This window comes from Phodopus roborovskii, unplaced genomic scaffold (assembly GCF_943737965.1).
Source record: "Phodopus roborovskii unplaced genomic scaffold, PHOROB, whole genome shotgun sequence".
NCBI lineage: Eukaryota > Metazoa > Chordata > Mammalia > Rodentia > Cricetidae > Phodopus > Phodopus roborovskii.
In genome coordinates, this window is record NW_026125341.1 from 1,337 (window position 1) to 73,425 (window position 72,089).

Sequence of the window (72,089 nt, forward strand, 5' to 3'; positions counted from 1 at the left end):
CAAAAGTGTCTCAAATATTACAGGCTATTTCAAAAACTATTGGACACATTATACAATCTTATATTAAAATTCAATTGTTGTTGATACAAAATTACTTATATTCTCTACAGTGAACAAACCAAGATAATACCAACCAAGAAGCTTCCCCCTCACTAGTTAGCACTAATAATGCTTGGAAGGTATTATTCATTCTTCTGAAATAGAAAAAGATCACCCAGTTTCAAATGTTGGAACCCTTTAACAGTAAGCTGCCTATACTGGTGTAATAGCAGACACAATGTTGTGGGAGTAACAAACCACTTTTTAAAAAATAGAAGCTTAAGACCCATTCAATGAAATGCAACCCAAACTAAAACTTTTAATGTGGCCAAGAACCTGAGACTAGATATGCCATGGGCCCTGCTGAATGAACATTGAAGTAAAATCATCCCTATATTGCTATGTTACTGACAGATAAGTTCATCATTCAAACTTCATCAAGAGAATCTTTTTTCTTACTGTTGTAAGAACATATGTATGCTGCTGATACCTTGAGTACAACTGGACACTGTGCAGATAGTGAAAAGGCCTTGGATCACTGGGCCCTGGTAGAATGGTGTCTTTATGAAATTTCTCCCCTCAGTGCTCAGGCACCTATTTGGAAGAGTAGAGGTGAAAGCAATGCTGTAAGAGCCAGAGATCGTGGATAACTCCAAGGAAATAGCATCTTCTGGGCACCACAGGGACATGAATATATGAACATGGATTTTGACAACATGCAAAAGGCCGGTGCAAAGTTCAAGCCAGATAACATCCAAGCACAGATAGGGAAGCAGACACAAAGTCCCACACTTAACCAAGAAGTTCTCTGTAACTGATACCTGCTGGGAGAGAAAACAGTTTTTCCCCAATGTATTAACAATTGTTATATCAATGACCTTCTAGGGTAGACGTTATGCTCAGGAGTAGTTGACCAGCACAAAAACAGACTCTTTGTTCTTTTATGTGCCTTTATTTGTTTTGGTTTAAAATTCATTGTCTTTTTTTCAGTAACACATACACAGAGAGAGAGAGAGAGATAGAGATAGAGAGAGATAGACAGACAGACAGAGACAGATATGTAGACAAAGAGATATAGAGATTGAGGAGCCTGAAGTTAGGTGGGGAGGATCTGGAAAGATTTGGGAGAAGGTAAATAATGACCCAAAATATTGTGTCAAACTTTAAAAATTAATTTTTAAAAAGATAAATGATGGGAAGGTATCGGCACATCCTTTAATCCCAGCACTTGGGAGGCAGAGGCAGGTGGTTTCTATAAGTTTGAGGCCTGACTGGTCTACAAATTGAGTTCTAGAATAACCAGCAGTTGTTTCAGAGAAACACAGTCTTGAAAAAAAAAGACCGAAGAGTGATTTAAGAGGCTGGGGAAATGACTCAGTGGTTACGAGCTACTGATCATTATTATTCCAGAAGACATAGGTTCTATTCTCAGCACCCACATGGCATCTTAGAACTGTCTGTAACTCCAATTCCAGGGGATCTGATACCTTCACACCAATGCACATAAAAATAAAGTTTACTAAATAAAAAATATTAAATGGCAAATATTCCAGGAAAGCTAAGATGACAGTAAACATATATCAAACATATATACTTTTGCATTTGCTTTTAAATAAATGGTTAAGAGCACTGTACTCATGCATGTGTGTGTGTTCACATGTGTGTGTACCTATGAATTTTATATGAGCTTGAGTGCACATGTGTGTACATGTATGTTATTTGTGTTTACATCTTCATATGCACTTGTGTGTGTGTGTGTGTGTGTATGTGCGCGCATTCACATGCACATGCACCACATGTGGATCAGAGGTTTATTTAAAGTGTCTTTTTCTTGTTTACTTCCTCATTTTTTTATTTTGTTACTATTACTTTTTTGAGATGGTCACTGAATCTAATTCTCATCAATTTGGCTATATGCAGGAACTTACTTATACTTCAAGGATTCTATCTTTGCCCCAAGACAAATATTGATTACCAAAGAATCAAGGTGAGAATCAGTTGAAACAATTTGATGCACTTCTCCATATTCTGATTTGCTATGGGAGTGAAATTTACAAGATATAAATGTAATTTGTTAAGTTTTATAATTTTTTTTTATGCATATTTATTTTATTTCATGACAAAAAGACACAAGTAAAAAGTATAGTGATAGTATGTAATATTACTTCTCAAATCATTAATGGAAAAAAGCTTCGTTCTTTTGATTGTTACTGTTTTACCTATGGCACTATATCTTCCTCATTGAAATGAAATAAATAGGGCTACTCTCAGTTCCCATTTGGAGATACACCACGTACTCTTAGTGATGATGAAGCAGAGTAAAAAATTTTATCCTACTTCCTTGGGTTTATTTAAAAGTTATGTTGCCACAAAATAGTCAAAAAGACATTTGCAAGCTGGTCTCCCGAGGTAGGTCAGGCTCCCTCAGACCCTAGCTGCCTTCATGGCATCTCTTTTTAATTAACAAAGCAGAAGCCTGGTACCGAGGACCTTCTCAGTATCACTACAGTTAATGGTCTGTTAGCATTTCATTTTAAAGGCCTGGGGATAGAGGCCATAACCTCAGAAAGGGTCCTTGGAAAACAGATTAGAAACTACCAAATGATTGGGCCCCTTAAAATTTGTTCTGTGTACAGCAGAAAAAAATGCAACAACAGCTAGAGATCTTAATTTACACCATGTATGCTTTTAGAAAGGCTGGCTGGTGCAAATGCTCATCCTTTCTCTCTGATATGAGATATGGTCAAAAAATTAAAAAAGTCATTAAAAGAAATTACCTTGAGTGACACACAGACATTTTCATACTTAACAATATATATACAATTTCCCCTGAAATTCATCAAATAACATTTTATTGCATGCTTATTTTCTTTTTACCTCTTGTGTAATTTTAAAAAGTGGTTATAGTGGTACAAAGAAATTTAAAGACCAAGGAAATGACATTACAGAATCCCAATAGCTAAGCAGCTCTCCTCAGAAGAAAACTTAAAAAAAAAAAAAATAAAAAGCTTTGATTGTTTCACTTCCTAGAGAAATGTTTTTCCTACAGCCACTTCTTCATATGTGTGTTAAAAGTGGAAGTCACACTCCACTAAAGTCACAGAGTATTTTTCTTTTATAATAAAAAAGTCAGATGAGAGCATTGTTCCCAAGTCTGATCCTAGATCTCTTATTAGAAGTAACAGTGTGCCAAAGGACAGCCCTAAGCTGCCATACAAACACCAACCATCTTCAGTGGCCACCACTTCCCTGTCTGGGAACTTCTCAAACTTTGAGTGTGTTTTACTGTATGTCACCTTAAAAGCCTAAAAAGAAGAATCTACAAATTATTTTGTTTCCCCCCTCCATTCATCCTTCCTTCCCTTCCCTTTTCCTCCCTTTCCCCCTTCCTCCACCTCATTCCTTCATTCATTTGTTTGTTCCCTCCTTCCTCCCTTTTTTTTTTAATTCTGTTCTATAACATTCTTATCTCTTCTTTCCTTCCTTTCTTGTGAGACATATTCCATAGAAGAAAACCTTTTATTCAAAAATATATAGGTTCATAAAAAAATCTATCATCATGTCAATAGTGATGTTGCCCATTCAAATGGAATTTGATCTATAAACTTTTAAAAAGAAAAAAAAATGATTTCTTAGATGCTAGAAGTCATTTGCTTTCTTTCTTCCTACTTAAGAAATCAGATTTTTTTACCCAAAGTAATATTTATGAACTTGATAATCATTGTAAGTTTTATTGAATTTTTTCATAGAATATGATTGGATAACATTCCCTTTTCATCATCCAACACCTTCCAGATCCCCCTCTACTTACTAAAATTTAAGTTCTTTCATTATCCTTCTCAAAAAAAAAATTAAAAAAAATAAACAGGAACTGAATATATAAAAAAAGAAAAAAGATAAACAAAAAATCAAAAAAGACAAAAAATATCTAAACAAAATAAAACAAAAAAGTGCATAAGATAGAATGGATTGTATTGTGTTTGTCAAATACTCCTGGGCATGTGGTCTTTCCTAGAGTGTAGTTGATATTCCCCGTGACATTAAATTAAAGAGCACTGATTTTCCCCATTTCTAGCATGTAACAATTGCAAATAGCTTCTTAATTAGAGGTGGAACTACTACTGGTCCATTTCCCCTTCTTAGTGCTAGGAGTTTATCTGATTTGGACTTGTGTAGGCCTTGTGCATGTTATCACAGCCTATATATGTTTATTTGTACCAGTTCTCTGGAAAGTGCTGTTTCCACAAAGTCACCTAACATATATGACTCTGACAGTTGGTCCCTATTCCTCATATCCCTGAGACTTGAGGGAAAGAGTTTTGATAATGGTATCTTTTGTATGGCTATGTGTTAAGTAGCATGTATTACAAAAAGAACCTTCTCTGATAAAGGTTGATCTATGGGTATAGCTTATGTATCTTTAGGAGTCACTTCATTGCTATGTTCTACTATCAGAATAATAGTGGTAGGTTCTCCATGAGGTATCTAGTCATTAGCTGTGTCACATACTTGCACTTTTCATGTTTATTTCCTTCTTGGTGCAGTTTAATGAGTGGTAGAATTTCAGGAACTCAATGATCCTGAATGATCCAAGAGGAAAAGTTGTATTTTCCTTCATTACATTTCTTCCATTTTTGCTTCAAGAAACACAATGAATATTAAGACAATAATGTTTAAACATAGAGTGAAAGGTGACTCACCTCATTAGAAGTTCCCTAAATGGACATTCCTCTGCTGACGTGTCCACAAGCCTGAGTCTACCGTATGCAGTCTGATAGCCATGAAAGTAATACTATTTCCATCAGTGACTCGATGAAGGTTTTATAAAGACAGTTAGAGTAGTCACCAATCTTATTAAAGAGGAGAATGCCAGTTTAGTCACCCATGCCACTATTGCTAGGAGTCTCATCTGGGGGTCATTCTTATGGGATTCCTGGGAATTTCCCTAGCACCAGGTTTCTCCTAAAGTCTTAATGGCTTCCTCTATCATGATATCTCTTTCACATTGCTCTCCTACTTAATCTCTGCTCCAACTCCACCTCTTATTCCCTCATATTCTCATCCTCCATTCCCTCCTGTCTACCAAAAGAAACCCCAACCCAGGTTTCAGTGGGATCCTATCTACTTCCCTTTCCCAGGGTGATCCTTGAATCCTTGTTAGGGTTATCCTTGTGACCTAGATTCTCTAAAGCTGTGGATTATAGTCTAGGTATCCATTGTGTTACATATAGTAGCACTTATGAGTGAGTATGTATCATGTTTGTCCTTCTGGATCTGGATTACCTCACTCAGAATGATTTTTTTTTCTAGTTCCATCCATTTGTCTGCAAATTACATGATGTCATTAATTTTTATACCTGAGTAATATTCCATTTTGAAAATGTATCACATTTTCTTTACTGACTCCCTTTTGTTGAGGGGCAGATGCAGAGATCCACAGCCAAAGTACTAGGCCAAGCTTCAGGAATCCAGTGCAAGAGAGTGAGAGGGGGGATTATGTGAGCAAAGGGAATTGTCAAGATCTTGATAGGGAAATCTACAGAGACAGCTGAACCAAGTTCTTGGGAATTCAGGGGTTCTAGGTCAACAGCTGTGGAGTCTTCTTGGAACTGAACTTGGAACTCTTCCTGGTGCATGAACTGGCTTTTTGAAGCCCATTCCTAATGATGGCATGCCTTGATCAACCTTGATGCATGGGCTTGGTGCATACCTAATGTACCAGGTTTTATTGATTTGCCATGGGAGGCTTTACCTTTTCTGAGGAGTTGGTAGGGGTTGTGGGTTGGGTGTGATGTGGAGAAGGAACAGGAGAAGGGAGAGGGGAATTATGGTTGGTATGTAAAATCAATAAAAATATTTGCATTTACATATGTCAAAAAAAAGAAAGTGAATACTTTACAAAATGCAGGAATCACTTGAAAAGTTGAGGCATTTTGAGAATGTTTTTGTAACTTGATTGTGGTTCTCAGGTATTTATTTTGTAGATAGGGCAATGCCTTGTATTGATGTCACAAGGAAAGAAATGCCAGCAAGTATTATCTATCTTACTTTTAATAATAATAATAATAACAATAATAATAATAATAATAATAATAATAATCCTCAAAGGGACTTATTCCACAGGGTCTCTCACACAAGCCAATTCATTTAAATCATATTTAGATCCTCTGAAATGTGAGCACTCTCTGCCCTCCCCCCTCACTAGACTGATTGTTTAAATATCCTTGAATTCAATATTTGCTTTGATCGTCATGCAGCATGATGAGTTGGGTCCTCAAACTTGAGCTGTGGGAAGCAGACAGGAAGAGACAGTGGTAATTAAACTTAGAAGGTGTTTGAAAAATTAATGTTGAGGTTCTCAGTTTTGTAAGAGTAAAGTTCTCTCCCTCTCTTAAGCTATGAGGTAGCGGGCAGGAGCTATGATTTAAAGCCTGTGAATGGAACTTTTATCATTGAACATCAGCACAACAGTGGGTGAGAAAATATTAAGAAAAAAACAAAATACACAGCAAGGGGATGCATATTTACATATTTTAATGAAAAACAAATTATCTCTCCTGAAATTAATTAATTGTGAAATTATTTAATTATGTGGCAGTAGGAAGGAGGAAAATAGTATTTGAGTTTTCTTTCTGTAAATTCCAGTTTTAAGTAAATAATTCTTTCAGTCCAGAGTCTTTATTAAGTAATTCTTTATTGAAATTTCAAGATGTCAACACATTTTTCCCCCACTAGTACTACCAAAATGCAGCAATTATGCAATTATAAAGAAATTACACTTGTGGATTTCACTTAATTTTGAGATCAACATTTGGAAAGTGGTAGAGAAGGTGACATAATGGCAATTCTTAGAAATACGGGCTTCCCTCTGAACTGCTTATTCAAGTAAGAATGTTCATTGACTGTCTTGTCAACTTCTCAGCATGCCTACAGAAAAATAAACATGGCAATATTGAATCTAATGGTTGGAAAGGAAACCTACAAATTACCTAATCCAGTTTCCCACACAATAAGGAGTCTTCCCATATAATGTCAACAGATAATTGACACCAATCTTTTACAAAACAAACAAACAAAACCAAAAAACCAAAATAACAAAAAACAAAACAAAACAAAAACAAAAAGCAACAAAGCAAAACACCTGACTCAGAATTTGCCACACTGTGGTATTTTTTTTTAGAATTCTATTTATGTGTTTCCCTTAAATTTTTGCCAATCAGTTGAATTCATTTATTTTTGAATCACAAGTTATATCTAATTACTCCTCCACTTTTAGTCTTCCAGATGTGTGTATACTGGTTATTTTATTTACCCATGTGCCTTTGTGTGTGGTATATGTGTCTATTCTACATGCATGTGAATATGAGTATGTACCAGCTCATTCTCACACATATAGAAACCAAAAAGACAGACCATCAAATGCCTTCTCTTTGTTCTTTTTATTATTTTGTTTTTTATTGCCTTGAAATTGGTTCTCTCACTGAACCAGAAATTCACTGTTTAAGCTAGATATGGTAGCCAGTAAATATTTAGGAAATACCTGTACATACTCCTCAATACTGTGGTTACAGGCACATGTATCAATTTTAAGCTTTTTACTTGCAGTCTGGAGAATGGAACTTAGATTTTCACGCTTGAAAAGAAAAAAAGCACCTCTCCAGTGACTGGCCCCTCCAGGTCTTTCTCATGTGTTTTCTGAATCATAATTAGCATTTTGAATATATATGTACCTAGGTCTTTTGTGCCCTAAGAAGAGAATATGGTAAGAAGGATAGGAAACAGCCATTTCTTGCTTCTAGGATGTAGATGCAGCCTGATTCCATGTTACATATTAACTTGGCCTCACTTCTTCACTGAAAGGAAGAAGAACACATCCACATAGCTCAGAGACACCAACATCACCTGTGTCCTGCTTTTACTACATTTTTTTTTTTCATGTGCGATAGACTGTTTGTTAACTAAGTCTGCTTCGTCATAGTATAGAATATCCCCTCCCCACAGAAACTTTTCTGTGCAGGTAACTTACTTTGTTGGCTTTGTTTCCCTATACATTTATGATTAGCACATTTGCTATTCTTTGTAACCCTATACACTGCTTATTTAAGGATTAACAAAGCTCTTGGTTAAAGAATAATCAACTCAGTGCCTTTCTCAACCTCCTTTTTTTGTCTTTCCCTCTCCAGATTAACATCATTTCTATTATTCTCAACCTAGTTTACCTACCAGCTTTGAACCCCTGGCTCTGTTCTTTTAAGAGGAATTTTCCAAATTTGATAATATTCTTCAAATAGAAATGGCTAAACATTCTGATCTGTCCATTTTGTGCTAAACAGTCAGGTCTTAACCTCCTCGTGCTTCTGAAGCACATTGGAGACCAACATATACACTGAAAAACAAAGCATCATCACAGTAAAAAGACTGTGTAAGTGAAATAAATTATTACAGACCCTATCTGGTTAATGTCCTGAAACACCTTTCAATTTATGTCTATTTTCTTTTGAAACTCATATTCCGCGTGTATATGGTATGGTGTATGCATGTCTATGTATTACGTCAATGTGAGGTAGGTCCATGCATGTGTATTTAGGTACTTATGCACTAGTGTGCATATATGTATGAAGGCCCAGGGCTGACACTGGTTACTTCTCAACCTTTCCCATGATAGTCTTTTAATCAAGACATCTCTTTTGTACCAAGAGTCCATTCAGACATTCAGAATCCATCTGTCTGCTTTATACAAGAAACATACCTCAACTTGGAAGACAGATAATACCTCAGAGTTGAGGGTTGGGGGAAAGATTTTCCATTCAAACAAAAACAAGAAACAAGGAGGTATACAGCAATCCTAATATCTAACAAATTAGATTTTTAAACTAAAATCAATCAAAAGGAATGAAGAAGTTTATCTCTTATTCATCACAGGAAAAATCCATCAAGATGAAGTCTCAATTCTGAACATCTATGTACCCAAGACAAAGGCACCAACATTCGTAAAAGAAAAATTACTAAAACTCAAATTGCACATAAACCTCACACACTTATAGTGGGAGATTTCAACACCCCACTCTCAATGCTAGACATTTCCACCAGACAGACTCTTAACCTAGAAACAAAAAAAATAAATAAATAAAATAAAATAAAAACTAACAGAATTTATGACCCAATTTGGTTTAAGAGATATTTATAGTACATTCCATCCAAAAACAAAAGTATATACCTTCTTCTCAGTGCCCCCATGCAACCTTACCTAAAACCAACCACATATTCAGCAATATAGCAAACCTCAATAGGTACAAAACAAAATTGGAATAACCCCATGTATCTTATCAGACAACCTTTCATTAAAGTTAGAATTCAACAACACATATTGAAGAAACCCTAGGGACAAGCTCATGGAAATTGAACAATGAGCAATCACATCATTCATAGGTCAAGGGAGAAATAAAGAAAGAAATTAAAGTCATCCTAGAATTCAATAAGTAGGAAGACACAACATACCAAAATTTATGGGAACACTTTGAAAACTGCACTAAGCTAAACTTGAAAGCTGAACTAAGAGGAAAGTTCAAAGAACTAAGTGCCCACATGAAGGAACTGGAGAATAGTCACATTAGAGAACTAACAGCACAACTGAAATCTCTAGAACAAAAGAAGCAAAGTCACCATGGAGAAATAGATGCCAGGAAATATTCAAATTGAGGACTGAAATCAATAAAATATAAACTAGGAAAACATCACAAAGAATCAATGTAACAAACAGTTGGTTCTTCAAGAAAATCAACAAGATAGATAAACCCATATTCAAACTAACCAAAAGACAGAGAGAGAACATGCAAATTAATAAAATCAGAAATGAAAATGGGACAGACCAATGAACACTAAGGAAATTCAGATAATCTTCAGGTAATACTTTGAAAACCTATATTATGCAAAATTCAAAAATTTAATGGAAACAGACAATTTTCTGGATAGGTATTACTTACCAAAATTAAGTCAAGAACAGATAAGCAATTAAAATATACATATAATCCCTAATGAAATAGAAGCAGTCATCAGGAATCTCCCAATCAAAAGAAAAAAAACCCAGGACTAGATTTTTTCAGTGAAGAATTCTATCTACCAGAAATTAAAAAAGAGCTAATGCCAATACTCCTCAAATTGTTCCACACAATAGGAGTAGACGATCATTACCAAACTTTTATGAGGCTACAATTACCTTGATACCCAAGCCACACAAAGATTCAACTAAGAACAAGAACTACAAACCAATATCCCTCATGTACCTTGTGCTAAATTACTCAATAAAATACTGCCAAATCAAATCCAAGAACAAATCAGAGAAATCATTCACCATGACCAATATGCTTCATCCCAAGAATGCAGGAATGGTTCAACATACTAAAATCCATCAATGAAATCCACCATATAAACAAACTGAAAAGGAAAACCACATGATCATTTCACTAGTTGCTACTAAAGCCTTTGACAAAAATCCAACACCCCTTCATAATTAAGGTATTGGAGAGACCAGCGATAATAGGAACATACATAACTTAATAAAAGCAATATATAGAAAACCACTAGCTAAAATCAAACTAAAAGGAAAAGAAACTCAATGTGATTACTACAATCAGGAACAAGACAAGGCTGTCCACTCTCTCCATATCTCCTCAATATTATACTTGAAGTTCTAGCTAAAGCAATAAGAAAACAAGGGGGTACAAATTGGAAAGGAATAAGTAAAACTATCACTGTTTGCAGATGATATGTTAATTTTTATAAGTGGACCTGAAGAATTCTACCAGGAAACTCCTACAGCTGATAAACACCTTCAATAAATTGGCAGGATGCAAGATTAACTCAGAAAATCAGTAGCACTACTACATATAGATGACAAATGGGCTGAGAAAGAAATCAGAGAAACATTATCTTTTATAATAGCCACAAACAACATAAAATATCTTGGTGTCATGCTAACCCAAAAAGTGAAAGACACAATTGTTACAAGTAGGTTTCCCCATCGCCAGTCTTGTCCCACTGCCATGCCAGCCCCAATTAACACACAGAGATGCTGTATTAGATATAATTCTGTTGACCTTTACTAGTTTCTTATCAGCTAGCTCTGTCTTAAATATTAACCCATTTCTATTAATATAAGTACTTCCACATGGTCTTAACTTACTGGAGAGAGGGGTCTGGCAGTTCTGCTCTCTCCAATTTCTCCATGTTGACTCCTCCCTACTACTTCCTGGAATCCTCCTTGTCTCGTAGTCCTGCCTATCTTGCTTTCCTATTGGCCAGCAATGCTTTATTCATTAACCAGTATGAGAAAAATATTTACAGAATGACATCTCCCAAACAATCAACAAAGACAAAGCTGCAGTCCACAAAATCGAAAAAGTTCTTCACCAACCCCACATCTGACAGAGGGCTGATTACCAAAATAAACAAAGAACTCCAGAAGCTAATCACCGAAGCACCAAATAATCCAATGAAAAAGTGGGGTGTGGAACTAAACAGAGAAATCTCAATAGAGGAATCTGATATGGCTGAACAGCACATGTGATAGTGTTTAACATCCTTAGCCATCAGGGAAATGCAAATCAAGGCAACTCTGAGATACCCTCTTACTCCTGTCAGAATGTCTATAATCAAAAAACACCAATGACAGTTTATGCTGGAGAGGATTTGGAGAAAGGGATACACTCCTTCATGGTGGTGGGGAGTGCAAACTCGTATAGCCACTTTGGCAATCAGTATGGTGGTTCCTCAGGAAAATGGGAATCAGTCTAACTTAAGATCCAGCAATTCTACTCTTAGGCATATACCCAAAAGATGCACATTCATACAAACAGGACTTCTGTTCAACTATGTTCATAGCAGCAATATTTGTAATTGGAAGCAACCTAAATGCCCCTGAACTGAAGAATGGATGTTAAAAATTACGATACAATTACACAATGGAGTACTACTCAGCTTAAAAAAATAAAAAAAAACAAACCAAACAAAACGAAGCAAAAATCCAAAAGAATCTTGAAATTCAGAGACAAATGGATGTTTACTGCCAATGACTTCTACAGGTAGAACATAGCTTTCCAAAGATGGAAGATAAGGAAAAAAAATCTTAATAAATAAACTGGATTTGAACATCATAAATTATACACAAACTAGCTCAAAATTTTGAAGTGGGGAAATTATATTCACTATTGACATTACTTGGGGAAACTACCCAACTTATACAATGTTGGCTCTCAAGAATCAAATCTTTTCTAAGATTGTTGAGTCTGTCACCTTTTTAGAGAACTGTATCAAACATTTATGTTTCTATAAAATCAACACTAATAAATGACTGGTTAAAAATTCCATAAGTTTTGTATTTGGAGTACAGGGACCTTGTATTGGCCCTTGGATTAAAGTATTGTGTGCTCTGATAATAAAAATGTCTTGGATAGTTTTACTGTGTGGTACTTTTCACTGTGGCTGCTTTGTTATTTTTCAGAGGTTCATTAGTCTGTGGAAATGATATCTATTTGCAAATGTTGATTTTTGTTTCTGCAAATTCTTCTGAAATATTTTAGTGCTAGTAGTATTTTAGCTTCATATATATATGTGTGTGTGTGTGTGTGTGTGTGTGTTTATGATGTCCATGAGTCAGAATAGTTTACTTCCTTTCTGCTTTTAATGCCTTATATTTTGTGGCTTGGACTTCCAATGCCATGTTGAATAGAGGTGGTGAATATGAGCACATTCATTTTCTCCAAAGTCATGTAAAACTTTCCAATGTCTCCCTGTTCTTTAAGGTTTTAGGTATGGGTTTGTCATATGTGACCTTGTGCTTCTGTATCTAGTTTGTACATTGTTTTTTTCTAATATGGCTTGGAAGATTATCAAGTATTCCTCTGAATCTATTGAAATGACCATATCAGTTTTGCTTTTTCACTCTATGGCTGTGCAGTATCTTGTTTATTGATTTTCATATACTATAATACTATTACATCCCCAGGACAAGTCCCACTTCATCATAGTGAATGATCACGCTAATATGCTATTCATTTCATTTTTACTAAATGTATGTACTTCTATTTTTCTGGTTTTGCTGTTACATCTCTGTCCAGTTTTGTTTTCCAAGTAATGTGAGTAGTGAATATACTTTCCTCTTCAAATATTTGAAATAGTTTGTGTATAGTTTATCATGTTCAAATCCAGTTTAGTTATTAAGTTTTTCTTCTTATCTTCCATCTTTGGAAAGTTACGTTCTACCTTTAGAAGTCATTGGCAGTGAACAGATATTCTATTGGGGCAGGAAGAATCATTTTCTTCAGAGTTATAGCTACTAGTTAGGTGACCACATTCATGTAAATGATGCCACATCTATGTGGGCAATTTCAGTTGAACGCAGTGGGTCATCTAATAACAAACATGAAAGCAAGAGGAAGACATTTTGAGAAGCATTGAGTAGGCATTTGGGGGAGGATAACAGAGGAGACAGAAGAGTGAATGTAATCAAAATACTTTATATAAGTTTCTGAGATTGTCACGGTATGAGCAGTTTTATAAAGGTCCTCTTCACTCTTCTGTAGACAGCGAAATAGGCTCATTTCTTTCAGTGTGTACATCCTTGCCACATTTCTTCACAGATTCAATCCCCATTCTAAGGGAAGGCTTTAATATCATTGTTTAGTCAAACCATACTTAGATTATAGAGGAAAAAACAAACAAAATTCTTAGTGTGAGTTGATCAGTCCACACAAAAGATAGGCACAGTCCTTCCTTAGTCCTGAGACCAGTATGTGCTAACTATGATTTAGAAGAGCAGTCCGTGTAGATCTAATTAGGATAAGGATCTTAAGGAGATCATTTGGGATTACCTTGGTGATCCTTAAATCCAATGACAAATATCCTTATAAGAGAATTACAAAAGAGGAGGTCAAGTGACCATGAAAGCAGAGAGATATCAGAATGATAGAGCAATAAAACAATGATTACTCAAAGACAGCTGAATCTGAAAAAGTCAAGCAACAGCTTCTTTTCCAGCAAATTGAGAAAGCTTGCATGTCTATTTCTTAACTTGACCCTAAGGACCTTCAAACAAGTGTGAATCTTCGTTAATGTAAGCTGTCAAGTTTGGTTTTGGTTCTTACTAAAGCTATAGCAAAACAACAAGATCAATATCTAAAATTTAGGGATAGGAGCAACTTGGAGATTATATTAAATAATCCTATTTGATCTTCTGAAAACTATCTTGCAAATTAATATTGAAATCACAAAGTAATTGTGCGTATTAAATGTACTATATTCCATGATATATTGATTTGGCAAAGGTATTTTAATCAAATCAGGTTAATTGTTTTACCCATAATCACATATAACTACCATGTATTTGATGTAAGGAATAAAATCCTTTCTTCTGCCAATTTTTAAATATTCAACGGAGGGGTTAGGAATATGGTTCAACAGGTTAATGCACTTGAGCACAAGCCTGATTACCTGAGGCCCAATGAAATGATGCCTAGCTAAAATCACAGCATTGCTACAGTGATAAGACATTAGAAATAAGAACAATATTAACACAAGAGGGATCAAGTGAGGGAGGTTGAAGGGAGAGTGTACTGGAATAGACACCTAGGTTTTGGGGGAGGCCTCTCTGAGGTGAGCTAGAAACCTACTGCAATGGAAACTCAGGAATCTATTAGGGTGACCCTTGTAATACTCCTAGCAATGGAGGATGAGGAGCATGAACTGGCCTTCTCCTCTAACCAGAGAAGCCTTCCAGTAGAATTATTAAGATACCAACCCAATCACACACACAACCTTCAGCCTACAATTTTTCCTATAAACAAGATATGTTGTGGTATGGGAGGCTCAGAAATTGTGGGGAATAGCCAACAAGTCAGTGGTCCAGCTTGAGACCCATGCCACAAGAGGAAGCATACTCCAGACACTGACTAGTGAACCCAGAGGCAGCATATGCCAGAAACCTAGGATAGAACCAAATACAATTGGAAAAAAAATGTCAATGAAATGATTCTTAATGGTATTCTGCTATACTCATAGATTGGTGCCTAGCTCAATGATCATCAGAAGGGCTTTACCCAACAATTGATGGAACAGAAACAGATACCTACAGTCATACATTAGGAGGACCTCAGGTTATCCTGCAGAAGAGAGGTAAGAAAGATTATAGGAGCCAAAGAGCTCATACACCATAAGAAAACCCACAGAATCAAGTAACCTGGGATCATAGCACTTTACAGAGACTAAACAGACAACCAGGGACATAGGTCCTCTGCATATATGTTATAATTGTGTAGTTTTGTATTCTTGTGAAATTTCTAATAGTGGGGGCAGAGTCTGTCCCTGACTCTCTGGCCTGATTTAGGGACCCTTTCCTCCTACTTGATTGCCTTGTCCAGCTTTAATAGGAGAGGAGGTGCCTTAATATATCATCAAGTTGCCACTGTAACTTGATATTCCATGGCTTGTTGAGCTCCAGGGGGGGCCTGCCCTTTTCTGAAGAGAAAAGGAAGAGAAGTAAACAGGGGAGAGGGGGGTATGGAGGAAGGGTGAAGAGGAGGGAGGGAAAACTGTGGTTAGGATGTAAAAACAAGAAGAAAAATAAATAACAATAATAGTATAGAAGCACTTAGACTAGCAGGCCCAACAGTTACTGCATAATAGAGACCCTGAGTCAATAAAGTTAGAGGGAAGACCCTACTACTGAAAGTTGTCTTTCAACTTCCACAGGTATTAAATGACATGTACTCATGTATTCCCACACTTTTATGCATATAAACACAAAATATATAAGTACATATTGAATTCAATATGACATTACATTTTACATGTTAAACATTTAGTATTACTTTTTGAGAATTTTGTACATGGATATTATATTTATATAATTTCCATCTCATACTGTCCTTTTTTTTTTAGCTTTTCCCCTGTCCCTCTCCACTCTCTGTAAACTTTGTGGTCTCTCCTTTAATCAATATTGTTACACAAACACACATACACACACTCACGTATATGTATAAATTTGATGAGTCCATTTAGCATTTCTCCTATGTATGTATATATATATATATATATATATATATATATATATATATATATATATATATTCAGTGCAGAATCTGTCTCTGCTAGTCATCATACTATCAAATTGTTATAAAGCTTTATGTGTTATTGTTAATCCACTGTATAATAATGCACCCATTGTCCAATGTTCCTCTGGTTCTATGCCTTAACTTCTGGAAACCACTCTTTTCTCCACACTTGTGAGGTTAACTTCATAGACTCTTCATGTGTGTGATATGATATGGTGTTCGCATCTAAATTTTCATTTAAAATGATGTCCTATGGACCACTGATGCAATTTTATTCTCTGTCTTAGCAGAATTCCAGTGTGTGAGTGTGTGTGTGTGTGTGTGTGTGTGTGTGTGTGTGTGTGTGTGTGCATGAGAGGGAGAGAAATAGAGAGATGGAGGGAAGGTGGGAGAATGGAGAGAGAGTTGAAGGGAGAAAGGGAAGGAGAGGGAGATGAGAGAGAGAGAGGCAAGGAGGAAGAGAGAGAAATTATGTGCACATATGCACAGGTTTGTTCCATAGTCATCCACACATGCATTGCCAGGCAGTTGGTGATCTTTCATGCCATCTGCTATACAAGTTCTGTGAAACACAGAAGTACAAATGTTCTCTAGACACGCAGTGTTCACCTTTTGGGTATATACTCAGGAGTAAGTGATACAAGATCATATGTTCTTTATGAGGCATTATTTTGAGGAACTACTGTATTCCCAGCAATGGTCTAGTTTCTATTGCCAGATACATAACATAATTATTTTTAAAAATTAGGTTTTCCATATTTTAGATAATAGTCACTTAAGTTGGGTAAGGTGATATCTGATATCTCTTTGGTGTTCATTCTCCTGATGGCTAATGAGCCTGAGCATTCTCCATGAACATGTGGCCACTTTTTGTCCTCTTCAGAAATATCTGCTTGCATTTTCCCCTCTATTTTAAAATCATATTATTTGTTCTTGGGTGATGAGCTTTTTGAGTTTTTCACATATTCTGACAATAAGTGTCTTATCACATGAACATCTTGAAAATATTTTTCCCATTTGAGGGACTGTTTCTGCACTCTGTTGTTTTCTTTGTCATGAAGATTTTATTATTTAATGCAATTCTGCTTACCTGTCTTTCTTCTTCTCTGGTGCTTTAGAGGTACAATCCAAAAACAAGTCTTGGCAGGACAAATTCCATGCAACATCTTCTGTATACAGTAGTTTGTTCAGGACTATTTATACAAATCACAATTCCTTCTTCATTTCATGCTCCTGGAAGTTTTGAGAGAGAGAGAGAGAGAGAGAGAGAGAGAGAGAGAGAGAGAGAGAGAGAGAGAGAGAGAGAACAATTAACTAAAAATTGATAATTGAAATTTCTTTTGTGTTTCATAGGTCTGTGAACTTATGTTGAAATTATTAGCATGATGTTTAAATACCTATAATTTTTCCAATATATTTGAAGTCAGAAATTGTATTGTCTTCATTTCTTCTCAGGCCCCTCAGTGGCTTTGTCTTGCCTTTCCTAATAATTACTTCAGGTATGGAAGCTTTTTGTTTATTTCCCTTTTGTATTTCTTTTTATACTACAAATTTTAAGATTGTTTTCTCTATTTCCACAAATAATTATATTGACATCTTGATACCTAATATTGATTCACATGCACATTCTGACAATATTAGCCCTTGTAATCCATTAACATAAAATGTCCTTCTATTTGCTGTGTTCTTTAAACATTTTTCATTAATGTTTGATAGTGTGCTAACCTCCTGTGTACATGGTAAAACATATCCCTCAATACTCCACCTTATTATAATTTAAGCAATAAAATGTTAGACATGAAAATCCTTGATTCCTGATTAAAGATCTGACAAAGACAACATAAAAAGGAAATTTTGTCAAAAACATGAGAATAAATGATGACTGCAACCATTTCTAAATTTGTGAAGATGTTTAATGAATTTTAGCATACATTTTAGGTGTTTTTAAAATACAGAACTTCTAGGCTTATGGTGAATGCACAAAGTTTTCATCACGATAATATTTTATTTTTGTTGATTTGTTCTGTTAGAAAATTTATGAAAAAATCATCATATAAATATCTATGGGCATATTATGGATGAATTACATATTTAAGAAAAACAACCTTTCAGTGCTATATCTAAAACATTTCCAGCCCCAAGAAAGTACTCAATGTGCATCTTTCCAAATGGAGCCCATAGAATCTTACTTGTAACCACCATTGAAGTGACTGTGATTCCTGATAAAAGTTTATAAAATGCTGGTTTCCATCCCCTTTCAAGTCCTTTCTGCTCTGACACTGACTCAATGGTATGAAGGGAGGGTTCAGAGCCTTCAGTCAACAATAAGTAAACCAGAATTAAACATAGACAGCAAGTCCATGATAGGATTGGCAGAAAATTCTGAAGTTTACAGTTTTCCGTGCATTGTCCTGTAAGCCTATATAATCATGCTCAATCATAAGTGTCCATCTTTAAGAAGATTCCTCAAGGGTAAAAGTTTAAATATCATGGGTGATTTAAATTCATCATCACATCATGTGACCTGGGGCCACTTGGATGCAGATGAGGAATAGAAATAGGAAGACATGAGAGCTTCATCAAAGTTGTACATTTTGTGTCAATCCTTCATTCATTCTTTAAGCAGATACTATCTCAAAGAGCATGGGAATGACTGCCATCAATCAATGCTGGTGTTACAACAAAACAGTACCATTGACCAAATTCCTCTTTAAATAATTGAAAATACTTAAATCAAACTAAAATGTAAAGAATTTGGGGTTTTCCCTTAGGAATGTTTTAATATAGACATAGACTATATACATATCCATGTGCATGTATAAATTTCAGAAACACAATCTTACTCTGTATATAGCCAGACCTGCAATTCACTACGTAAGCTTAGGTGGGCTCAAAGTTGTGATATTTTAGACTTCTGGCATTATAAGCATATTTCAATATGCCCAGAGTATTAATCCTTTGATGTTAAACATTTATGTATGTTTATATATTAAAGTTATGGAATATGCTGGTTTAATAAACTAGAGGTTGTAGATTCTCCTCCAGTAACCATGACTACATTAGCAATAAATAATCAGCTCGGTCTCCCATACCACAGGCATAGTATCATTTTGTTGGGTGAGTTTCAGGTCTAATTAGAGAGCTTTTTGGTAACTGCTAAGGTGTGTGTGCATCTACTGGATCCTTAAGTTTATTGTGACATGGTGGTCACTGTTGTGGTACATAAGCATATAGCTGGGTAAGATTGTTGATTGCTTTACTCCTTTGGATGGATACATGCATGGAAATGCCTGTTACCGTGGAAGTCTAGTCATTAGTGAGGGTGTATTCATGCCAACGTAGGATACTTCTACTTTGAAAATGTTTTCCTATTTACTTTATATTAAATTTAACGATTCAATAGAGAGTTGTTGGATATGTGGGGCAAAGATGATATTAGTTTATTTATTTTATACTTTATCAACAATAAATTATCAGGCTATATCTACTAAACACACACATCCCAGCATATACATTGGTGTATTTAGTTACAAGAAGATATAGTTTATTATATAAAAAAGGAAAGACAGCTCAGAGAATGCCACATAGAAGGCAGGAAAAAAAAAAAAAGCACAGGTATTCTGAGACTACATAAAGTATGAGATAACAAAGCCTTCTAAGGCCCATATTTACTAGTTCATTGAAAATATGTATTCATGAGAGTGCAACCATTAACCTACTCTGTCTCACAGCTATTACCATACAGGCATTGTTTCAAGCATCTCCAGACAGGTTTTATTGCCCACTTTGGGAACTGACTTTTTCTGTTGGGCACCTGAGAACTGGCACAAATATGTGGAAGATATGAAAAGACATTGGATTGGCTTCAAGACAGGAATACTAAGTGCAGGCCATCTTTCTTGATGTCCATTTCCTCAGGCTTGTAAAGCAGGTACTCAGCAAACTTGTCACCTATCATGTGGTGACGAAGGCAAATGGAAACAGTGGCCATTCTTAAAAGGGCAGAGTTTACATACATTGACATTTTTAATTTAAAGATTACGAGTGGTGCAGCAGGCAAAGCATGTACAGGATCTTCTTGGGAAGACCCTGAGTTGTGACTCTATTAGCCAAATACGTTCCTGTGGTTATTCAGAGGCAGCCTTTCAGAAAGCAGCCCAGTACTTGTCAGCAAGACAGCATGACCCATGAGGGTAAGCACTTGTCTGCACATTCTCAGGCTGTTTGTCAACTTATGTTATAGAAACACCTTCAGCCTCTTCTCTGATAAAAATAAATTTCTCCGTTGGCTACATTTATAGTGATGATTTAGAGCCTTTATAAATAATCACTTGGGGCAAATGGCCCCTTGCGGTTGATATCTTAATCATCTCCTGAAGTTAGCAAGATATGCTATGCATGTTTTGGCTTCCTGCCTCATCTCAAAAACATGGCTAACATGAGAATGATTTACAGGTGATCTCTTTTTAATAGGTCGGAGACTGGTATAATTGAAGTCTTGGACTGCCATTCAAAAGAGACTGCTTTGCTCCCAAAGGTGCTGTGAATTGCATCTGTGGCAACTCAAGTCATCATGGCTACTGCTTCAGTCTCAGTTTCCCTTGTCTATAAAAGGAGGAAGTTACAAGGAGATGTAAGTCACCTATCAGCTCTTATTTCAACATTTCCATGGGTACTTTCTTTTCAAAGATAGCACAGCTCCTATCCATGATTGTTGTTTCTTATCTGTTCAAAGAGAGAAAGACCATGATGACTTTTCATATTCAAACACCAATATAGTGTAGGATGAAGTATGATATTTTTCAAACATTCAGAAGACCAAGAGCATGAATCCATGTGTACATATATATATGGAAATATATGCACATATGTTATTCACATACAGGTGAATAATTTTGTAATTGCTTTCTTTCCTTCTTGGTTTCTCTTTATGACTATAAATCGGAAGACACTGTTTCTCTTTGGAGTAGTGTTTTGGAGTCATCCTATATATGTACCCATATAGATGCTTTTTCTATAAATTATTTTTCCATAATCTGTTGTTTCTAAAGAAAATTTTGATGTAGAAACCAAAGTCCAAATATATTTAAGATAAACACTCTATGTGGGCAGAGGCTATTTTCTGTTCTGTTTACGTATACTCAGCTCCTAGAATGTATCTGAAAGCTATAAGGGGTTCCAAAAATTTGGCTGAATGAAATCTATGACTTAGTCATGTCTATAAAGAAAGAAAAAGAAAAAAGTGTAAGTAGCATATCAGGGTACTTCCGCAGGATTCACAGACCATCCTGTTCGCAGGTCTCTGACATTGGTCTCCTGTCAGCTGATGTCCTCTGTGAGGGGTGGACTGCTGTAAACTATCCATGGCTGCTGAGTGATATCCTATCAGTTATAATAGAGTAGCGGTTTCTCCTTAACCTGTGCCTGCTAAGCTAAGAAACTTTCATGAATTAAGCAGCCTATGAAACCATAGCCTGATGGACAGTTGATTATTATGAACCATCATATTGGCACAGAGTAGGACAGAAAGCAAACTAACTTTAGGAAAGTATAAGGAGAAGTTCAGGAAAGTTATGCTTTTTTCTACATTATTTTATAACTCATCCTGAAGACATGGTGACTTTGTCTAGAAAGACAAAATGTGAGAAAGAAATATAAAGAATAGGAAGTCAATAAGAGGAACAAAATTGGAGAGTTCTGTAAGGTGTAGAGTTTTTCCACCTGCTGCCTGGTCTTGTCCCGCTGCCACGCCAACCACAAATAACACATTGAGACTCTGTATTTGATATAATTCTGTTGGCCAGGTACTTGTTTCTTATTGGCTAGCTCTGTCTTAATTATTAACCCATTTCTATGTATTTCCACATGGTCTTACCAGCGAGAGGTGGCTGGCAGTTCTATTCTCTCCAGATTATCCTTCTTGACTCCTTACTTACTGCTTCCTATTTCTTCCTTGTCTCCTAGTCCCTCCCTATCTTCCTTTCCTATTGGCCAACAGTGCTTTATTCATTAACCAGTATGAGAAACTATATATACATAATGGCATCTCCCATCAGAGTTCAATCTCTCTTCAAACAACACAAACATTGTGGATACAGGATGGGGTTGGATATGGTTCAAGGAAGAGTGATTGCCTAAGATCTACAAAGAATGTTCTAAATAAACCTTACAGAACTGAAAAGACAAAAACAAAAAAACTGAATATTTGCAAATGCAATGCAATGTGTACATTTTCCTCAAATTACACACACACACACACACACACACACACACACACACATATATATATATATGTATATATACATATATATATCCTTAATTTTGTTTGGAATGTTCTAAAATTATTTATTTATAGAACCTGACCTCTGTTTACCCCTTCCTTTCCCCTCGTTTCTGTTCTTGTCCTCCATTTCCCTTAGTCTCCATATTTATTCCTCCTCTGTTTCCATTCAAAGAGGGCAGACCACAGATATCAACCAGACATGTTATATCAAGCTGAAGGCTGTACAATATAACCCAGTATGAGTTTAAGGGCCCCCAAAGGCAGTAACAGAGTCAGTGATAGACCCTGCTCCCACTGTTAGAAATCCCACAAGCATACCAAGCTACACAAATGTGGCATAGGTATAGAGAACCTAAGTCAGTCCATACAAGCTCCCTGATTGTCAGTTGAGTCTCTGTGAGCCTCTATGAGCCAAGGTTAGTTGATACTGTGAGTTGTCTTATGGAGTCCTTAACCCCTCTGACTGCTTCAATCCTCTGTCCCATCTTCTGTAGGATTCCTTGAGATCCTTCTAATGTTTGAATGTATCCCTGCTTCTGTTTCCATCACTTGCTGGGTGAAGCCTCTCTGAAAACCATTGTCATCAATCTATGAATATAGAAGAATATCATGAGGAATCATTTCATTTCATTGACTTTTTTTGCCAGTTCTGTTTGGTTTTTTCCTAAGTCCCTGGGATGTCTAGCATCTGGGTCCCAACTCTCTAGGTAGTGACAGGGGTAAGCTCCCTCTCATGGTATAGGTGTCAACCTGCACCAGTCATTGCTTGGTCATTCCCACAATTTCTGAGCTTCTCTTCCCCAGTTCTTCTTGTAGTCATGGTAAAATACAGATTAAAAGTTATTTGGCTGGGTTGGTGTCCCAATTCTCCAGTGGAAGTCTTGCCTGGTTGTAGGACAAAGCTAGTTCAGGAATATTAGCTAGATTCAGCTTCACAGTTTCCTAGGAATTTCCATTGTTCTATGTTTGTAGTACATCCCGGAGATGATCTCCAATTATTGTCTCTCCCAGTATTGTTGGCCTTCATCCTTCTCATACTTGACTGCTCCTGTTCACATCTTCCTTACCCCTCCTCCAGCTGAGATGTTCATTCTGTTTACCCTCCCAAGGGAAATTCATATGTTTCCCCTGTTGTGTTTTCCTTTTTTACTAAGCCTCTCTGGGTCTGTGGATTGTAGCATGGTTATCCTTTAATTTACACTAAATATGCACTTCTAAGTGAGTACTTATCATTGTATTTCAGGTTCTGGGTTATCTCACTTAGGATGTTTTTTTTTCTTGCTCCATTAATTTGCCAACAAATTTTTTTTAATATTTAATAAATTTATTTAATGTCATCAAGAACATGTAGTAACACTATCAGTTTTTAATCCTAATGCATAAACTCGGTATTTATGATGTAACTCTGAACTGTACCAGAAATAAATTTAAGACCACTGTGTAAATATACATAGCCTTTTCCCTTTTTTTAAAAAAGGTTATGTGAGTTTACCTGCATGTATGGCTGTGGACCACATGCTTACAGTACCTTCAGAGGCCAGATGAGGGTGTCAGATCCCCTGGAACTGTAATTACAAATGTTAGCAGTCATGTGGGTGCTGAAGATTGGTCCTCTGGAAGAGCTGAGCCATCACTCCAGGCTTCCTCTTCATACAGGCTCTGCACCTTGAATATCCTCCACTTGTCTGAAGCAAGCCAAGTGAAGGAGGATCTACATGTTCTACAGCAGCCTTGGAAAAATCCTCCTCCTAGGAGGAGCAGTGGGCAGCTTGAGCAATGAGCACATCCAGTTTTAAGAATCCCTGTTGTGGGATGGTTGCACGATTCTTAAACAGCAGTCTGCAAACTCCACAAACAAAGGCTCCTGTGTGCAGGCTTTCATCAGCTTTGCTTTGTTTTCACCCTGATCCAGGTTAACCATCAGCTCTCTCAGGTGTGGGTTGAGCAGTAAACTTCTTAAAGTTGCAGATTCACCTAAATTCTTTAAATTCTGCAGAGACACTCTGTCTTCTTCCTCATCGCTGTTGAGGAAGTCAGCTATAGAAGTCATCATCTTTATTTTCCTCAGACCCTGTATTTACTGGAGCTACTGTTCTCGTCTCAACAGGCCAGGTTTCTGGGTTGCACTTTGTGCGTCTGGAAACAAGTGACTGAGCAGTAGGGCAAGCTGCCGGCCGGGCAGTGGTATTTCGGCGTGATCCAAACAGATCATGCAGACTGCCGTCCTACTGTTGACTTCCCAGAAGACCCGCCAGCAAATTTTGTAATGTTACTATTTTTAACAGCTGAGGAATATTCCACTATAGAAAGGTACCATAGTTTCTCTATTCATTCTTTGGCTAAAATACAACTAGGTTGTTTCCAGCTATTATAAATAAAGCTTCTCTTAATATAGCTAAATGAGTGTCCTTGTGGTATAATGGATCATCCTGTGGGTATATGCCCAGTAGTGGTATAAATGGGTGGTGAAGTAGATTGATTACCAATTTTCTGAGAAACTGCCATATTGATTTCCAAAGTGACTGTACAAATTTGCATTTCCACCAGCAATGCAGGAGTGATACTCTCCAGCATGAACTGTTTCTTGTGTTTTTAATCTTAATCTTGGCCATTCTGACAGATGTGGGATGGTGTGGTAGTTTAAATGTAATTGGCCCACATAATCTCATAGGGAGTGGCACTATTAGGAAGTGTATCTTTGTTAAAGTTGGTATGGCCTTGTTAGAGGAAGTGTTTTACTGTGGGAGCAGGCTTTGAGTTTTCCTATGTTCAGGATACCACCTAGTGATACCATTGACTTCCTTTTGCCAGCAAGATGTATGTATCACTGTCTGCTCAAGCACCATGTCTCCTGAAAGATGCCATTGTCCCTTCTTTGGTAAGAATGGTCTGAGCTTCTGTAGCTGTGAGGCCCAAGTAAATGTTGTCTTTATAAGAGTGTTCATGGCCATGGTGTCTCTTCACAGCAATAGAAACTCTAAGAAGTAGGATCCCAGAGTTGTTTTGATATACATTTCCATGAAGGCTAAGGATGTTAACCATTTCTTTAAGTGCCATTTGAGATGCCTTTGTTTAGACATGTACCCCAGTTTTATTGGCTTATTTGTTTTTTATTTTTTGTTTTGTTTTGTTTTGTTTTTTGATGTCCAGTTTTTTGAGTTCTTTATATATTTTGGAAATTAACCCTTTGTCTGATGTGGGGTTGGGGAAAATCTTTTCCCATTCTGTAGGCTTCTATATTGTCCTATTGACAATGCCCTTTTCCTTACAGAAGCATTTTAGATTCATGAAGTCCTATTATTAATTTTTGATCATAGTATCTGTGCAATTGGTATTCTGTTCAGGAACTTGTCTCCTGTGCCAATGTGTTCATGGCTATTCTTCACTCTTTTCTTTTATTACTTTCAGTGTATCTGGTTTCCTGTTGATATGTTTGACTTACTTGAACCTTAGTTTTGTGCAAGGTGATAGATATGAATATACTTGAATTCTTCTACACTCGGTTAGACCAGCACCATTTATTGAAGATGCATTCTTTTATTTCGTATTGTACAATGTTGGTTTCTTTGTTGAAAATCAGGTGTCCATGGGTGTGTGTATTTAAGCTGTATTTTTTATTAGATTCCATTGATCCCGTTGTTGCTTTTAGTTCTGTTTGAAACAGAATAATGTAGAGTTTTATTTAAGAATAGTCAGGGATACTTTATATTTTTCTGTCTTAATTATAGTTTATGGCATACATGTATATCTTAGTTCCTGATGATGTGCCAGCTCTCTCTGCCTTTCCATTGAGCTTGCTTCTGAGATACTAATGTGCTTCCTTAAGGGTGGGGACATAATACAGAGCCTCTGGCACATCACTGGGTTTGTAAAAATAGACAGTCTTCCTATGCACTGCAGCTTCAGTCCTCTAAAAAGATGCCCCTTTGTGACTTATATTCCTTCAAAGTTTAATGGCAGCCATGTGCTGGACCTTAAGGCCAGCTCTGCATATCTCAGTCCTATATGTATACCAGAAATACCTACCCTTTGTCACCAATATCTCCTACCAGACTCCTTTAAAGAGACTTAAAAGTAAAGTTCATTGTACTTGATTCTGATACGACTGCAGGTTGTTTTTTTTTTTTTTTTTACTTCCCCTCCATGGTCATGGTCTTCCTTCAGATCCAGGTGAAAGGTGGACACTCAGAATGTCTCCAATTACTCCAATATACTGGTCTTGCCTTAAGATATGAAGACAAGAGCTGTGATTATGAATAAAAATACTAAAACAATGACAGCAGGGATTGAACTCTGCAGGAAACTGAGGAGTTTACTAAGTGATTCTGTGTCTTTCTTCATAATGCAACCTTTAAAAGAGGGATGTGAAGCCTGAATAAAAATATTGGATATGGGAAGGTAGTTTATGAATGTTGGTAATGGCAGTTCAGAAAGCAGGAAGGGCACCCTTGCTCAGTGATTACACAAAAAGAACACCTTCATGATTTGTGAAGAACATGACCTAGTTAAGGATAATAAATAGTGCATTATTTATTAGCAAGAAATATTCTCAAAATGAACCTTATTAATTACTCCTTTCAAGTCTGGCATTACCATTAGACTTAATAGAACCTTTATAAGTTCATGGGAGAGTGATTTTCAAACTGAAAAATGATAAAACAAATGTAAACAATTAAGATCACTTGAGCCAGATAAACCTTTGGCAGCTACTTTGTGAAGGCCACACTATTTCAGGATGAAGATTGCTAACATTTCACCAAATACCATCTATGTACATGATGTGTGCACAATAATTATTTCTTCACAGAGTCAATAGATATGGCTGATATCAACAATCAGCAGATCATTGTAGGTGGATAATGTACATCTAAAGAGAAGGCCAGATATCTCCATACTTTGAATAGTAAAATATAGCCCTTTCCATCCTAAAGAATACCTCATGTCTGGAGCTGGTGACAAGAATATCCTCACAGAGCTAAGGGCAGGCAGGCTGAAACTATGTGCCTAATGTTTTCAGCTACAAAGTCAGATTGTCATATGGAATTCTGATACCAATTAGCTTTACATTTCACATAAACAAGGAATATTTCAATGAGGAAGTACTTACAAGCCATATAGTTTTTAGGTAAGTGTGCCCCCAATGTTGGGTATTTTTAAATGTTAAGTATATCTCAAATATTCAAGGAGACATATTTAAAGTCAAAGCTTATTCATTACTTATTTTGAATTTCAAATTTAACTGGGACTCTTGTATATTTATTTGCCAAATCGAGAGTCCTACTCTAAAAGTCACATTTCTCTCTCGCCGGCTGTTATCTGTTAAGCTTCCTTCTATGACCCAACTGGTTTGGAATATTTTCAGATACATTGGGTATTTAATTCTCTGGCTCATTACTAAGCAAAATTTAGCCTTTGCTGTATTTCTCCCACTCTTCATTCTTTCTCACACAGATTTTAAATATCTGTGATCCTTAACCTAAATCCCAGTTCCATAGTTTAATAATCAAAACTCACAGTTACTCAATACTCATTTCATTTGCAAACCACACTCATCTTTCCTACAATCCTGCTCTTCCTCCCTCAGAATTCCCTTTTTCTAAAATACAGCATGTGATTTTCAATCCTCTGACTTGCTCAACCACAGTGACCCCATTCTGCCCTTGACCTTTCTAGCAGCAGCCACAACTAAGCAATTAATTCCTTCATTTTTTTTTATCTTTTCCAAAATATTAGCCAGCCAACGCTTTACTTTGTCAAACAATAGAGTCATGGGAATCTTCCATCATCCCATAATTTTCCTAATATCTCCACCTTTATTTCTATATACAGGAATTCATGACCAGGATAATGTCACTAAATTACATGATTTTCTGACAAAAGCAAGATGGATAGCCCAGCAGAAAAATAAAAATTTTTCATGAAAATTGTCAAGGAAAATATAGGTAATGGAAATAAGATTTTGATAAATATCTAAGATTAAATAATATATTATCAGTATGAGAAGGGATAGAGGAAATCACAGAAATGTTCAGGTAGGGCCTATACTATAAATATATTCCAATTTAATTGTGCATTAGTTCCAATTTTGCATAATTATTTTTAGATGCACACAAAACCTTTCCATGAATATAAAAAAACAGATGGGGCATCTTGAAAGGTGTTTACATGATTTGCTTTAGGTAAAGAATGAGTTCTTATATAAATCAATAGGAAAGATAAATAAAGCACCTATTTTATGTCATATCATTGAGTCCCTCTTCGTTTACAAACTAATAAGTAGTTAGACCCTGTCAGATGCCTTCAGTCTGATTTCTTGACCTAACTTAGTACCATCCTCTGTAAAAAGTATTTCTATCCCAACCACACCTACTATGTTAAGCAGGCTTTCCATCACTTTGATAAAACACCTGATGTAAACAACTGAGACAAGAAAATATTCATTTTAGCTCTTGGTTTCAGAGACCAGTCTGGGAGAGTCAGAACATCATGGTAAAAGTCTAAAACAGAGGAAATAATTACTTATAGAAGAAAGAAGTAAAAGAGAAGTTTTGGCATTAAAAATGTGTGCCTAGTAATCAACATATTAATCAACTCAAAAGATCTAATCCCTTGGGATCTAATCACTCCCCCAAAGCCTCATATCTGAACATTGGATATCAAGCCTCAACACAGGAGCTTTTAGGAATGCCAGTCATAACACCTATCCTTCCCAGTCATCTGGACTTTCCTCCTGGAAACATCTTAGACTTGACATCCACACACACACAGGGGAATTATCCAACACTTTCAGCTATTCCTCTGAAGCCTTTGCCAGGTTTCACTTGGTTCACCAAATGTTTCCTGCATGGTTTTGTCTTGCTTTAATATCTGTCTCTACCAACAGTACAGACCAATAGCTACAGTACTCATTCATTAAATTCCAGCATGTATGCAAAGAACATTTCTTTGGCCACTGGGATATCTCTGAGAGTATTGGGTGGTAACCTTACCCTTAGTCTCCCAATCTAATTTAATTCTAATCTTCTGAAATCACATGCATCCCCCCCATTCTTTTAATTTCACCCTCATTTACTTTTTGTAGTAGGAAAGAATGACAAAGGATTCTTCTTACCCTTAAGAAACTGCTCTTACCCTATCTCTGGACTTTTCCTGTTGCCTACTTGCCTGAGCACCTGACCTTTTATTTTGTCAGCTCTATACTGAAGGCAACTGTTGCTGTTCCTGTGAATTTTAGATAGGAATTAGTGATGTTCACTGCTATTGGTGACAGCTTGCCCCCTGCTGGGCAGCATGGTAAACATATCACATACAAGTAACATGAAAGCAAGGTTTCCTGTGAGCCATTTGCTCATTATGGCAAGGAGAGATAAGAGGAAGAATAGTGGTTGCAATAGACTCAATGTTTCTGTTTCTGAATTCTTAGATTGAAAGTTCAATATCAACCTAAGGTGTTTGGTAGTTAGTTCAGTAGGAGACAATTACAAGAATGAGGTGAAAGTTCTCAATAAAGGGATTACTGTCTTAATGATTCATAAAAGGGTACAAGGCTATATGGACAACCTACAACTCAAAAGGGAACCCTAAAAGAACCATGTTTGCTAGGATCCTCAAGCAAAAACTCCTTGCTTTTATTAAACCACCCCATCTATGGGTCTTAATAATTGTACTGCAAACTAATAACATGGCAAAGGCAGAAGCTTTCTTCCTTGATTTTCCTTAGGGAAGAACAAGCCTCAGCCTCGGAATCAAGATCTAGAATAAAGAGCAACAGTAGGTTGCTTGATAAATACCCTTGGTAAACACAATCAGAGATCATGGGAATCCATATGAAGACAATAGTGGAAGTCATTACACATTTTCCATGGCCTCCAGTGACATCTGCAAGTTCACTTGAAATAGCTCACTTGAAATCCTTTCATGTGTTTTCCCTCTGAGCATTTACTTCCTATCTTGAACATTTTTATGCCTAAATCTCTCTCTCTTTTTTTTATCACTTCCTAGGACTTTTAGGCTTATATTCTGCTAATCCCAGCTTTAGCACCTTCTTTAATCTGCATTCAGTGGACCCATGATCTAATTTCTGCTCAGAAGGACAGTAAAATTAACTCTGGAAACTGCCAATGAGCCCCTATTTTATGTGAGATTATCTGCTTACCTTTTGACCAAAAGAGCACACAAACCAAAAATGGCCCCATGGAGAAGGGGTCTGCCCTTGTCTTTTTGGAGCATCCCCTGACTTTAGCTCCCCTGGACATTTCAGAGTGGAAAACCTACTGCCCATTGGGCTAGCTTTTCTTTCACTTTCCCAATAGGGATGGTATCTATGAGCTGTGTTTTTCACACATGCCCAGCATGCTGCCAGCAGGGATCAAAGAGAGAGTCAAAAGAGGCAGAAAGAGCAAAAATCCAATTCTGATGCCTTTGCAGCTGCCAGTCATTTAACATTTCATCTCCATGAGTTTCCCAGAGTGCACGCTGCCGCTGGCTGCATTGAAAGCTTGACCCTTCCCTGCCTGTTGTCTTACTTTCCTCTGGAGCATGTAGAGATGTACACTATCAGTCAAAGAGACACATGTGGGTGACCGAGAACATGGCAATCAACTCTGTACCCTAGCCAAATTGTTTTAAATTATTTCAGATTCAAAATTACCTTTTCTCTGTCCCTTTGCTGTCTTCACCTTGTCTTGCCCCTTCAGCAACTCCGGTTTCCATTCTAACCTGATGAGGTCTAAGTACAACAAAAATCTATTCTAACAAAAGTCCTATCTATTTTTTTCCCTAAAATATCAAAGAATTCAGCATGCTCTCAGAAGCACAGCATATCAAGTGTCTGGGTTCCATGGTCCTCATTTGAACTGTGTGAGGTTCCAGCAACACAGGCTTCCAGTTCAGTCAGTTTGATGTGATGACTTTGAGTTTGGCGTTTAAGGAGCTATGAAATAAACATCAATACAATGCTGGCTCTTGTTTCATTTGAACTACTTATCCCTCTAGGGCAGATTCTGGCAAATCTAGAAATTCAAGTTTCACTGATAACTGAACTTTAAAAGACTCGAGGTTACGGATTAAGGAAGTCTGAGTTGCAAAAAGAAGAAGAAGAAGGAAAAAAAAAAAAAAACTGCTTCCAACTCAAAGTAAACAGCTTGGTTGCTCACCAGCTTGGCCTGAGCCATTTTCTGGTTGCAAGTTGGCCCCACTGGAAGTCCCTCTATACTCTGTCTCTGTTCTTCCAGATTTACAAGTTGCCATGGTTACAGTGGCTTCTGGAAATGAACTTCATAATTGCTTCATATTGCATATAAACAGCTGGATTCCCTCTTTCAATTTCACTCTGAAACAATGAAGGGCATAGAAAATAGCCTTGCACTTGAATCATTGACATGTTAAAGACCATTATCCCAGGAGCAGAGCATCACAGCAGAGGAAGCCTTGAAGAAATGATGTCCCATCCAGAGACTCTTTACACACAGAAGAATGTAAAATATGTATGAGTAGTTTCACATACACAGTACTAGAATACAAGAAAAGCTCAGCCTGTCCTGCTTTTAAAGACCCATCAATCAACAACCTGTGCTACTGGGTACGAAACAGACACACACAGGTAAGGTGTTACCATCAGAAGATCCAATGGACAGGCAGGTGCAGGGTGTGGCAAAAAGAGCAGCTTGGTATTGTGAACACTGTTGCAGCTGGAATGCAAATCCTGAGCTATAATCCTTCTTCTGTCAGGAGTCAAAAGTGTGGCTCGAAATGTCAACTATCCAGGACTCATTCCACTGTCTATAGACTGAGGAGTTATTTCTGAAAAGTCTTTCATTCATGTTCTCATAGAGTTTTCTGTCTTGACTAGTGACAGTTGCTTAGAAGCCACAACTAAAAGCAAGGTATACATTGAAATCCTAGTGAACATAGGCATCAACTTCATAGATTCCCACAAACCATTCCACTTCAGAAAAATATAACAAAACCGATTGTTAGAGCAAATTTACTGCAAAGAATGTAAGAGGTGAGTGGTAGCAAAGACCCCCCAAATGTTTTCCTAGATGATTAATCTTGTATACAACCTGGAGGCTCAAACAAACAGTTAAGGAGAAAGGGTTGCTCCAAAGTGGAAGAAAAAGCATGTTTGGTGGATTCACAGCCAACAGTGAATGCTCAGGTGATAAAAAGAAGAAAAGCAGGGAGAAGCATGGACATGGCACATTCCACCTCACATCAAGAGTGTTTCTTCGTGTCTTCCATTCACACATGCAAGGTTTCTGTCCCTATGAAAAAAGCCTCGAAGTATTCCCCCAAAAGTTACATGCTGAATGACATTGGTGCTTAAGTAATCTAAAAATCAGACAGATCATTTCAACACACGGGTCTTAATAGAGGACTATTTGTCTGTGCTGCCTGGAGCTTGCTCTGGCAGTATAATGACTCTGTGTAAAACTGTGGAGGTCAACCTCCATGTTCTTCAGGACTGAGCTGCCTGCCCTTTCTATCTCTCTGCACAGACAGTCTTGATCTTGCACAAGGTGATCCTGTTGTGAAATATTGCATGTGGTAAGAAGGCTACATTCCGCGCTTTGGAACCTGAGTTTGTTTTCAGGCAGGAACTGTTTCCCTGAAGTCTTGAAGAGATGATTTAATACAACTTGCAGTGCACTCATTTTAAGAGGGAACAATACTTTTAAAAATAACTAAATGGAGCTGGAGTTGTGGCTGAGTTTTTAGAGTGCTTGTTATCATGCATGAAGCCTTATGTTCAGGCTTCAGCTCCACATTAAAAACAAACAAACAAACAAACAAAAACAGATGTGATGGCACACAGGCCTATAATCTTCCAAATATGGAGTAGACTTTAAGGGGAACAACTGGGCTTCTTAAAGGATCCAGTGCCCCAAAGATCTTTGCTGACTTCTGATATGCCTCAGAATTTGGATTTAAACTTGGATATGAGTTACTAATTTGTCAATATTTTAGACTGAGAATCTATTGAATGTTGGGAGTTTTTCTGTCATGTGTGTACATGTGTATGTATGTGTATATATGTGTAGGCATGTGTATGTATATATGTATGTATGTGCATGTATGTATATGTAGGTGTATGTGTGTGTATGTGTGTATGCATGTGCATATGTGGTGGTGGTGGTGGGTGTGTGTGTGTGTGTGTGTGTGTGTTTGTGTGTGTGTGTGTGTGTTTGCTTGCTTGTGAGAACTAGAGATCAATATCCTTGTTTTCTGAGAGGTTTTCTCAGGGAACTCGGAGCTCAACAATTTGTTGAGACTGGATGCTCAGTGACTTCCCCGGATTTTTCTGTGTCAGCCTGAGCTGTGATTACAGGTATGGACTGGGGGAGTTGGTTTGGGATTTATACAAGCAATAAACTGTTTACTTAAAATGTCTTTGAGTCAGCAACAAACAGTCAATTAAACTAAAACCAGATACAACCCAAAGTTGAGTGATTTGCTAACAGTAGAAATATTAGATTCTGCCTTGATGAACTGTGACATCAAGCATACAAATTCTCTGAGTTTTGATTTCTGTTTACATGAAGAAAATTTCTGTGGATACTGAAGGAAGTTATCTTTTGTAGATATTAAAATGAGTTTTTATAATCTCTATTTTCAAAGCCTAGCTGAGGAGCAGAAGGACCTTTGTCTTTAGAACTCTGGCTGTGGAGATGACTCTATCAATAAAGTGACTCACAAACATAAGAGCCTGAGACTCAACTCAACATCCATAAAAAATTTTGGGCATGATGGTGAGTGCCTTTAATCTTAGTACTAGTGAAATGGGTTAAGAAGAGATTCCTTCTTATTTCCTGGCCATCCAGATTACACAAATTCACACACATAAACACACTTTCTGAAACAGTTTCTCCCAGTTCAGTGAAGGAAAACAAGAGCTGCCTCTGTCTCAGAAAATCAGAAGATTTCTGGAGGGTGTGAGCATTGATAGAGAGGAGAGTTATGGGACAGAACTCTTCATGACAGACTTCTCTATTTCCTTGTCTTACATAATCTTTATCCACTCCTCCTGGGCTGTCATTTCTGCCTCTTACCCTCAAGAGCAAATGCAGCCGGCACAGTGACATTTTAATAATAATACTTTGTACTTATACAGCACCTGTCAGCCAATGATCTCAAAGTACTTTCCCTGAGATTAAGTCATTAATCCTCACAAGGGTAAGTGACTTTCCCAAGGTCACAGAAAAGTGAATGTCAGGGGCAGGCAAGCACTCTGAGTTCCTCACTCTTATCCAAAGTCCTGAGACTGTCTTCTGCTTTCCCTCCAAAATGCCTTCCTTGACATTGCCCAAACTTCCACATCTGTGGGGAGTTTGATCGCATCTTTGGTTCTTCTGTTCAGTGTCTTCACCTTCCAAGTCAAATGATCAGACATCTCTGTTTTGAACAGCCCTGTCTATAGCTAGAAACAAATGTTCACAGGGGGGAGGCTGGTATGTCACTATATCCAATAACCACCTTGTAGCTCCAGTGTGGATACTATGTTCACAAGGTCCACTTTTCCAAGAAGAAAAAAGCAAGTTTGTTCTGCATCTGTAACTAGATCTGTTCAGAAAAAGCACAAGGACAGACTGACATATTCTGTGAATATGGACAGCTCCATATTCACAGTGGCTACGTGCTCCCTTTTTGGCAAATGGCAGCATCAGGACCTCAGGACAGCATGGGAAAGGTTTGGCATGACTACTGAGGTTTGTACATTCAGGTAGCACATGCAAGGAGTGATTTCTGGAGAAGCAAAATGCAAATAATTAACCGTCTACACACACAATAGAGCTCAATTCTGGTCACCCTCTGTGATATCAGAGGAGTACTCAGAATCACACTCAGAAGAAAACTTCCACTAAAATATAACTAGAAGAATTGCAGTTACGGTTGAAAATACAAGTACAAATAAATTTAAAACAGAGTCTGTAGGAATGAAGTTAAGAGAATGAAGACCATCTGCTCTAACCCATAGTGTGAGACTGATCCAGTCTCCCACTCTCTGCAACGCTAGAGAAAGAGATGAAAGCCTTGTTCACAATACCAAACACCCCCCACCAACTCCTAAGGTCTGAGTCTTGGCTATAACAAAATGGTGTCTACAAAATCTCTTGGAGCTAGTCATGAGGGAAAGTAATTATTGCTTGGAGAGTCAGGGAATTTGAAGTTTTCCTCTAATTTCTAAGGGCTTCTTCATACTTTCAGACAAGAAAGGTTAGGGAAAGGAAGATAGAGAAGTGGGTACCACTCTCAGTCCTGTTAGATGTACAGGCCCTGTGTCCATGAAAACTAAGCAACACTGTGAAGTAATTACATGGGGAAACACTTTTTTTCATATTCTTTTTTATTCTTTTTTCTTACTTTACATATCAATCCCAGTTCCCTCTCCCTCACATCCTCCCATGCTCCAGACACCCCCCTCCCATCCCATTCCCCACCCACTCCACAGGGTGGGTGAGGCCTTTGAGGGGGCATGATCAAAAGTTGTCAAGTCATTTGGCATAGGGACTAGGCCCTCCCTCCTTTCTCTAGGTTAAGGGAAATCCCTCCATGGGAAAAGTCCTTACATGCGCCAGGAATACATCCTGGTTCCACTGTCAGAGGTCTCTTAGACTGCCCAGGACTTCTAACTGAGATGCATAGTCAGTAGTGGAGAGGAGAACATGAGGGACTGGGAAATAATTTTAAGTGAATTAGACTATTTCAAAAGGGGTTGGAGAGATTGCTTATTGAGTTAAAAGCATCCGTTGCTCATTAAAAAGACCTGGGTTAGATTCCCAGAACCCACATGACAGCTCAGAATCTTCTGTTACTCCAGTTTTAGGGTTCCCTATGCCCCTCCTCTGGCCTGTAATAGTTCCAGCCATGTAGGAGTTATACAGACATATATACAGGCAAAGCACATACACTCATTAAAAACAAAATATTTTTTTAAAGAACATATTAAGGACTATAAAATTTATTATCATCAGAGAGCCCCTTGTAGTCAGTACATATTAACATTAGATACATCAAAGGGAAGCATGACAATCCAAGTTAAATTTTAAGCTCTTACTGCTATGGAGAGCTACATTGCACCATTTCATATGTTTTTCCCTAAATATACATAACAGAAGAATGAAGGGATTACCATCCTCACCTAAAGCTGATACGAGAGTGCTCAGAAATAAATTATTAGATAACATAATATACCAAATGAACATTTAAACTTGTCTGTCCAATACCTTCTGATTTTTATTAAGTATACAAACAAATGCTGAAATGTTGTATTAAAATAAGAGCTGTCAGATACAAAGTGCACAGTATGGTTTATGAAGCACACCAGATATGCTTTACAAAGGACCTGGGGGAAGAATAGATAGATTTAAACTGGAAGTTGTGACTGGGCATGAATTGGACTTGAAAGACTAGCATTTGGGCATGGAGGTTTTAACATTAGATAGCTCCAGGGGTTATTGATCCAGCAATATTGTAGAATATCACTATGGAGAATATGAATACTGAGAGAAGACCATTGTCCCTGATATGGTCTTGGACAAACCTGAAGCTAATATGGCAAGAAGAGAGTCACAGGAGAAGATTTTAAAATTATATTGAAGAATTTATGACTATAAGGAACCACAATCTCCAGAAAAGAGGAATCTTGAGAATTTGGGCTCACAGGAGTTGCAAGACATTTTATTTGATCCTTTTGGAAGAAGAAACAAAACAGCTAGGCAAACACAACATTATTTTTTGAGGACATCTGAGAACAGTAACCACCATCCTTTCCTCCAACAAGCCACTGGAGACCTGGTCCACATCTGTGACAGGGGATATCTGACCTCTAACCATAGCTTCACAGCTCTTAAACATTCCTTTCTATTTGTTAAGAGCTGACCCACTGGGGAGTTTTAAGACCACATTAGGTAGTGTTTGGTAATCTAGCTTCCAGAAAGCTCTTGGGAAGAAGAGGCTGTGAGACACTATTTGCTTTTCAGGGAACTTGCTTCTGTGTGTTGGGGGGGAGGGTCCAGCAGAATAAGGAGGAAGGGAGAGAACAGTGCCAAATGAGGAGTACTCTCCAGCTGGGTCACTGTGTCACAGGGGTACCCACTTATCAACTGTCCTCAAGATATGAGGGTTACAGCCTCATTCTGTTTTCATAAACTCCTAATCTACTTACTCCTGTTCATTCCCTCTTATGAGAGTGAGGACATATAAAAGGGACCATGATATCCCATATCCAGGCCCTTTGCTCTCTCTTCTCGAGGCTTCAGCTGTGTAAATGGAGCAAGAACTCAAGGCCCAGGTACAGGAGTTGTCTCTGTATTGCATATGTTTGCATGCATGCATGCATGTATGTGTGTCCCTCTGTGTGTGTGTGTGTGTGTGTGTGTGTGTGTGTGTTTGTGCATGATTGTGTGTTTCAGGAATTAGAACTCCTTCATTCTTTTATCACATATTTGACAAAAATAAATAAATAAATAAAAGCAAACTAAAAAAAAAAAAACATTACTAATACTACTACCATCGCTACCAAGAAAACAAACTTACAGTCTGGAGACTCTAGTGACATACAGGGCTAGCATGAAAGATTAAACATGATACATTTTGGAGGTGATGGCAGAGTTCAGGCTATAGGCCCTGGTGATTCCACTGGGGAGGAGGAGATCATGTTATGACCCTCAACAGTTGGTATGTAAGCCATGAAGACCTGGTACTGTATGTTCTTACTACAAGAAGAGGAAATGCCCTCCTAGAGAAACTGCACTCCATTTCCTCATACATGATCGACCAACAGGTGGGGTTCTGCATATGTCTGAAGAACTGCTTCCACATTTTAATAAGACAGGTCTGGAAACCATTCCTTCTAGCACAACATATTCCACTTTAGACAAAGAGCAAAGGCTGAGGAGTTTCATGAACCCTTTAGGCCAATTGGAGAATAAAAATGCAACTAAGGAAACCAACAACCCTGCCTGGGATCATGTGACACCTACCTTCACTGCATTCCCCTGCCACAAAAGCTGCAGCTCTCATTGAGGCCAAGAAGCTGTCACCAGCATGTACAATTGCCTCATTACCAGAGAGAAGAGCTGTGCACTGGGAACCTTCTCAGCATCCCTGGGGCACAGAGACCCAGGATAACAGCGTGCCAATGCACCCCCTGCTGGCTTTTATTGTATGCTAATGTAATGGGACCATCAGTCTGAAGGCTGTCTGTGCATAGAAACTGGATTTCTTTTTGTCTAGTTGGAACAGTCATTTTAAATTCCAGCAATGAGAAAGGAGTGTGAGTTTTAGCAGGAAGAAAGGAAAACGTAGAACAGACAGGAAGAGGGTGAAGCAATAAGATAAAAATTCCATGTGGGAAAATGAGGAATTGAAAGGGCTTTCTCCCTTAAAAGAATGTGACTGAAAAAGCAGGGTAATGGGATAACCTGCTTTTTTTTTTTTTTTTTTAATGACAGAACACGAGAAGTACAGAAGGGACTCATATCTCATACAGCATCAAAGCCCAAAGTCAACCATGGTCCAGGGAGTAGGAAGCAGAGAGGGGCACCTCAGAGTGAGTTTCCTTAAGGAAGGAAGACTCTGCCATCTCTGTACCCTTCTTAGGAATGACATTCTCCTTATAGAATGCAGAAGTGCCCTGGCTGCCTTGGGAGCTCTTTTCACAGAGGCCTGTTTCCTGCAGTGACTAGGTAATGTGTCAGTCAATATAGGAAAAACAGAGAAAATGCTAAAGGAACTGGAGATAAGGAAGTAAAGAAATGGAAGGGGGAAATGGAGAAAGTGAAGGGAGAGGTGTTTTAATGTTTTAATGATATTGACCCATATGTTTTAACACCTGGTAATCTTACTTTGATTCTTACCTCAAGCCCTTTAGGTGTCTCTCATTCTGTTGAAGAAGTCAGGGCACACCCTGCTGCTGCGACTATGTCTCTGAGACAGAAAGCTGCCAAGAAAATATGATGTGGTATGTGGGCTTGCCGGCCCTCATGCTCTATTACAAAGTACATAGGAGTCCTACTTAAAGCCAGTTTCTCTATCCCTTAGTATGTAAGCCAGGCAAGTTGAGATCACAAGGAATCAGGCTGTTGCAGGCCTCTAAAATCCTGTAAGAGTCAGAAAATGTCTTTGTTCTGGGTATTTAATGGGAAGGCTTTCTCTTCCTTTCAAGATCCCATTATACTATTTATCACATGAGGCTCTGTTTCTTCCAGTGTCCTACTGCTTACAGACCCAATCACAGCCACATGGGTTGAAGACTCTCTTCTAATCAAGCTCTTTGGAAAGAGTAATTTTGGCTCAGCGGCTCTACTGGACCTGCTGCTTATCTTTTAAGTTATAAGAAGGCCTGAAATAGTACCTACACAAAATGTTACATAAGCTCAACCAGTATATTGGCTTTTCAGCCTTGCTTCCTTTCTTCTAGCTCCTAGTTTCTAAAGCCCATAGCTGGCCTCACCTGTTCTCCCTCATCAGGGCTGCTCTCAGTAGAAAACAAGGACTGGAAATCAGGATCCTGGCCACTGTTGTCTGCCTTCCATATGCTTGGTAACAAGATCTGTATGAGCATAGAACTGGTTTTCAATGCCTATTTGTAACAATACAGAGTTTAAAGCATAATGCAGTAGCTAAGGTTTTACTCTGTCATCAGAAGAAACATTACACTGTTGAATCCTTTGCACAATTGAAAAGTACCCTGTGTCAAAGAGCCTTTCATGCGAATACCTGCCTTTCAGGTGAATACCTGCCTTTCAGGTATATGGGTACCATAGATGGTATCAAGGCACTTGCTACTAGAGGAACAAAGTCATCAAATGAGCTCCACCAGCACAGCAGGTAGGAGAAACAGTTAGAATTCCTTCATTTCTGATGAAAAGCCTGGTACATTCCTTGTGAGTTCATTGCATTGAGCTATTTTGCTGTACTAAAGTTTCCAGATTTGTCTCAAGTGTTCACCTGGGCCATCCTCCATGGTGCTTGGGTCATAGGGAGTCAGGGTTGAAAGGAGTTAACAAGGTAGATGGAAAATAGCTCTGGGACCTCAGTAGGCACAATGATAGAGGGCAAATGTCACCTTGTCATCCCTTGTCTGTGCCTTGGTTTTTTTCTGTGAAACAAGAGTTTGAACTTGTTAAAACGTCTAAGGATATTTAGCCTCCACAATCTATGTTTAATCTTTTAGTTTCACATCAAGAACTTCAATTCTGGATCATTCTAGGACCTGTCTACATCAGCAACCTGGTTCCTTTGGGTATCTCAAGCTATTCTGGCTTACCCAGGATTTTAATCCTACTGTCCAACAAGGTCAAAGAGGGTCAGCTTCTAAACTCAGAAGATTAATGTTGCAATGGATGGAAGAGAAAGCAAAGGGAGACTGTTGCCCAAGCATGAGAATTCTATCTTGTAGAATTTCCCTCTCCGTAGCAAATAAGGTTTATGGATTGCAATGAATAGTCTGCAGCATTAAAATAAGTCTTTTTACAGTATTTTCCCATTTAAGCCTTGCACAGGCAGCATGCTGGATTGGGCCCCGAAAGTCAGACTCACTAGTTTTTCAATTTAGTTTGTTAATAGCCTGCCTTTCATAAAAGCATGAGGCACAATCACCCCAATCCCTAAATCAATAGGATGATGCGGCAATGCCTCAAAGAAATGATATTTTTGAAATAAATATATACCATTCCACCAGGCCCGTTTGACATCAAATTTATATACTCAATAAGAAAGCACAATTAATGGTCCCGAACTGTATTTTCCTTCACCTATTTCACATTTCAAGAGGCACGGGATTTCTTAAGAGAAAAAAGAAAATCATAAAAGAAAGAAAAAGAGCAAACAAGCATTCTGTTCATAAACAGAGTGAAGGGATTGAAGGCAATTGTGGCGGGTGGGTGTCTCCTCAGAATTAGGTCTTCTTGTTTCCAGTCCCATTTCTCCTTTTTCTCTGGTCTTTGCTGCCACTTCCATAGGAAGGACTTGCATAGCTTTAGTGATCATCTGTGTCCCCTTCCACTCTGTCTACCCTATTATTCAACACACCCTGTGATGTACTATGTGTTTGCTGTCTCACTTCTCCCTGACACATGTCATCTCCCCAGGGGCAGGATTTGTGGCATTGTGTTCAACACGATCTCCTTGTAAGTATCCAAAAGAATTTTGCTTTCTTGTTGTTATTGTGGTTTATTGTTGGTTTCTTGATTCAGGGTCTCCCTATGTAGCTCCAGCTAAGAAAACAGGTGTATATTGTCTTACATGAACAAAATAATTGCTTGAGTAAATGCATAGGCAAGTGAATAAGTAGATCTGGCACTTACTCGCCAAGTGGTGTTGATAATGGAGATTTGTGGTTCTACTTATTAAATTAAAAAAAAAAAAGCTGTAGGGACTGCTCAGGGATTATGACCACTTGTTATGGCAGAGGACTCTGATTCAATTCTTGTCATCTGAATAGTGGATCACAACTGTGTTCATGACTCCCGATACAGGGGATTTGATGAACATTTCTAATTTAAGTGGGCAACAGGCACACAAATGATCCTCAAGACTCACATGTAAGCAAAATATTCACAACATAAAACAAAATAACAGAAAAATTAAAAAGAATAGGAAGAATATGTGACTTCCATTTATGCAGTACGTCTATTGATCAACAAATGAAACACCCCCACATACTCTTCAAATATGTGACACACAGAGAATAGAAGAGCCTTAAAAATACAGAGAGGAAAGTAAGCAGATCAACAGAAAGTGGAGTGGGCAAGAAGAGAGACAAGAGAAGAATGTGATGAGAGCAGGGAGTGAGATAAGAAAGAGATAGAATGAGCAAAGCAAGAGAGAGAAGAGATAAAGAGACAAATAGGTGAGTAGTGAGAGAGAGGTTGAAGAACTACTACAAGAATGGGAGAAGAGAAGAAGGGTGTGGCACCTCGAGAAAGCTGCCTATTTTATCTTTTCCTCTGAATCCCTCCGTGCTAGGGTAAATTTTACCTTGACTTTCATAGCTCTTCTATATTTCTGTTTTCTAAGTAATATTTATCTTTAGTAATAATTTTGCTTCTATTTACAGTGCAGAAAAGAAGTTTATGAACTGTCATTCTGAGTTACTAGGGGAAGTCCTTCCATGTATTTTAGAACTTCCATTCACGAAAGACTTCTATTTCAGTTATTCTCAGTTGCTGAGCTATGAGTTCAACATGAAGACTGATTGCAAGGACCACAAAGCATGCTACAGCTTGAAGTGATATAATTTGGAAATATTTAGCATATTGCAAATAACATCTCTTTCCATGGAAAATCATCTGCCCAACCAGTGCCAACAGCACATCTTACTCTAAGTACCTGCATGGGTATATTGCACTGAGAAGTGTTCTCATAGCATTTAAGTAACAAGCTATCACTGTTGTTGCACTGAGACAGCTAGACAAATGTCAAATAAAATTCTGATATAATATTGGTCGATTTAGAAAAATGCATTGTGCAGAAAATAATGTTTCAGAGCTGTCTATTTTATGTAAAGCAGATCAAATGAAGAAGTGGAAAAACTATCGTAGCTCTATAGCCAAATGGATATTACACTTTTTGCCTAAATATTTCTAAACATCTACTTTCTGAAGGTATTTCCACTTTGGAGGCTTGGAGGACTGTTGAGGATTAAGGCTAGTCATAGGTTTTATCCAGAGACTGAGTCAGTTTTGGAAATTCTAGTTTGAACTTTATTTGTACACAATAGCAGCAACAAAACCATGAAGAAATAAAGGTAACTTTGATGGTTCTGACACTATTAAGCCAACCTCTCAGTTGAAATAATATGTCTTTCTCATATAGCTTTATGAAGCTAGTATCTTTCTACCTAATAACTGTTCACCCTAAACAGCAGCTGATTGGCAGCTCCTAACAGAAAATTAAAAGGAGCAATATGTATCCACTTTGTTTTAGGGAGTCCAGTCAAATAGTGCAGCAAAAACAGTGGATATGTCAGGGTTCTTCATTCTAACAAAGAAAATGTGTAAGCAAGGAAGTATGTTATCAGTCAAATGAAACATAGAAAGCCAGTTTGGTAATCACCAACTTTGGATGTTTAAGCAATTTACAAACAGGGGTAGGACTGAGCCTGCCATGGCTATAAGTTTATTTATAAGAATGAAATAAAATTGGGATCAAGCTGATTGTCCTAAAGAGATATTATAGGTTTATGGTGGATCTTCTTCTAGTTCATTAAAAATTAGGGATCACTACTACAGAGAATCGCTGTGCACTTTCTTGCTGGTTGATGGGCACTTTCCTCTGGCCTGCGATTGCTTTCTGCTTTCTTCCTTCATTATTTCTTCCCTTCCTCTTTCCTTTCCTTCCTTTCCTTTCTTCCTTCTTTCCATCTGCCCATCTATCTGTCGTTCCCTGTGTCTATTATGTGTGATTGTGTGTGTGTGTGGGGGGTATTGTGCTTGCATGTCCATCTCTCTGTTTCCATGTAGAGGCCAGAGATATTATTCTTTTTATCTCAACCTTACTTTTAGAGACAGTGTATCTTGCTGAACCTAGAATAAAACATGTTGGCTAGACTGGTTAGCAGTCTAGCCCCTAGAATATCTATCTCCACACCAGTAGCACTGGCATTTTAGGTGTGCCTAGCTTTTACATAGTGCTAGGGATCTTAACACAAATCTTCATACTTCAAACTGAGCCACATCTCAACTCTTACTCTTTATTTTTGGTTTGATGATCAATTAAAAAAAGTAGTTACTGGAGTCTCAGCTTTCTTATTTAAAAATAGTATTTATATGTCATACTTCATTGATGAACATGATTATTAAATGAAATAAATCATGGTGTATATAATAAAATGTACATCGTTTATAGTCTTATTGGTATTCATTAAAATTAAGATCTTTCTATATGGGTCTAATTGTTTCATATCTGCAATGGTCCAGAATACAATAACAACAGCATGGAGCCCCAGCTGATACATACTACCTTCTCTACTGGTGTCAAGGTATCCTCAGGTTTGGCTAAGCCTGAGGGTTCCCAGAGTAAACCCAGCTTTCTGAACCAAATATGACACAGTCATGAGACTAAATCATATGACCCATAACCTCACTTTTTCCTGTGGTCTAAGAGGAGCACTTCCATGCAGTCCTGAGCATATTAATAATGGTACCACATAAGACAGGTGAGCTCACTCTGGACACTTCCTATTTTCATCCTTTCATCTAACTTGCTATGATCCTCCAGCTTGGCTGTTTTAAACTGTCTGTTATAGTATTAGCATCCCTTGACAAGTTCTAGAAAATAGATGGTAAGGAGCCCAGGAGTGGAATTCCAGGCTCATGGGTAAAATCCATACAATGCTAATGGCAGCTCTATTCCAGAGAAACCTTTGTCTATTAAGTTGTCAAATAACCGGGGTTAATCTACATTTATTGCTGTGATTATATTATTTTAATATTTTTGCTTTGATTACCTTGATAACATTCTTCTAGATTAAACAACATAACATTAACAAACACTAAAAGAAAATAAAAATGTGAATGGATTTATTTGCATCTCAAAGAATTGCATAATGCGTCCAACATCTGCTTCTTAGCTGGAGTGTTACTCTCATTTATCCTGATGTGACTTCTGTCATTGTCTGGTTGTGGTCATGTCTGAGATTTGTACATGCCTGGCATCATATGACAGACTAGGCTATTGCTATTTCCATGCTTAAATTGTTTTTATGGCTCACAAGAAGTATATCAAGAAGCAAATAGCTAGTGACCAAGTGCCTGGAGCTTGCTATTCTCTTCCAACCTGCCTCAGGTGGTTCGGTGAAAGTGGAGAACCCTAACTCTGTCTTGTGGAGATGAAATCATAGAGGAAAGTACTGGGGGTTTTTACTTGGACAACGCTTTCTTCACCAACAGGTCCTGAGGAGACTGAGATGAACTACGACTGCACACTTCATGCATCAGGACTCATCCATTCCTCACACTTGCTAACTTGCTTCCTCTACAACAGCCCCAATCTCCACACATATTCTTTGTATCTAGACTCTACTTCCTTGCTCCAGTTTTTGAACTGAGTACTATTCTGCACTTCTTGATATGGGGCAGATGTGGATATCACCTGTTTTCCTGTCATGTAGCTTACTCCCAGTCTTAGATACTAGAAGTGGTTTCAAACTCCAGCCACATGCTAAGAACCTCACAAAGGACCAACGAATGTTGGAAAATCTTAACACAATCATATGACTTTATCTCAAAATAAGTAATACTTTAAACCAATTTATTGTATTTGTGGTTTTGTTTTTAAATATTAGAATGTTTACATGACTCTTGGGTGCCCTGGAGCTGGAGTTACAGATGGCTCTGAATTGTATTATGGGAATGCTAGGAACAAAATTCCAGTCCTCTGCTGGAATCCCAAGCAATGCTGGGAACAATAACCCAGTTCTCTTCAGGAAAAGCAGCCACTCTCAGCCACTAAGCCATTCCTCTAGCCCCTCACCGACTATATTCCTAAAGCTTTGTTTTTGTGTTCTTCCCTTGTGCCTTGACTGAAGGTTCTGGTTGATTTTATAGTGAACACAACCTTCAAAACTGTAAATTTCATGTGATATCAAATATGCATACTTCTTTATAAGTGAAAAATTCACATTTAGACATTATTTTAAAGTACATCTCAAAGTTTGGGGTGTTAAGGCTAAAAGAATGAGAATGTAACTCTTGGATAGAGCTCAGAAAAATCACTCAGAAGAAGGAAATGAAAGCTTGACTCCCAAGGATACAACACCTTCTTAAAGTTGGGCAGGGGTTGCACTATGTGGCACTGTCCCATGAACTAAAATTGCTGTCACAAAATATTTTGATAGGTGCTCACTCCTGCTTGAATATTGATAATAAATATTTGTCCAGACCCTAACACTTATTTCCAAAGTTTACAATGCACATATTGTATAAATATATTTTGATAAATAAACTTGGTAGCTGGTATATGAAATGTGTGTAAACTCTCTTTTTTTAAGCAGGATTTGAATTTTATAGACTGTAAAATATGGATATTGCTCTATTTATCTTGATGTACCTCAGTAAGAAGGTGGCTGCAGTGATTGGAAAGTCATACCACATATCTAAAATAAGACAGTTTATTTGGGGTTTAGGATATCCCCTGACCAATATGTATAACCATAACTATCTTGAAAAATTAGTTGTTCATTGCATAAATATTTTCAAGAGACCTGCCTAGAATGCTGAAGTATTTTATAAACACTGCAGGAGAAGAGGGTCTGGCTACTGCTCCGAACACAAGCCTCGGTGTTTGTTGGCTGTTGTAAGAAAAGAGTCCTTGCTAATGAGAAACATATAGGAGATCGGATTAACATGTTGTCCAATGTTACATGGCCTGAGTACTCATTAGGAAAAGTTGTTTTTTAAAACAATATTGTAGATCTTTAATAGCATGATTCCTATGACTTTTCCAGGTACCTATCCTGCCATTTACCTTCTTCTTCTATATTTAATCTCCCTTCCAGTCCCAAATAAAGCTGTGCCCTTCCTATTTCCCTGACAAGATCACCTGTATGCACTTCTATTCCTCTCTCAATTACCCGTAAGGAAACCATAATACATCTAAGTCTAGGTATAAATATGCATATGCATTTTAAGTGAAATTTTCTTACCTGTGCTAGCAATGCTCCCCACAATGATCAAATGGTCTAACAAATCACAACACAAGGAATTAGAAGCCCTCTTTTGAGTTGTTGGTGGGAATTTTCTGAGAGACTCCCCAAACATTACAGTCTATTGTTATTGCCATCAGTTGCCTCACAGAGGCACAAGGTAAGTCTCTGTTTATGGAGCCACCATGCAATTCAGATACAGGCCCCAGAGGCCCCCAAGCTGACACTGACATGAGAACCTCATCCCAGGGAATTGTCATTCATGGAACCATATGCTGTCATGGTAGCTTCTAAAGAAGGGAAGTAACCAAGAGTCCTCCTCAGCTATGACACCTATAAACCCCAACAATGATCAGCATGGCATAGTATCCCTAAGGGGGCAATAGTAACACACATATCTTGGTTATAACCAATACCTTTCTAGTTAGAAAAAAGACCCACTCAGCAAGAGAGAAAGTAGTCAACCATCCATGGATAATGTAGGTTTAGATCTTGGAGAATAACCTACAACTGTCTTACTAAACCAAACCAGCAAAGTCACAAACTACATTTTCAACATTTCTCCTTACATTCACAGTTAACTGAAGTCATCACCCCTTACCAAGGAAACTTCTCTTTGTAACAGACAGAGGCCATTATAGAAAACCACAACCAAACAAAATGCAGTGTTGTAGTGTCCAGTCTTAATGAATACATTTATAAAACACTCATACATCTAAGGCTCATGGAGCATTGCAGAAGGGTCACATAGAGTGTAAGGATCAGTAAGTTTGGTATGAGTATGTGTCTTCTAGTCTTTCAGACTTGATACTAATAAATACTTACTACATGATTGCCTAAATATGAACTGGACAAGGACAACTACAGATATGCTAATAGTAGGCACCAGAGATAGCTCAGGAGATATGAACTTTATACAAAGAACCATAGGCAGCTAAGGAATGCTAAGAGTGGGTAAGTAATCTTTCCCAGGAGAAGAACACATTGATTTGCTATCCCTCACAAAGTGATCAGCCTTGAGAATGTATATATGTAGCATTTTACACACTGAGTGTGTATTTAGGAATATGTGCACATATACATATATGTATATAACAACAATTAATTTAAAAAGTAGGATATGAATTTGAAAGAGAGCAAGGAAAGGTACATGGGAGTGTTTGGATGGAGGAAAGGAAGGGGGACATGATATAATTATAGTATAAACTCAAAAAATAAAGCCAACAATTACAAAGCATATTGTAAATGGTATGGGTAATGCAGAACAGTAAGGCCTTTGTTGCACATACTTCTCTTTTACTTATTCATTTATTCACTTAAAAGAATTCATTGATGGGACTTGGGAGATGACTCACTGGCTAAGAGTCATTGTTGTACAAGCACAAGGACCTGAATACAGATCTTTACACTTATCTAAAAACCAGAATGTGACCTCCATCCTCTAGACACCAGTACTGTAGGCAGGTAGAAACAGAAGAACTTCAGGTCCTTACAGACTAGAAGTCCTTGGGAATACAGATTAGGTATTTGGATATCCCTGCTCTAGCTTCAGTGAGAAACATTATTTCAAAAGAGTAAGGAGGCAGAGGAACAGAGAAGGGTAGTAAACAAGCTTCTTCAAGCATTCACACATACATACCACATGTTCATGCAAACACAAAATATTTACACTATAGTAACACAACTACACATATATGGCAAAGGTTTGAATTTTGGTTTGAATATGAGATAATCATGGTTCCAGATGATGGCACCATTTTGAGAGATGCTGGAAAAAGTTGCTCAAGAGAAGGGGTGTGCCTATGAAGGGCATGTCATATTTATAGCCCCTTGAACTGCACTATACCTCCCTTCCTTGAATTTTCCCTAACAGCCCTGAAAGAATGGAGGCAAATTCCCATTGACTGAGATGGCTCCAATCAATGCCAAAGAAACTTTTTCTCTCTTAAAGTTGTTGTTGTTGTTATTGTTGTTGTTTTGTGTGTGTGTGTGTGTGTGTGTGTGTGTGTGTGTGTGTTGAGGTGTTTAGTCACAGTATGACAGTATGGGTTTGCATCTCAGACACGACACTCTATCTTATACACTGCATGAAAATCGCCCATGTGATAGACATGTTAATGCTAAACAAGCACATTTAAAATAAGTCCAGATGGGTGGCTGAGCAGTTCAGTTTCTGGGTGTGCTAGGGATTTGCTGACTTTGCTTTCTCTCTATAGTCTTGGAGAGCTCTGAGGCAACCAGAGACAGCATAGAAGTTCTTGGGAATACAGATTAGATATTTGGATATCCCTGCTTAGGGAAGCCCAAACACTTTCAGCAAATTAATGAAAATATGCAGTTATCATAAAACGGTCAGACTTTATAGGAACATGAAGAGCAGTCTCTAGCAAGCTGATAGACTGCCCATTTTGTCTATAGTGCCACCATGTTCAGCCTCCCACATGGAACTCTGCTTCTTATCTCCTGCTTGCACTGTGCCATGGGTAGAAATGGTTTCCAATATGTTTCTTCCCTTCCTGCCCCAGTTTGACTAGACTGAGAGTGTTTATCTGCTTACACCAGGATAACCATACAAGTCTCTTAAATGTCTCCCCTGAAGGCTCGTTTTGGACTGCCCTCTCTGTTCTCACTAGCCACCTCAGATATCCTGAGTTTTGTAATTACTTTGCTTTGACTTCATTGCTCCCTTTTCTCAGTGACCAGAATTCAATTCCCTACATTCAACCATCAATCAGATATTTATGATGACCTGGTTTTGATGTGCTGAATGTTGCAAGATCCCAGCTGTGTTAGAATCTCTGCCTCTAATGGATGAGATAAGACACTGACAATGCACCTGGAATGTTACAAGAGCCATTTCAGTAGTGTCTACAACTTCAAAAACGTGTCTAGAGAACATTCCTGGCTGGCAAGGTTTGGAAAGGTAGAATAAGTCTAAGAAGCCACTCATTTGAAGCATTGTAGATGGAACAGTATGGTTAATAGAAGACATATGCAGAGGGTGAATTGTAGGAAAATATGTTTACTTTGAAAAGTATGACCATGTAAGCTTCCTGTGTGATAAAGAAAAAGCTTGAAGTGTGAGTTAAAGCCAAGTCCTCAGATGGTGTGGCACACCAGGCCAATGTATTTGAATCATGCACAGCTGACTTTGGAGAAATGCCAGTGTGTTCTGAAGTTTACATGCTGTATTATTAGCTGGATATATTTTTGTTTACACAGACATGATGTCATGAGAGAACATTGAGCTAAGAATCAGGAAAACTGCAGATTCGAATTCCTGATTGTTGCCTTTGCACCATCTTTTGAGATTACCAATGAAACAAATTGCCATGAACAAATCACCACTTGGCATTTGTGCTGCTGAAGTCTGTATGGGATTATGGAAAGCTGTAGGAAAAGTATGGTAGGGAAGAAAAATTGATTGCGGGGGGGGGGGGTTCTATAAACATTGAGCAGAATCAGAAAATACAAAAGCAGTTATCTTTAACCTTTTAAAATTAATACTGCACTACACAGCTCATGGTTAGAAGGGTAGTTATCTCTCCATTGTCTGTAGCAATACCCTGGATTATAAAAACAGCTAGTGGATTGTACTTAAATAAATAATCTTTAAAATCATTTATCTGTTCCACAGGAATAGCCGTAACTAAATGCATGCTAAAGAAGACATGGTTATCCATATGCCAGAAGGGAGTTCTTCAATTAGACACAAATCCAGAACAGTACATAGTTACACATGTACTAGATGGATGGCAGTCCATTTGGAAGATGTGGGACTATTCAAAGAACCATTGTGGTTTGTGAAGCAAGTCCCGCAGGTTTCTATCACCTGTTTTGGGACATCAGGGGGACTCTGGATTCCTGTCTGGGAGCTTAATCTTCCAGCCTTTGCTATGACATTGCATCTCTCTTAACTCCATTTGCTCTGCCATCCCAGGCTGATAGCCAAACAGGGGTTATGAAGAGCTTGTGAATCAGACTCTGGATGCAGCCCTAATATTTTCAGACTTTGAAGGAAGTCTTAGTCTACTGCAATCTTAAGAACAGTCACCTCGCTATGTCCAGTGTGAAGTATTACCTAAGTATATCCAGTGTACAGCATCAACTGACTGTGCCCAGTGTACAGGATCACCTGGCTATGTCCAATGAGTAGCATCACCTGGCTGTGTCCAGTGTGTAGCATCACCTCTCTGTGTACAGTGTACAATATCACCTCACTGTGTCTAGCATATCACATAATCTTTCTGTGTCTAGAGTACAGCATCACTTGGCTGTGTCTGGTGTGCAGAATCACTTGGTTGTGTCCAGTGTACACTTTCACCCTGCTGCATCTAGTATACAGCATCACATTGCTGTGTCTAATGTATAGCATCACCTTATTGTGCCAAGTACACAGCATCACCCCACTGTGTCCAGTGTACAGCATCACCCAACTGTGTTCAGTGTGCCATATCGCTTCACCTTTTTCAGTGTACAGCATCACCTGGATGTATTTAGTGCATGACTTCTTTACCCTCACTAACTAACCACATCAGAGCAGAGTCACTTATTATTTGATTGTGCTCTCTGCTCAGTGGAACAGCAGTTGCTTGAGGTACACTCATTCATACTTGAAGTTACTATGTTTGATTTTCAGTTTGACTCCTCTATTACATATCTACTATCAACTGCTTAAACATGTCAAACATCACCAGTAGAAGTGGTCACATATGTACTAAGAGAAGGGGATGTCACAACTGTGCTAGGTCAGTATCTGAAATTTGAGCAGAGGTAACCATATTCAAATTAATTACCCCATATTGATATTAACTATGCTGTGGATGCATTCATCTATAGTTATAAAACTAAACACTTATATGGTAGCTTTATACTTTGTGCATTTATCAGACTAACTACAGTAAGTTCTTTCTAAAGCCATGTGAACGTCATTCATCAGGAGATGGTTGTTAATACAGAGAGTCACAGCTGGTCAATGAACAGAAAATATAAGACTGCAGATTGTCCATCCTTAAATGTGACATCTATATTGAGCCGCTACTCTACTCAGGGGTTTTCTTGCAATAGGGGACAGAAAGAATATAAGAGCATGGTACCCAGATTTCATCCTACAGATGAAGGGAAAATTTTAATAAGGAGACAATGGCAATGAAAATAAATGCAAATATCACAGTGCTACAGACTGGTCAAAGTGAAAAATCAGTTTATCATTCATATTTTACTTGGAAGGGAAAAGCTGCATATACTAACCAAAACAACTCAGTTTCAAATAAGAGAAACTTACTTCATCATGTCCTGGACAAAGGTGTTTAAGATTAAGTGCTTCTCAGAGTAGAAGACAATGGGTTGATCATCCCACTAGCCATTCCCACAGCACTTTCTGAGTTCCTTTCTCCTTCCAGTGCTTGCACAGCTTCTTCCTGTGTGATGGATGGCAAACATGGTCAATTTCAGAACATACAGCTCCATTTCCCATCTAAGATATGTCTTTACCAAAGTGTGCCTTTGGTAAAAGCGTGCCTCATAAAATTAATTTGTCTTAATAATACAAATCTCTATTAACTTCCTCTAATGTCTTCCATTACCTTACCCCAACTTAATGTGTTTTTCCTGCTTTTTTTTTATTCACCTTTAGCCTGCTTGGCACTTATATGTAGCTACTGTACTACTGTAGCATAGAATAGTCACTCAAAAGTAGCAATCTTAAAGAATCCCTCCTTAAGCAATCATCAATTATTGATAGCTCATCAGCTAAGTGTAAGATTTTGTGAACCCCTTCCCCATCATCCATGGTAAGAAATTTGCCTTGCTTGATCCTCTGCATGTCTTGTGTTATATAGTCATAGCCTCTATTAATTCATATGGGAAAAGTTCCTATCCTATCTGGAAAATGCTGTTTCACTGTACACATTCACTACCTCAAGCTCTTACTGCCTTTCTGCCCTGATTTGAGAACACCCTTGAGTCTTGAGGAGGAGAAATATGACACAGGTATGCTATTTAGGGATGGATGCTGAAGAGTCTTTTATTCTCTGTGTATTGGCCAGCTTTGAGTCTCTGTATTAATCACTGTCTTCTGCAAAATGAAGCACACGGGCCCCATGGAAGAGCCTACAGTTCTTCTGCTAAATGGACAGAGTATTATACTGCTACATAAGTACTTAACTTTATAACCATAGATTAATGCACTTCTCAAACATGTTAAGACTGCTAATTTTTCAGTGGCTACAAAGTCCATGCTATTACACAAGGTACCTACTGTGATGTGATTTGTATGTACAATACCCTTAAATATTTGTTTTATGAGTGTTGACTCCACAGCAAGGAAGACAGTTTCCCATGAAATCTTTAAAACAAAAAGTCAAAATAAGTTTTCATCCTTTATTTTTGCTCTCTTTCTCGTCTGTTGCTGGAGTAAGAAAACACCAAGAAATACACAAGGAAATATTTCCCTTATTTTGTTCATCTTAGTAACTTTGTTTCTGATTCTGTACCTTCCATCAGGCAGCCTCTGTATCTTGAATAATGACTAACTTGAATCACATAAGCCAGCACCAAATGAAGAGCAAGAATTAACTTTGTGATACATTCCTATTATAAAAGACATTGTGCGGGTGTGTGTAAGAGAGAAGAATGGAGTTTCTCTAATAAGATCACAGCAAGCTATAATAAAAGAAGTAAGGAACCTATATATACTGTTCTGCAAATGGACAGCAATGGGTGTATTGGCCCAGTATTCAACTCCTTTTTGTGAAAAACACCCCACATATCAAGCATGGATCATCACAGAGTCCGTAAAATACAAGCAATTTAAGCCTGGGTATAGCAAAGTACTACAATTTGTAACACAACAGTGTGATTTTAAAAATTTAGTCGGCTTTAGTAGTATTTTAAAAATATATTTTTATAATTTTTAAAAATTTTCACAAACATATTTATTACAATGGAAAGGTGGAGTGGCATATTTTTTCAATTTCTTTTTATTAAAAAACGATTACTTTTTATATAATATATTATGATTATGGATTCCCTCCCTCTACTCCTTCCAGTTTCCCTGCCTCCCATCCCAACTGGATCCACTCTTCTTACACTTCATTAGTAAAGAAGATGCTTCTAATAGGTAATACTAAACTATAACAAAATAAAATATAAGACAAAAAGCTATCACGTGAATGTTAGATAAGACAAACCAACAGTAGGAAAAGATCACCAAAAGAAAGCACCAGAATTAGTGACTCCTTCCTTTACATACTCAGGAATTCCCTAAATACACTAAACTGGAAGCCATGCTGTATACACAGAGGACCTGGTCCAATTTCCCAAAGTCCTGGGTACCCAATGTTCAAGCACATGAGCCTATGTGAGAAATTTCACTTTTTATCTCTCTCCTTGTAGTCTGACTCTGTTCTAGTTATGGTTCTTATTGTATCAACAGGTACATGCTCTTTAGCAGATGGAAAAATCTTACAATGTGGGGGAGATTGTCTTCTCTATTCACCAACTATTCACCCTATGCCTTCCTCAGTACTGTTTCCTCTGGTAAACTATTAACAGCTTTTTCCCTACAAAATTCTGTCTCTTAAGCCTGTAAGAGAGCATGATCTGTGTCCCTGGCACCAACAGAAAGCCAGTGGTTTATGGGCAAATACTTCTCTCCAAGGTCAGTAACTCTTTACATATGAGCATTAATTTATAATCAAACACTGATGAATCATGCTATTTTACTGAAAAGCACAGTCCTTAAGTCAACTACCTAATCTAAAGCAAGAAATTAAACTCTAAACTAACATAAACACATTACAAGTCATTAGTGTAATTAAAAAGGAATGTATAATTAAAACATTTGTGTATTTTAGCTCAAATTCATCTGCGGTCGGAAATTTTAATGAACTGTTCATCAAAGAAGTCTCCGGAGTCTGGGATAAGTTTAGCATAACAAGAAACTGAATGTTTTCCTTCCTCGACTTCAGGAGCTCTGTTCCCTCTGGTTTATAAAAAGCAAGCTGTCATTGGTTCCACCAAACTAATAAGGATTCTAACTGGTTATGATTGCTTCCATGTTTTAGAGTGATGTTATCTTTTTATCCCTTAAGAATCGTGTTTTCCGTAATTACTTCTCTTTTGTCCTTTCCTTAAGACAAATGATTTTGTAATTAGCAATGAAGGAAGGAGTCGTCACTCCAAGACATCTGTCAAGTTGTCAGAAGTATGCCTCCCTGTAGCTATATTTAAACTTCCTGTTTAATAGCCTCTTGCTTTATTTCCCAAGAACATCTCTGAGGAATCATGCCTGGGATCCCCTAATGATCAGGTTCTATAAAACAGAGCAATTAGATTGTAAGAAATATGGCTCCCCAGTACCTCCTTTCAATTCACAATGTTCACCCCTTTCTCCTAATATTCTCTTCATCCAACATCCCACCCACATAGAGGTGTGTGCTCTGAGAGTTCTGACTTCAGAGTCTCACCCATGAGAGAGCTGGGTATGTCAACAATTAGGCTGACATTTCCCCCAAACTTCAGCATTCAGCTTTAACAATGTACTCTGCCTACAAATGAGTGGCAAGCTATTGTGAAGAATAGAATGAGTTCCCCGGAGGAGAGCCAAGCAGCACTGGCTCTGTGCTGTTCTCACATACCCTGCAGAGAGATGATATACATGCTAACATGCTTGCTGTTCTGTGTCATCTGCCTTTAGGGACAGTCTCCTGGTGACTTGTGAACCCCCACTCCTCAGAGCAGAATCCCGAATGACAAGAACATATTGTGGCATGCTGAAGAATATATAGAGTTTATCTCATGACTGATTCAAGATTACCACCAATTCGGATGCAATTCTGCCTATAACAGAGACTAGATATCACAAAATTTTCACTCTGCTGCAATCACTTCCTCTTTGTTCTCCTTCAGTCACTTTAACCCATGACTCCTGTTCTTTGTAAAAGAATGTCTTAGGAAGCCCAGAATGGTCACTGATTTCCTAGGACTTATCCACAGAGGTCAGAGAGAACAGGGATAGCAAATCTTAGCCTGATACTGACTTTTCTCTTACCTTGGTTAAGGCAGACAGGAATGACCATTCTGAAGAGATGGAAATTATGACATATTGACTACTTCCTGAAGAGATACCCAAACAACTGGTCTGAGTTCCAAGAGCCTACTAAGTCTTTGAATTATTGGAACATTGAGATACAATAAGAATATCTTTGCTTAAAGTACTTTTTCTCGAAGGCATGTTTGCCTTAAGGGCAGACACTATAAAATAGAAAGACCCCAGGATACACCCCCTCCGCCTACATGCACACACACAGAGGCCATATGCCATGTACTTTAATATAATTCTCTTTAAAGAGTTAGTGTTTTGAAAACAGCAGCAGAATTTTGATGGGGCTAGCAGGCTAGTCCTGGGTCCCTCACATCAAGTCCTGTGTTAGCTGTTTAGGTGCTTGAGCACTGTACAGGACTAGGGCAGAAATAAAACAACATGTGCGTGAAATGGTAGGAGCAGTAAGGAGCCCTCCTGCTTACTTCCGCAGTTCCTTCGGCCTTTATCCCTTCATGGAGTTTTTTACTTATGATTATATTTAGGATGAAATAAAATCCCAGGTCTCTCTAAGTTGCACATACTTTTTTGTATTTCAATGTCACTTCCCATTTGTGGTGACTGTCATGCTCCTTAAACTGTTTTCACTCCAGTTTCATCTTTCCTTAGACCATTTTTTGTACCTGTGTCAAAATAATCATTGTGAACTTCTTCTGACTGTCTTCCTGAATCATCTTCATCAAAGGGTTCAAAAGTATCCTTGATGGCTTTTGGGTATTTCATGCCTTTGCCTTACCTGACTTTATATTTTTAATCAGTGATGCCCATCTTTCATTAACAGTCTGAGCTTTTCGCCCTTTGACATACTTGCTTTTGCCCCAACTACTCCAGCCTAATTTCTGTAGGACAAGCTTATTGAAGATGTTGCAGAAAGCACAAATGTTAAGAATATATAAATGTTAGTCCAAACCTTGGAGTTGCCTGGCTTTCCTTGGTCTATTTCCTTGGTAATATCTTACAAATGAGAGTACTGATCCATGTCAGCTGTTTTATCTCAAAGTTGATTATTAGTCACTCAGTGAAAGAATTCAGCAACTACTTTCATCTGTTTTGCATTTGAGAGAGGCGATACCACTCTCCTTTTCACACTACTGTTTTTCACCTTTATGCATAAAAGTACTGTACCAGCTGCCATGGGATTTGAGAGCATTTGGTTTTAATAATAAAAGTACTATTTGAAGCTCCTACTCTGAAGATGCTATACCACATGCACCCACCATATTTAATCCTAGTGCTATTTTCTCTAACAGGGATTAAACAGGAAACCACCATGTAGACAAATAGTCATGTCTCCTTTCTGCTATTCCACTTGACTCTGGTCAATGATTGACATTGGCTTGAGTAATTCACAACTATTTGCGTCGATTTTAAAAACATAGAGGCAGAACTTGAGTGCAGAAAACTAATGTGGCTGAGGCTATGTAAGTACAATAGTTGCAGGTTCAATAATGAGTTAATAAATGCAATCCTAAGCAATTGGTGTAAACTGTATATTTGAAAATAATAGGTGAAGCTAAGGCAATGAGATAGTATAAACACATGAAAATCTGCTAGAAGAAATCTCCAACTGGTCATATCACATATGTTAACCTCATGTATATTGGAGTGATTCTTAAGTAGTATAGAGTGTGTAGCATTTGATGCTTATCAGCACCACACCTTGATGTCAGGTTATTTGAGAACCGAGGAGACACAAAAACATGCATCTTAAAAACTTACTTGTTTATGGGGGCAAGAGAAAACATAGAATTTGATAAGAAAATCTCATTTAAAAATAGCAGTAAGCTTTACCTGCAAGCAAGAAAACTGGGAGGAGACAGACTTCCTAGTACCTGAGAGATGGACACCGAATTTGCACCCCATGGAGAAACATGGAAGCTACAATGCTCAACAATGTGATTCATGATCCAAAAGCATTGTGGGAATACTGCCTGCATGTAATGAATATGTAACAGAATCTCTGAATCATGGGGAGAGACAGTCTCTGTGGTAACATATCTGGACTGATCAAGACCTAGAGGTATGCTTATCTGGGGTGTTTTGACACTCGATAATCCCTAGGAAACTGAGACGAAGCTTTTATGAGAAGAAAGCAAGAAAACTGATTTGATTAACATTCTGAAGATTGAGAATTTGAAATCTCAATTAAGTTTAATTATAGAAGAAGGAGCTTATCCATCTTGCATATTTCAGATGTAGATTGAAATTTAAAGCAACATTGTATCCCTTCCTTTAAAGTGTTTGTGGCTCTGCTGTCCAGGAAGTTGGTAGATGGTCAGAGGCACCATAGATCACTATCATGTCTCCCCAACACCACCCTCCTCCTCTTCATCACCTCTACTTCACAAAAAGACAACAGAAAACCAAGTGCCTAACAGTACTAGTAGTTCATGTCAAAGTTGAAAGAGTTCCTAACACAAGAATGTGGACATGCCTTTTGGTAGTTTCCAAAAAGAATGTTTTCATTTACTAGGCTCAACACTGCCATGTGAGTGGATAAACCTCTATTAATTGACCTTTCAGGTTAGGGTTGGTCTCCATAAGACATTCTCTTCAAAACTCCATATGGGGGAATTACACAGAAAATTCTTGGTATTCTAGAAGGAAAATAAACATGTGGTTACAATTAGTAGAAAAGGGAAGATAGGTGTTGTCCAAATCCTTGGGCAATCTCAATTGGTATTACTTATTTAGGAGTCCAGGAATAACATTTTGAATATATTTTGTTATGCTCCTATTTGTACCCTGGATTTCCCTATGGGAAAAAGAGAAATTAATTTCCTGAAAGTGATTATCTACATACCCATACACATCTACATACACAGCATGCATTGTAGTTGCCACCAGTGGAATGACTAAGTATAGAAGAAAACCTCCATAAGTAACTATTCTAGAATTTGGATGCTAAGTTCATTAGACTTTCTTGAAAACTATCAGAATTTACATAATAATGCCACTATATTTATGACATTTCCCTCTTCCATCTTCACAGACACTTCAAACATTTTTAAATGCTAGAATATGAATGGAAGAGGTTAGAAAAATACAAGGGAAAAAAGACACATAAAGATAAAAGATGGGTTTTATATTACAACTGAAGGAGGCTTCTTTAATTAGTTCAGCTCTAGTACAGTAATTTCAACTCCCACAGAGTGGTAACATCCAGGATTCAAAGAAGCTGTCCTTTTAACTCTCTTTAGCTATTAGGTGATAAGAGTAGAGAGCTAGGTTCTTATTCTTCATATTAATCCCAAATATCTATTCTTTTACTGACCTATCCCATGTGCAGAAAACTTAATTATAGCTTCTACGTACTACAGCAGTTCTGTGGTCTTCAGACAATACATACTTTCCTTAAACATGCATGCCACCTAAAATACACATCCCTACTAACAATTTTGGAGAGGTCTAATATTAACATGATAGAAGTTTACACAAACTGGATCTGTCAGAGTAAATGATTTCAAGTTGTCTCCAATGGCCATACTTTCCATCATGGTTTCTATTTGCAATAATTAATCCTATGTTTGCATTCTATTCAGAAAAGAGAAATACGACAAACTCTAGAACATAAATCTTGCTGTGAAAATTCCACCCAGAAGCTGGGCAACAAGCATCATGACTGCTATTATATTGGCAATGACTCCTGAAATGTATTCATAGGTGTTGGGTTTTCCAATACTTAATTATAACAATGGATATTTACTTTTATAAACCTAGACATAATTACATATATTTTGAGACAAGAATCATATATCTAATGAAGTAAGATGCTATACACGTACAATAAAAATAAAAATGAGATGCCTCAACCAGGTGTTGGTGACACAGGTCTTTAATCCCAGCAATCAGGAGGCAGAGACAGGTGAATCACTGTTGGTTCTAGGCCAACCTCTACAGCACAAGTTCCAGGACAGGCTCCAAAGCAACACAGACAAACTCTGTCTCAAATAACTACAAAAAAAAAAAACCAAAAAACCCACGCCTCTCAAAGTGAGCATCAAAGTAAAAAGAACGTCACAGACAAAAATAAAGCAACAATATCAAAATGCACTTAGATAAAGTGAAGACAGAAAATATGTCTGGAAAGCAGAAGACAAAAGAATATGAAAGTAATAAGATATGTCATTATGTAGAATATTACATCATAAATGTGATCAGATTTAGAGAAAATAAATTAGTCAAGGCATAGATAAATTTGCCAAAGAAAAATGCATTGTAACTTCCAAGATATGAATGATACGTTTCTATATAATAAAAAAAATTTGCTGAAATAAATATACCATGAGTGTGAACACTTAGACAAAGATTTCATTATAAATTTCTAGATGTGTAGACTGAACAAAAAGCCCAAAGTGTCAACACTAAAACAAGAAAACAAACAGAAACATAACCAACTAACGAAAGACAGCAGAAGTCTCAGAATCACAGATTGTTCATTTATAGAAAGGAAACACTGAACTATTTGAAGCTGAAAAGATGGAGAAAATTATTCAGATTCATAAAGAAACCAATCTTCTGCTTGGAATTTTATGCCTAGGCAAACTCAATCAATGATCAATGGAAAATAAAGAATAAAGACAAGTTCATACCTGTTGACTGCAAAAACCACATCTGCAACCCCTTTCTCAGATGGCTACTAAAGTATTCTGTTTCAGCAGGAAAGATAGGAACATGTGAGCCAGAGTATTTAAATTCAGCAGCAAAGGGGGAATGGAATTCCCAGATTGGTAGGGAAGGAAATTAACTATGATTATCATTTCCATATTCCACAGTGATTTTAACAATAAACTTTGAAAGAAGTCTCAAATGGGCAGTTCAGTAGAGGAGGGAAAAGTAGACTGTGTGTATGGTGGAGAAGTTTGTGTGTGTACAATATATAGTATATCAAAATCTGCCTATCTTCTATTTATCTATCTCATATATATATATATATATATATATATATATATATATATATATGACCAATATCTATCATTTATCTACACAGCATTTGTATATATAATAGATAAGTGGATAGATATCTCATGTGTAGCATCTATATATAGCATCTCTATATATAGATGATAAAGCATCTCTCTATATATCTATAGATGATAGACAGATACATAGACAGACAGGTAGGTAGGTACAGATATCTTATCCAAAGGGAAGTAGTGGCATTATATGCATTAGTTTGATTGGAAATGAAGAAATTAAATAACCTCATTTATATATCCTTTTATAGAATATGAAAATCACAAATGCATAGATGATCTGTTTAAGGAAAAGGCCAAGCAAGGAGCCAATATTTAATGTTCAACTCTTTTATTTCCTCCATGCCACTGATTTGGCCAAACAGTTCAGATGCACACTGGAGAGTCAGAAAAGGATCTAAGGAAAGTCATTCTCAGTACTAATGCCCATAATAATCCTGTATGACCACTTTCAAGTTGCTGGCTTCTGTTGTTTTCCTCCAGTCTTAAAGATACCCATGGTTTTCTAGACTGGAAGAATATACTCTCACTGTATAGATTCCTATTATGTTTCATGTTGGTTTGCAAACATGCCATCTAATCACTGTAGTACTATCTATGCTCTGTCACTGCATATTAAAATAGTAGGTATGTGTGTGTTCCTACATGTATTTATTTTATCAAAAACAGCAGCTTTTGGGAAAGATGCAGTACCCAGCAGTGGACAAAGCACCAGTAGGAAAACAAGGCAATGAGCAAATCTTTCCTTCCCTGCGGTATAAGCAGGAAGAAAGATGCTTCAGAGTCAGCACACAAGAAGCTGAGGTGGAGAATCAAGAATAAACTATGAAAAGATAAACATAGTAATCAAAGGAAACATTGTGACAGGCTGTTTCCTGCAGCTAGAATGTTTCTGCTGCTGTTCAACTTTCCTTACATACCTGTATGCATTCAATGGTTAAAACAACCTGCCTTTATGAAGTCCATTTTACAAATGAGAAAATTGGGGCATGATGAGGAACTACAGGTTGTAGGCTTGTGTCTTCTGGGGAAGGCTTAGAGCCTTACATTTCATTTTTGACATCATCTAGAATATTCTTAATGTCTGCATCCATGGTTCATTCAGAATCTGTACTTTGAGGGCAGGGAGGCTGTTTCTTGAATCTCAGTGACACGACGTGCTTCTGTATGTACTGACCCCTGAAAACATCGGGAAGTACCAGGAACTCTGCTGTGATTGCTCTCACACAGACTAGCAAGAATGTGGTGTTTCCACATTGCTGAACCATGTAGTGACACTGAGTAATAAAGAAACATAAAGAGCTATTCAATGCATCATATTCATCCTGGCTGGACATGATGGTGATGCTTGTTATCATAGAAATTGGGAGGATAGACATGGAAATATCAAGTTCCAGACCAGCCTATGCTATGGGAGAAGAAATTGCCTCAAATATAAGTCAATAAACCATGAAACACACAAATACATTTTTTATTTTGCTTTTAATTATTTTTTTTCCTTTTTACATATTGATCTCAGTTCCCTATCCCTCTCATCCTCTCATATTCCCCATCCACCCCCTTTCATCCCATTCCCCACCCACTCCACAGGGAGGGTGAGGCCTTTCAGGAGGGGCAATCAAAATCTGTCAAGCCCTTTGGAGTAGGGCCTAGGATCTCCCTCCTGTCTCTAGGTTAATGAAGAATCCATCCATGGGGAATGTGCTTCCAAAGTCCTTTGGTGTACCAGGGATATATCCTGGTTCCACTGTCAGGCATTCTAACTGAGACCCATGTTCAGAGGGTCTGAGTCGGTCCAATGCTGGTTTCCCAACTATCAGTCTGATATACATGAGCTCCTTCTTCTTCAGGTCTGCTGTCTCTGTGGGTGTCTCCACCTGATCTTGACCCCTTTTCTCATCACTCCTCTCTCTCTCTGCAACTGGATTCCAGGAGTTTACCTCAGTGCCTCGCTGTGGTTGTTTGCTTCTGTTTCCATCACCTATTAGATGAGGGCTCTAGGATGGCATATAAGGTAGTTACCAATCTCATTATTAGGGGAGGGCATTTAAGGTAGGCTCTCCACTATTGCTCAGACTGTTAGTTGGGGTCATCCTTGTAGGTCTCTGCGCAATTCCCTAGTGCCAGTTTTCTCTTCAAAACTATAATGGCTCCTTATATTAAGGTGTCTCTTTTTTTTTCTTTTGCACTCATTTATTCATCCCTGAATCAATCTTCCTGGTCCCTCATGTTCTCCTCTCTCATCCTCTTCTCCCCTTCCTTTCTCCTAACTCCCTAACCAATATTTGCCCACCCTGCTCTCAATATGCTCAGGAAATCTTGTTCCTTTCCCCTTCTGTGGGGGATCAATAATGATTTTCTTAGGGTCCCCTTGTTTCCTAGCTTCTCTGGCTATGTGAATTGGAGGCTGGTGATCTTTGCTCTATGTCTAAAATCCATATATAAGTGAGTACATTCCATGTTCCTCTTTTTGTGACTGGGTTACCTCACTCAAGATGGTTTCTTAAAGTTTCATCCATTTGCCTGTGAATTTCAAGATTCCATTTTATTTATTTATTTATTTAAGCTGAGTAGTATTCCATAATGTAAATGTTTCACATCTTTAACCATTCTTCAGTTGTAGGGCATCTAGGTTGCTTCAAGGTTCTAGCTATTACAATTAATGCTGCTATGAAAATAGTCGAATAGATGTCTTTGTTTCATGAATGTGTAATTTTTGGATATATGTCTAAGAGTAGAATTGCTGGGTCTTGTGGTGGAAGGATTCCCATTTTCCTCAGGAACTGTCATCCTGATCTCCATAATGGCTGTACAAATTTGCACTCCCACCAGCAGTGGAGGATTGTTCCCATCTCTACACATCCTCTCCAGGATGAACTGTCATTGGTGTTTCTGATTTTAGCCATTCTGACTGGAGGTGCTGGGATTTTGATGAGGGTTGCTTTGATGAGGATTGCTTTTGTCACTTTTGTTATGTTGATCCTATTGATCCTATTGCTCCAAGAGCATGGGCCATCTTTCCATTTTCTGGTATCATCATTAATTTCTTTTTTAAAGATGTTAACTTCTTCCTATATGGGTCTTTCACTTCTGTGGTTAGTGTTATTACCCCAAAATATTTTATGTTGTTTGAGGCTTTTGTAAATTATGGTATTTCTCTGGTTTTTTTCTCATATCTTTTATCGTCTCTATATAGTAGGGTTACTGACTTTTCTAAAATCATGTATCCTGCCACTTTGCTGAAGGTTTTTTTTTTATCAGCTTTAGATGTTCCCTGGCAGAGTTTTTCAGGTCACTTATGTCAACTACTATCTGCAAATAGTGAAAGTTTGACTTCTTTATTTCCAATGTGTATCCCCTTGAATTCCTTTGTTTTCTTATTGTTCAAGCAAGAACCTCAAGTACATTATTAAAGAGATATGGAGAAAGTGGACAGCCTTGTCTTCTTGTTCCTGATTTTAGAGGAATCATGTTAAGTAAGCACCATTAATTGTAAATTCTTCTTTGTTTTGGATTTGTTGGTGGTGGTGGTATGGTGAGTATATTTGTCCCGCTTTTTCTTTTGGTTCTGGTAAAGTGGGATTATCTATTGCCTGTAACGAGAAGAGGTTTTTCCTCCCGCCGCCAGGTCTAGTCCTGCTGCTGCGCCGCCAGCCCGCCATTTGTAATGAGTACGGTTTATCCGCCTGCCGCCGCTGGTCTTGTCCCGCCACCACGCCGCCAGCCCCAAATAATACACAGAGACTCTGTATTTGATACAATACTGTTGGCCCAGTTACTTGTTTCTTATCGGCTAGCCCTGCCTTTAAATATTAACCCATTTCTGCTGATCTATGTTTTTCTCTTACCGGGGAGCCGGTGGCATACTGCTTTCTTCAGACTCTCCATCTTGGCTCCTCTTTACTACTTCCTATTTCCTCCTTGTCTCCTAGTCCCTCCTATCTTCCTTTCCTATTGGCCAACAGTGCTTTATTACTAACCAGTATGAGAAACGTATATACATAATGGCATCTCCCATCATCTCCTCTTTTCTGTTTAAATAAAAAGAAGGGTTTTAACCTTAACATAGCAAAATATATCACATAACAGTTATCAAATAAGAATCACAGTTAACATTATTTAGTCCATTAACATTTAGCAAGATTTAAGAAAACATTCCATCATCTATCCCATCTTTGTGTCTAAAGTCTAACTTATCTTTAATAAAACTATAACCTTAACTATCTGTCTTCAACTCCCTCAAAGACCACAGAAGGATAATATTTAAACTCTAGAAATGACAGAGACAACTCACTGCCTGGTCATCCAAAGTTCTTTTGTAATCTTCCATCTTCAGCCCATAGGCCATAGTGTGTCTGGCAGACTCTTCAGCAATGCAGGAAACTTTAAACTGTCTTTTTGTATTGGCAGTTTATCAGTCATTTTTCTCTATATCCTGCAGACTGTCTGGCAGATTCTTCCATGAAGCAGGAACTCTGTAGTAATGTCCATCTTGAGTCAGCAGTCAATTTTTTGTGGGTCCTGCATGTCCAGTTTATACAGCACAAAGTCAAACAGTCCAGACAAGAACAGTATCTTGTCCACATGGCTAGTCTTGCCATATTGAAAGCAAACTCCAAAACGAGTTTCTTCAATGTCCATCTTCTTTTCTGGTGCAGGTGGTATTATTGCCAAGAGCAATTATGTCTCACTGTCACGAAAACCCTAAACCATTTTAAATGCCATATTCTGTAGGTCTTTGAAAGGTTTGAAGAATGCCTATCTATCTCAAATACATCTCTGTGTATCTTGAAAACCTAACTAACTTAACTCTAAGCTTTGACTATCATAGGTAATTATCTATAATCTGTACTACATTATACAATATGTTTCTGAATGAACTATATAAACACAATGCCTAAACAAAAGGAGAAATATACACATCACAAAATTGACCTTAAATTGTATCAATAAATGAAAATCCATTCCAAAACAAAATAATCATATCAATACCATAATTTCCTTTTTACCTTTAAAAATAATCGGCTGTGTTCATTACCCATTTATAACCAAGTCCATTTAAATGAAAACAAACATTCATAAACAATATTTGGGAATTTGGGCGTCGTTCTTTCTAAACTACTTCCTGCTTGTAGGGGGCTCTGTCATGGGGGATCCTAAGAAGACGCAGTAATGTTGGCTGTAGTCTGCAAGACTGCCTTGTCCAAGCTGTTTTGAATGTTGGATCATCAGGAACTCTGTTTCAGGGGGTCTGGCTTGCTCAAACCACATAAGTCTGGAAGGAATCCACAGCTTTTTATTTTCTGTGGAAACAAAAATAGAAATCCTTTTCCCCAGTAACTTGTCCTTGAACTTAAATGTTTGAGTCAAAGCATTTTTAAAATATATAAATTGAATGAATTCAGCAGCATTTCCTTTATCAGTTGTTCTTATTTTCTCAGTAGTCAAACAATGCAGAGACAACACTATAGCATACAGTAACCAGATTCTCTCTGAGCTTTTCATCTTTATGTGGCTTTATTATTACTCTGTTTATTTTACTTTTATTTTTTGAGACAGGGTTTCTCTGTGTAACTCTTATCTGTCCTGGAATTTACTCTGCATACCAGGTTTACTTTGAAAATCACAGAGATCTGCTTGCCTCTGTCTCCTGAGTGCTGGGATTAAAGGCGTGTGCTACAACACCCAGTTCCTCTTTGTCTCTTTAAAACCATTTTTTTTTTTTTCATGTCTACGTATATTTTAAAACACACTGTAAACCTTTAGAGGTTTTTCTTAATATGAATCTGTCTTTACTGTAAATTTTTATCTTTATCTGGCCACAAGTCTTTATCTGTTAAACAACAACATTGTTAAAATGAAAGTCTTTGTTGTTTCTGCAGAGGTTTATAAAAGTTGGCGGCTGCTATTTTACCGCCAGCACTGAAAGCTGCGCTCACTGCCTTGGTCTGCATGCTGCCGGCTTGAAGATGTGGTCACTGCCATTGCCATCTCTCATACACACCAATAAATTGTTAGCAGAGTTTCTTAAAAGATGTGTGGTTTTTTGTTCCTTATGATGAGTCAGGAACCTTCCCTTAAAGGAGTCCTGCGAATATCTGCTTGTCTCTCGCAAAACAGAGTCCAACCGAGAAAAATGCTGTTACCAAGAAACCTTGCTTATCTCTGTTCTTTTGTTTCTAAAACCCTTTTTTAAGCTTTTGTTAAATTTTAAGTGAAAGTTCTTATTAACCACGTGGGCGCCATTTGTAACGAGAAGAGGTTTTTCCTCCCTGCCGCCAGGTCTAGTCCTGCTGCTGCGCCGCCAGCCCGCCATTTGTAATGAGTACGGTTTATCCGCCTGCCGCCGCTGGTCTTGTCCCGCCACCACGCCTCCAGCCCCAAATAATACACAGAGACTCTGTATTTGATACAATACTGTTGGCCCAGTTACTTGTTTCTTATCGGCTAGCCCTGCCTTTAATTATTAACCCATTTCTGCTGATCTATGTTTTTCTCTTACCGGGGAGCCGGCGGCATACTGCTTTCTTCAGACTCTCCATCTTGGCTCGTCTTTACTACTTCCTATTTCCTCCTTGTCTCCTAGTCCCTCCTATCTTCCTTTCCTATTGGCCAACAGTGCTTTATTACTAACCAGTATGAGAAACGTATATACATAATGGCATCTCATGTTCCCTGGCAGAGTTTTTCAGGTCACTTATGTCAACTACTATCTGCAAATAGTGAAAGTTTGACTTCTTTATTTCCAATGTGTATCCCCTTGAATTCCTTTGTTTTCTTATTGTTCAAGCAAGAACCTCAAGTACATTATTAAAGAGATATGGAGAAAGTGGACAGCCTTGTCTTCTTGTTCCTGATTTTAGAGGAATCATGTTAAGTAAGCACCATTAATTGTAAATTCTTCTTTGTTTTGGATTTGTTGGTGGTGGTGGTATGGTGAGTATATTTGTCCCGCTTTTTCTTTTGGTTCTGGTAAAGTGGGATTATCTATTGCCTATGTCTTTGTGAGCGTAGTTAACTTCCTTGGGTTGGAGTTTTCCTCCCAGAACTTCCTGCAGGGCTGGATTTGTGGATATGTATTGTGAAAATCTGGTTTTTTCATGGTATATCTTGTTTTCTCTATCTATAGTGATTGAGAGTTTTGCTGGGTATGGTAGCCTGGGCTGGAATAAGTGGAATCTCAATTTTTGTAGAATTTCTATCCAGGACCTTTTGGTTTTCAGAGTTTCCATGGAGAATCTAGTATAATTTTGATAGGTCTGCCTTTATATGTTACCTGGCCTTTCTCCTTAGTTGCTGGGGGTGAGTGTTTGGGCAGAGCGCTGGTCCAACACCCCCACCCTCTCCTTGGAACTTTTAGGGGATCTTCTCTGTGCATATTGGACCTTCCCCTCCACCAGGGACCATCTGAAGCCTACACTCACCTGACCTTTGGGCTACTTATCCTGCCTTCTTCCTGAGTGCTTGAGACCATTGTGAGCCTGCTTTCCACACACTATTGACCCTGCTGTGGCCTCTGCTTGGGAGACATCCAAGATACCTCAGATCATCCAGAATTACTGACATCAAAGTCCTGACCCAACTACACCCACCAAGAAAGCAGGGTAGAAAGAGAGAGATACTCCATCTGCACCCACTGGAAGAAATGATGAAAAGACAGCAATACAGGAAAACACTCAACAATAGAAACACCAGTATAACACCACCAGAATCTAGGGACTCTACACTAACTAGACATGAACACACCAAAGCAGATGAAGCACGAGAGAATGATCTAATGAATAACTTCAAGAAAAAGATAGAGGCCCTTAATGATGATATGGGAAAATTCCTTAAAGAAATGAAAATAAAATAAAAAATTGAAACAGATAGAGGAAAAGACCAAACAAAAAATGCAAGAAATGAAGAAATCTCTTATAGAAAACTAGGAAAGCCAAGCCAAGAAAAAACAATAAAACAGATGAAGGAAACAATTCAGCTAGTTTAAGACCTGAAAACTGAAATAGAGACAATAAATAAAACACAGAGGGATTGCTGGAAATAGAAAAACTGTAAATGATCAAGAACTACAGATGCAAGTATAACCAACAAAATACAATGTATCAAAGAGAGAATCTCAGGTGTTGAAGATAAAATAGACGAAATAAATTTATTGACCAAAGAAAATCTTAAATCCAACAAATTTTTAACACAAAACATCCAGAAAATGTGGGACACCATGAAAAGTCCAGGCATAGAGGAAGGCGAAGAAGCCCATCTCAAAGGTGCAGAACACATATTCAACAAAAACATTTGAAGAAAACCTTGCCAATCTGAAGAAGGACATGCCGATGAAATTATAAGAAGCATATCAATCACAAAATACATACACTGAACCAAAAAAAAAAAAAAAAAAAAAAAAACAAAACACAAAGTCCACTCACAAAATAATCAAAACACCTAACATAAAGAATACATAATACATTTTATTTTTTTATAGGCAAAATCCCCAAATTAATATTTAAACCTATCCCCCAAACTAAAGTGCAGCAATATTCACAATGAAATTTATTATTTTGCATAATAAATATATGCTAACATTAAAACAAAATATATACTTAAAATAGCATAGAAATAGTTACATATTTGTGTAAATTGTGACCCTTGTGGTTTAGCTTTGAAAATGATAATATGCGTAAATTGTTTTATTTTTAAACAAGTGTTATAAGTGAAGTAGTTTTTAGAAATTCCAAGAAAGAAAATGTTTAAAATAAAGTGATTTACATGTGATTTTTTGTTAGTTTACTGTATTTTCCTGCATATGATAGATCCCATACTGGCTTCCTCAAGGAGGCTCTAGAATGGTTTGGCCTTAAATCTCCAGTTCCTACCATTCTGATGCAGTAAGATATGCCTTTGTTTTGTGTGTTAATCCTTCACAGTCTAACCCTAGTATTAATACACATTTTAATTTGGCCTTTACCAGTCTGGTGAGACTCTAAAATTAAGTTGTCTGTTCATCCCTCTGGTACGAGATATATTAGCCTTATGCATAGACTCTCTCACTCTCTCTGTGTGTGTGTGTGTGTGTGTGTTTGTGAATTAGTATGGTTTTCCCAATCTTACCTATCAGTTTATTCTGTCCCACAATTTGACAATAATGATAAATCCATTCCCACAGTCCCAGAAGACCATTTCCAGTTGTAATTTTTTTTTTGTTTGTTTGTTTTTTGCCTTGACAGGATGGCCTCAGTCAGGTTCCTGTGACTATAATGGAGTTCCTTTGATTATCCTATTCATCTCTACCTTAATTTAAGGGTCAGATCTAATGCAACACATTTGTCAGTAAGATAAACCTGCTGACTGCTGTTTGGGTACTTTGCTGCTAGCATAAGCTCTGTGCCTCATTACACCCCATAGATATTAGATTTAAAACATATTTTTATAAACTCCATAACAAAAGCAGTCAGGGTTTCTGTGTGTTGTCCATTGCTCCTTCAAAACAGCCTGCCAAAGGGCAGAGCCCTGAAGGACTTCATGGGGATGAACGGGGGTCTAGTGTTGCCTGAAGATTGCTGACTGAGGCCCTGCTTCTCTTTTGGGAGGGAACCATAGAAAAGATGAGGAGAACATTTTTAATGAATCCAATAAAATACAAAAGAAGAGTCAATGTTTAAAAAAAAAACCAAATCAAAAGTGACACCAGGAATACAGTATTAAGGAAATCAATCAATCAATCCAAAGGGTACCCTTGCCCTCAGTTAAAAGCACACATATACTCACACAATTAAAGGTATATTACCAGCAGACCACAAATAAGTACTTATTGATAGAAACAGAAACCTCAAAAAAAGACAATACAAAACCTTATTTCATTTAAACACCTTTTATATATATATATATATATATGTATGTATATATACATATATATATTTATGTATACACATGTAGCATACCTTTACTCTCACATATACACATACATATAAATACTTCCTCTCTCTCTCCTCTCACACACACACACACACACACACACAGACACACACACACATACACACACACACACCACCACCACCATATACACTAACATCTACAATTAGTGATTCAAAAATTCTCCAAATGATAAGACAGACTTTGAAGACTACCCATGGAAAGCCTCACCCTCCCTGGGGATCAGCAAGGGAATGGGATGGGGGTTGTTTTGGGGGGATGGGAGGGTGAGAGGGTATGGGAACTGGGATTGATATGTAAAGCAAACTTGTTTCAAATTTAAATTTAAAAAATGTTCCTTATCAAGATCCCTTCAAGATCCCTTTCTATGTTGAACTTAAATCCTTACAATAAGAATTTTTTTTTTTTTCAGATAGTCTGTGGCTTTAGAATTAACTGTCAGAATTTGTCTTAGTTCCCCAAGTTACTTCCCTTTTGGAAAAATCCAACCAACTGTAAATGCAAATGAGGTGACTGACTTAAATTTCTTCTTCAGGAAGAAAAACAAGACAGGTTAAATGCTTAGGGCCTGTCTTTTTAACTTTATGTAGAGTGACCCTGGAGAAAATTAAATTAACAAAATGAAATCTAACCTCATAAGGACTCCCATGTCAATGAGAAATGGTCACCTGAATGGGATTTGTGTCTTATAAAGGACACACTCTCTGGACATGAACATTGCTGTGCTTTGATTTGGAACTTCCCAGGTTCAGGAACATTAAGAAATATGTTTCTATCATAATAAACCTCATACATGATGATTGTACTATAGCTTGATTGAAATAAGGTATTTTCTCTAAAATAATCCCATTTATTAGCAATTGGATTTTTTTTTTTTTTTGTATTTGACAGAGTCAACAGCTTAGCCCATTATTGACGTCTTTTGGGTTAGCTATATTTCCCCATGATGTCTCTTGGTCTCCTTACAGCCTCCTATATGCCTCCCTAAGTGACCAAGCCTCAGAGC

The 72,089-nt window shown here is 37.7% G+C and overlaps 1 pseudogene; it reads right to left on the reverse strand.

Annotated features, from left to right (window-relative positions):
• Window positions 1-23,921: 23,921 nt before the first annotated feature.
• Window positions 23,922-56,903, reverse strand: LOC127214269 (zinc finger HIT domain-containing protein 3-like; annotated as a pseudogene).
• Window positions 56,904-72,089: the final 15,186 nt, after the last annotated feature.